Raw genomic sequence first — 61,816 nt, 5'->3', positions numbered from 1 at the left:
ATTTGTTTTTGTTTTTGTTTTTCAAGGTAGAGTCTCGTTCTAGCCCAGGCTGACCTGGAATTCACTATGTAGTCTCAGGGTGGCCTCAAACTCATGGCAATCCTCCTACCTCTGCCTCTCAAGTGCTGAGATTAAAGGTGTGCACCACCACACCTGGCTCATAATTTTTTAAGTGACTAAACTGTTGGACTTTGTATTTTTATTTCATTTTTGTTATATGCTGATGAATCTTAAAGCTGCTGTAGTAGGTCCCTTTTTCTTCTAGAAACAGTGCAGCATCTCTTTAGAAACCCAGACTGCAGGGCTGGGGAGATGGCTTGGCGGCTGAGGCCCTTGCCTGCAGAGCCTAACAACCCTGGTTCGATTCCCCAGTACCCACATAAAGCCAGATGCAAAAAGCTGGAGGCCCTGGCACACCCATTCCCTCACTTTTCTCCATTTCTCTCTGCTTGCAAATAAATAATTTTTTTTGAAGGATGACTCCTGGACTTTTCTTAATCATTCTTTCCCACCACTATGGCTTACATACAAAGCATCCCTACAAAAGGTGTGTCCCCCAGTGGAAGCAATGTGCAGAGGTAGGGCTTTTGGGTAGTGACTGGATCAGGAGGTGTGGTAGTTTGAATGGATGTGCCCCAATATATTCAGGAGTTTATTCTTATTCTAACTGTCTGGCTAGAGTAGGTGTCACTGTGGGTATACCCTGGGGTCCAGCTCTAGGGTGTGGGGGCAGATTTGGAATTTCCAGCTAAAGATATGCATGGTGCCTGAATTCTGCCTGGGGTCACTGCAGTTTGGCAACCAGTTTTTGGGTCTTGCTTTTGGTGGTGGCTTTGTTCCTCTCTGCCTGGAACTGTGAAAGCAGGCCAGCTTCTTCTGCCTTTATGGAACTTCCCCTGGATCTGTAAGCTTCAAACAAATCCTTTCCTCCATAACTATGCCTGGTCTGGAGGTTCATCCCAGCGGCGTGAAGCTGCCCACTACAGGACGGCCCTGCCTTCATCAATGAATCCACTGATGGGCTCAAAGGTCAAGAAACGATTGGGAGGTGGTGGGACTGTGGAAAGTGGGGCCTGTTGTTTGAAGCAAGTCCCTGGGAGAATGTTCTGGAATGATAAACTTTGCTTCTGGTACTTCCATATCACTTTGATTCCTGGCCACCTGGTAAGTAGTTCTGTTCAGTCACGCCCTTCTGCCACAATGCTTGACCTCACCACAGGCCAAGAAACCAGAGTCAAAATAAATTCTTCCTCTTTTTTTTTTTAAAATATATTTGTTTATTTATTTATTTGAGAGCGACAGACAGAGAGAAAGAGGCAGATAGAGAGAGAGAATGGGTGCACCAAGGCCTCTAGCCACTGCAGACGAACTCCAGATGCGTGCGCCCCCTTGTGCATCTGGCTAACTTGGGTCCTGGGGAATTGAGCCTTGAACCGAGGTCCTGAAGCTTCACAGGCAAGTGCTTAACCGCTAAGCCATCTCTCCAGCCCAAATTCTTCCTCTTTTAAGCTGTTTTTTCTCAGGTATTTTGCCACAGCAATGAGAAATATGACTAGCACCTCTAGATCTCATTTTTTAAAAATATTTTATTTTTTTGAAAGAGAGGAAGAGGCAGAAGAAAGAGGGAATGGGCACAGCAGGGCCTCCAGCTACTACAAATGAACTCCAGATGCATGTGCCCCCTTGTGCATCTTGCTAACGTGGGTCCTGGGGAATCAAACTGGGGTCCTTAGGCTTCGCAGGCAAATGCCTTAACTGCTAAGCCATCCTCCAGCCCCTCTACATCTCATTCTTAAACCAAAAAGTGAATCTATAATATCCCCCCTAAGCATGTCCTGTTTGTCATATGTTATTTTAGTGGATTGCCTCAACAAAACACCCACCTAGGGGCTGGAAGGATTGCTTAGTGGTTAAGGCGTTTGCCTGCAAGCCAAAGGACCCAGGTTTGATTCCTCACGACCCACAAAAGCCAGATGTACAAGGCGGCACATGCATCTGGAGTTCGTTTGTAGGGCTAGAGGTCCTGGCACGCCTGTGTTCTCTCTCTCTCTCTCTCTCTCTCTCAAATAAATAAATAAATAAATAAATAAATAAATAAATAAATAAAATATTTTGGAGGGGATTTTCCTCTCACACCGGGGCTCCTCACAAACTCAAGAAATGTGAAGGGAGGACCGTAGTGACCAACAGAGGAGCAGATCACGAGGTAGAGGATCATGTGGACCAGTGGGATACTAGAGCCACCATCCACAGCCTTTCCTCCCCCACTGCCACCACAAGCACCAGAGACCTGGGTAAGGGAGATCACAGCACCCAGCACCAGTAACCAGAGAAGCAACCGAATGACCCAGGCAGCCTACTTGAACCCACAGAGCACCAAAGAGGGACCCAAGCAGGGCGCAGCATAACTGAGACCAAAATCATCCCAAAAGGTAACTGGGATTACACCATGTCAGTATCCACCAAATAAGCCTGGTATATAAGCTTGAATTGGAAGGGCTAATTACACCTTCCATATCAGGATAAATTATATGTTAAATCTGATGGGTTTGAGCTTGTTATTTGTTGCTTCCTGATTTATAGTGGCTTTGTTTCTTCTTCTGTTGTTCATTAGGGAATGGTCTCACTCGGTCACAAGCTGACTTGGAACCCTCAACAGATCATAAATCTTACCCTCCTAGTTGACAGGATTAAAGGTGTGGGGCAACACACACCCTAAGGGACTGTGACTTTGTTAGAGGATCTGGTTATCATAATACCTACTTTTTGCATAAAAACTCTGTGCTGTTTTTCATTGAATGTGTACATTTTTTAGTTAAATTTTAGAATCTGCCTATATTTTGTTCCTCTCAGCCTACTTGAATATTCTATAGCAGGCAAACCCAACATCAAGGGTCACTGTGGTAGATACTCTGAGAGTCTTAAGGGCCACACCTAGCACCTGAAGCTCCTACCAGATCTGTAACATCAGATTGATTGACACATCTAATAACACTGCAGCTAACTAGAAAATCCAAGCATTAAATTAATCCAAGATGCAAAAATATATACATTATAACACAAGAAACACCCATCCTCTCCTCCTGTAAATAAATAAAAAATAAAGCCACTATACTAATTCCAATATAAATGGTTTCATTTTTCACTTCAGTAAGACATGAAGGCTCAGAATGATGTTTCCCACTCCTTATATGGAATGGGAAGCAGACTATCTATAAACTCGAGGGGAAGAAAGGAACTTCAGAATACCAATCACAATTGCTCAAGGAATTTGCTGGACAGCTTAGACCACGATGGACCCTTTAACCAGAGGCAGAGAAACATTTAAACAGTTTTCTTCAATTTATTGTAGTCTCTCCATCACTGTGAATTTTCCACACCAGCATGTTCCTAAACTTGGGTATTTATGATAGTCTCTCATCCTCTCTCTCCCTCCCTCTCTCTCATCCTCTCCCCCCACCCTCTCTCCTTCACTTTGTAGCCCAGGCTGACTTTGCTATCCCTACTGGCTTCCAAGGCACTGAGATTACAGGCCTCCCATCTCCTTAGCTTGGACATGCTGCTTAGTGGAGAAATTGGGTGCCTGAGTAGTGTCATTTGGAGCTGGGAGGTTTAGCAATCTAAGCCAGTAAATCAGCAATCTAGTGACTGAGTCAGGAGGCAAGGACTCCAGGACAGTCTGAATTACACAGTGAGATCCTGTCTCAACAACGAAAAATCTTTTGGAATCATGTAAAGGCTAAATATTATTCTTCAGCTAGAAACTGTTATTAGTACTATGTACAAACACTATTTTTAGGTAACAACATAGAGGTCAGAGTTTTACTAAAGGATATTCTGTGAAAAATATGGAGGTTATTTCAACTTTGACAAGTTTATCATTCTCACAATTTACACACATTTACAATTCTCACCCTGGGGAATATTGGCTTCTGTATCCAAGAATGTCATCTAACCTTGCCCTCAATTTGCAGGTGCTGAAACGAAATCTGAAGAGATAAGTTAGTTCCTGTAGGTCAGACTGAGTGAAAAGTACACATTTTCAAAAAATGGTCTATTTATTTATTTGAAGAGAGAGAGAGAGAGAGAGGTAGAGAGAGAGAGAGAGGTAGAGAGAGATGGGTGAGCCATGGCCTCTAGCCACTGCAAACTATCTGCAGACGCATGTGCCACTTTGTACATCTGGCTTATGTGGGTCTTGGGGAATTGAACCCTGGTCCTTACGCTTTGCAGGCAAGTGCCTTAACTGTTGAGCCATCTCTCCAACCCCAAAGTAGACATTTGCTATCTGTCTGTATTCAAGCCCAATTATCCCAATTGGACATAAGCTCAGCAAAGCTAAGAGAGATAACCAACCAGCTTGTTCAGACTTCTGCAGGATCCCTTACGTCAGAGAAACCTTATGAGAGCAGCAGTGCTGGCGCTTGGGGAAGGTCCAGGCTTTTGTACGTCTGTTGCTACCCTGCATGTAAAGAAAGAAAACAGAAACTGGCCTCAGAAGGTCTCCCTCCATCAGTCTGCTCTGGAAAGAGACCTTGACTTCCCACCGCCCGGAGGGAACTCTCAAACTTTCTGGCACTAGGGGGCGCCAGATCCTTTTACTTAAAGAAGCCCAGCGCGTGACTCACCGGAAGTCCCCTGCCCTCAATAAAGATGGCGCCCGATGACGCAACCCAACACGTTGCCTTACACAGAGGCGGCGCTTCGCTCTCAGGTCCCTCCGGCGTGGCCAGTCAGTGCGGCCTGGCGGCCGTACGCGTTGACGTCAGAGGCAGGCGGAGTCCAGTTGGAAATTTTGGCGGGTTCCGCTGTGGGCGGGGAAGAGGTGTTGGCCGAGGGCGAGCGGGAAGCGCGGAGCGCGGGCTCCGGGCGTGCGGTGAGTGTCCGGCGCGAGCGAGCGGGCGAGGGAGGCCGCGGGCTCCGGCCGGGGTCGCTCGGGCGCCGGCGTGGGGAGGGCGCTGCGAGTGACGCCCTCCCCGCTCTCCCGAGCCCCGTTGCCTGAGCGCGCGCTCTGCACCCGGGCACACCCACCCGCGTCCGCGGTCGTGGACGGTGCGATGTGAGCGGAGGGCTCGGGAGGGGCCTGCAGACACGGCTGGGGAGCTGATTTCCTGCAGGATGGCGAGGGCTCCCGAGAGCCCGATGGCCGAGCCTAGTTCCAGGAGCTGGAAGCAGGCGAGTCTGGCAGGAACGTGGTTGGAAGCTGGAGCGAGTTGGGGTGGAGTCCACAGGGAAATGAGAATATAGAAACAAGAGAGACGGAACGGCCCACTGCCTCACAGGCTCTGTACATGTTGTCCTAAGGGCAGTGGAAAATCATCAGAGAATTTCAGCTCAAAGAATAGCATGGTTTGGGTTACGTTCCCACAATCGAAGGGTAAGACTGTCTTTCCTGTGGAGAAGAGATTGCAGGGGTACCAAGTGGCCAATATAAGGAGGGTATAATGCAGTTGTTCAAGGAACAGATTCATGGTGGATTGTTCCAGGATTTTGGTAGTTTTAAGTTGGAGGGAAGTGGGAGAGTCAGGCAGCATTTTGGAGATAGGAACCATAGTTTGTCGGATGGTCCTGGAAGTGAAGGCCAGCACGAGTGTATGTACACGATTTTTTTTTTAACAACTTCCATGATTGTAAACAATATCGCATGGTAATGCCCTCCCTCCCCCCACTTTCCCCTTTGAAACCCCATTCTCCATCGTATCCCCTCCCCATCTCAATCAGTCTCTCTTTTATTTTGATATCATGATCTTTTCCTCCTACTATTATGGGCTTCTGTAGGTAGTGTCAGGCACTGTGAGGTCATGGATATCCAGGCTATTTTGTGTCTGGGGGGAGCACGTTGTAAGGAGTCCTACCCTTCCTTTGGCTCTTACATTCTTTCCACCACCTCTTCCGCAATAGGCCCTGAGCCTTGGAAATTGTGTATTGCAGTGCTGAGCACTCCTGTTACTTCTTTCCAGCACCATGATGCCTTCTGAGTCATCCCAAGGTCATTGCCATCTGAAAAGAGAAGATTCTCTACCATAAGTGAGAGTAGCATTAATATATGGGTATGAACATTAAAAGAATTTTGATGTTAATAGTATGTATATACATTTAGCCAGACAGCAGCAGACGTTACACCCCTAGGGCTCATGACTACCCCTGTTTTAAGTTTTCAGTATCAGTGATGTATTCCCTCCCATGGAGCTGGCCTCCAGTCCAATTAGAGGTCAGTTGATTTCCACCATGACAGACATGCCACTATTGTACCTGTTGGCTCATTTGGCCTGGCTGGCCAAATATAAGGCTTGCAGTTGTCCACTGTTGAGTATCTTCATGGTGATTTCTCTCTCTCCCATTGGCCTGTGTGCAGAATGGCTTCTTCCAGCTTTCTGTCAGCTGGTCTACATGGAGGAGGTTATCAGCTCAGCTCCAGCAGGATTTCTCAGTGGCCTTGCAGCCCAAGTATGTGGAGTCTTCAGCAATACACACAAGTGTTTGTGCTGAAAGATGGAGACTGACTGTAGGAATGTGCTAAGACAGTTGGCTCTTAACTCTCAAGAAACTTACAGTTTAGCAGATTCCTCAGGAGATAACACAAAGTATGACGCCTAATTTATGGAAATGTTTGGTGAATAAGAAAAAGAAAGCACCGTAATGGGGCTGAGGATTCCGTTCAGTGGGTACAGTTCCTATCTAGTATGCACGAAAGACCTGATTGAAACCCCAGGACTGCCAAAATGGGTGCAGTGGTGCATACCTGTAACCTCAGCACTTGGGAAGTGGAGGCAGGAGGATCAGGAGCTTAATCACCCTAGGCTACACAGTTTGAGGCCAGCCTGGGCTAATGAAATCCTGTCTCAAAAAAAAAAAATTACCATAATGTCTTGACATTAGACTGGCCAAATCACATGTATTGTAGAGCACATATAAGTTAAATAATAGCTTGCAGTTTTGATTTTTTTAAATATTTTATTTATTTGCAAGCAGAAAGAGATAGAAGAGAGAGACAGAATGGGCACACCAGAGCCTCCAGCTGCTGCAAACGAACTCCAGATGTAGGCACCACTGTTCATCTGGCTTTATGCGGGTACTGGGGACTCTAACCCTGGCCACTAGACTTTGCAGGCAAGCATCTTAACCACTGAGCTATTGCATCAGCCTGGCTTGCAGTTTTAAAAATCACTTAGCTGCTCTCTTGTGTGCGTGCTCCCCCCACCCCTCCGTCTCTCATAACCAAGGAGGGACTGAAGAGATGGCTTAAAGGTTAAGACGCTTGCTTGTGAAGCCTAAGAATCCATGGTCAACTCTCCACGTACCACATAAGCCATATGTACAAGGGGATGCAAGCACAAGATTGTGCCTGCATACAAGGTGCTGCAAGAGTCTGGAGCTCAATTGCAGTGGCTGGAGGCCCTCATGCCAGTTCTCTCTCTTGCTCTCTCTCTCAAAAAAAAAAAATCACTTAAATATAAAAAGGACAGGGCTAGGTTAGTGGTAGAACACTCAATTAGTATGCACAAGGCCTTGAGCTCCATCCCTCAACACAGGGAGAGACAGAAAGAAGGAAGAGAAGAAGAAAAGAAGGAACGAATGAAATACCATCTTAATTACTGCAGCAGGATGGCGTTCAAGAGCAGTCTGAGCTGCCTGGTGCATTCAAAGCCAGTCTTGTGTATGTACTAAAACCCTGTCTCTCAAGGCTAGACAGATTGCTCAGTGGTTAAGGCACTTGCCTGCAAAGCCTAAAGACCTGAGTTTGATTCCCCAGTACCCACATAAAGCCAGATACACATGGAGATTCATGTGTCTGGAGTTACTTGAAGTGGCTAGAGGCCCTGGTGTGCCTATTCTCTCTCTCTCTCTCTCTCTCTCTTAACTCCCTTCCTCTTTCTCTCAGATAAATTAAAATATATCCTTTTTTTTTTTTTTTTTTAAAGCTGCCTTAAAAAGACACAGGTGAAAGAAAGGTAATTAGCTCCTCTGTGCTTTGCTAACTAGTATTGAACTAAAGTTCAGATTGCAGATAAACAATAGAACCACACAGAAAGACTGTGGATAAAGTAGGTATCAGATGAATTATAGTAAAATGGAATAATGGCTCTGGAATTTAGACCAGCCTCAGTAGATCTTGTTCAGAATTTGTTGTCTCTCTATAATATCACATACACACTACTATGCCCAGTTTGAAGCCAAGGAAAAGAATTCTGTGTGCTAAGATGAAGATGGCGTTGATAATGGGAGAAGGGAATGAGAAACATCTGGTGCTGGATAAATTATAAGGTTGCAGCCCATCGGATCTGTGGGATTCTGGGTTTGTTCCATGTGCATTGTGAGTGAGAAGAATCAAGGGTGACTTTTCCAAGGTTGATGTCACATAGCTAACGCTAAGTTGCTCATCTCCTAGGCACCTGATCTTCCTTCAAAGATTCCCAGCACAACTGATTGCTTGGCAGCATGGAAGGTAAGGCTTTCCAGTTTTACTGATTTCACTTTGTTTATGGAAAACAATCATTGGGTCCAACGACTTGTTTTTTCACTTCCCCCTGGTAGCTCATGTAGCCCTTGGAGCACTAGATGGGGACTGACTCTTCCAGATTCCAGCCAGGCTTCTCCATGATCCGTGTCAACAGTGAATGGTGTCTTCCTTCAGCAGTAGGGTCTTACCATTAACTTCTGGTGGGTAATCAAGTGCTCTGAGAGAAGTCTGTCTTGTTTGTTTTGTGAGATCTAGTAGGTCTCTGATCAACAGCGCATTGTGGATGTAAGCCACATTCTGCTACAGGGAATTACAGGCCAGTGGCAAGGGAAAATTAAAAAGAAAGAGAAACAGGAGAAATTTAAGGTTAAGGCTTTTTCTCACCTTCTCCAGGGCCCTTCAATTCAGGTGCTCCCCCTTAGGTCCTCTTGAGGGTTCCATCTTTTGGTCTAGCTTCCAGGATATTGGATCTTATAGTATCAGTTCAATTTGGGGTCAGTTTTGTGTTGGTCTCCCTCCCCTTCCCCTTCTCCAAAGCCCTACTCTCCCTATTGTCCAAGCCTAGAGATCCCAGTCGGGTAGATCTGCAACTTGGGCCGATGCAGGTTAGGAACCTAAGATGAGTGAGAGCATGTGACAGCTGTCTCTCTGTGATTGCGTGAGTTCTCTTACAATGATCTGTTCCAAGTTCAACCATTTCTCTGAAAATTTCATTGTGCCATTTTTTCTTACTACTGAGTAGAATTCTATCGTGTAGTTATACCATATCTTGGTTATCCATTTATCCAATGATAGACACCTGTGATGATTGCAGTTCATCTATTAGAGAGAGAGAATGGGTGCTCCAGGACCTCTAGCCACTGCAGACGAACTCCACATGCATGCGCCACCATGTGCATGTGGCTTACGTGGGACCTGGAGAATCAAACCTGGGTCCTTAGGCTTTGTAGCCATGTGCCTTAACTGATAAGCCATATCTCAAGTCCTTATATGATTTTTTTTTTTAATGTTTGCTATCTTTACTGGGGTAAGGTAGACTCTCATAGTTGATTTCCTGAACTTAGCAAAGTTTTTGGCCTCCCAATCAGTTTCTTCTGTCTTGTCTTTCAGGTCAGAGGTTCTGTCTTCCATATGAGTTACTCTGTTGGTGAGGGGTTCTAGAGAAGTTTTTTTAAATTTCTATTTGATTTTTATTTTCTGTTGTGTTATTTTATATCATGTCCATCTCTTTTGGGAGGTACAGTTTCAATTTGAGTTCTGATTTTCTTGATTCTTCCTGGAATTTATTCTTGCATTTGATCAAGTCTTCATTAAGCTCAATTAACCAGTTGTTGAGATCTTCCATTTATTGACTCACCTTCAGTTTATTCGTACCTCTTTGGAAGATTCTAATGTTTTCTTCAATCAAGTTTAGCCTACCTTCAGAAGCTGAATATGCTAGAAGATGATTCTGTTCAATTTCAATCAGGTTCTCATTGGTTGTTGTGTTTTCATTTTGGGAATGAATTTCTGTTGATCCCTCTATGGTTTCATTGGAGGTTTCCATTGTAGGACTAGGCATCTGTAGCAGAATGTTTCAGGTTTGCTGAGATGAACTTCCAGGCCAGGCACAGTTATCGAGGAAGGATATTTATTAAAGCTTACAGATCCAGGGGAAGTTCCATAATGGCAGAAGAATTTGGCCTGCTTTCACAGGACCAAGCAGAGAGAGAAAAGCACAAGCCTAAAAGCCAAAAGTCAGACAGCACAGCACACTTCAGGAACTCCAGCTAGGCACACTTTACATATCTTTAGATTGAAACCTCAAACCCACCACCACGCCTTAAGACCTGCCCAGTGACACTGCCTCCAGCCAGGTGGCTGCAGATGCAAACCACAAACTAGTAAAACACTGAATATATTGGGGGTCATCTATTCAAACTACCACAGCATCCTTGGTGATGATCTCACTGACCTTTTGCATTGGCTTTTTTGCACTGGTATCTATCCATTTTAGGGATACTCTATTTTATTGAGGAGGAAGCAAGTTTTTGTCCTTTGGCCTGTTCACCCTCTGAGTCAGGTGAACAGGGATGTTGTTATCCAGTGGCCAGTCAGGACAGTAGAGCAAAAGGTCTGATTCCACAGCTCACACAGGAACCAGACCTCCCCAAGCAAGGCTCAATGGGACCTACCAGGACTGTAAGGGTCTGAAAATCGCTGAAGACAGACCCCAGACTCAAATAGTATGTAAAAACAAAGAACATTTATTCTGCAGAATCAGCCAACATGCAGGGGTCAACCATTCATATCAAATGGTGACCCCGAGAGGAGCTCACAGGCTTCTTTTAAGCACTGCTAGAGGAGTTTTGGTGGGCTCAGTCTATTTTAACATGATTGGCTAATTTGAACAGCAACCATACTTGTCCTTCTCTGATTGGTCCTAAAGTTTTGGCAGGCTAGGTCTAGGGGTATTCCAGGCGGGTTGGGTAACCCTTCATCATGATTGGCTAGGCAGGCAGCAATGACATTTGTGCAGCTTTGGTTGGGGCGAAAGGTGCAAAGGGCACATGTCTGGGCATGTTTGAACATGTCTCCAGGAACAGGCTCAGCCTCTGGGTGGCTAGGCTCTCTCCTCTGGCCATGTGTCGGGGTCACTGTTGATTAACAGCCCACCTTTTCCCAGAAGCCTTGCCTGCCTCTCCGGGAAACTGAAACTTAGGCCTAGTTATGGTGGCACCTTACTGAAGCCTGTCGTGCCGTCAGTTTGGTCCCTTCAGGCCCCGGGGACTGGGAGGAATCAGGGAACAGGGATCTGGCCTACTCACTCCACACCACCACATCCACCAGTCATAGAGTGCCAGCCAGCACACAGACCAGCGCAGGGAACCCAGACCAGAGAGCGGGGAGGAGCTGGGAAAGGGGTCTGGCCTACTTACTGCACACTGCTGAGCCCCCGGTCATTTGTTTTCTTGATGATAGCCATTCTCACAGGAGATGGAATCACAAAGTAGTTTTTTTTTTCTTTCTTTCTTTCTTTTTTTGTTTTGTTTTGTTTTTGAGGCAAGCCCCAGAAATGTGCCCTTTTTTTTTAACTGTAAAATGGGGAAGAGAATTGGTGCACCAAGGCCTTCAGCCACTGAGGGAGAGAGAGAGTGAGAATGGGCGCACCAGGGCCTTTAGCCACACTACATGTGCTTCTGGTTTATGTGGGACCTGGAAATCGAACCAGGGTCCTTAGGTTTCATAGGCATGCGCCTTAACTGCTAAGCCATCTCTCTGACCCCAGCCTCAGAATTCTTAAAGTAATTCCAATGGAGAGTGTGGACCATGAGGAAGAGCTTTAGAAAGAATCGCTTTATTTGTAAAGAGTAATTCAACAATAAAGGCCCGAAGCAAATGCAACAGAAATGCTAATGCTAGCTAGTTCTGAATGATGAGATGTGAGTACTTTTTGCATGTTTGTGTATTCAGAAATACTGAAGCACTTAAAAAGTGAGGGAACAGGCACGGCTAGTATTTAAATCTATGCTTAGTGATTTTTTCATTTATTCCCTTGTTGTTGAACTTAATGGAAGTTGGTATTATGGAAAGTTGGCTTGTTAGAGTAGCGCAGGTGAGAGACCTAGCCCCGTGTCCTCAGAAGGACCCAGGGACAGGACAGATAGGCACGGCGAGAACGACAAAGGCGATGTCAACTGGAAGATGCACTGGTCCATGCCGGCGGCCATGTTAACGTTGAATGTGTGAGTTAGCTATGCTTGGCTTTCACTGTTTTTCTCAGGTAGGCGTTCTTTCTCCTGTTCCTTCCCTTTCTTCTAGTGGAGGAAGACGACCTGTCTCTGTTGACATCTCTGCTGGAGGAGAACACATCCACCTTGGCTTGTAATTCCTCATCCCGGGAAGACCTTGAACCTGACGTATTCGATGAGCTTTTTGATGCTGACGGTGACGGTGAATCTTACACAGAAGAGGCTGATGATGGAGAGGGGAAGACAGAACAGGCGGAAGGTGTGGCCGCTCTCTTTGGAGACGTAGGGGACTTAACGGACAATGAAGAAGTTCTTCCGTCTCAGCCTCCGAGCCGAATCCCCACTGCTCCTGCCCCCAGTCAAGAGAAAACCAATCAGGAGCTACAAGGTGCCTTGCCCACTCGCTTTCTCTGACTTCTTCCTCCAGCAGCATCCCTGTCCTCCAGGCTTACTTGATTTTGCACAGAGTGGCTCTAACACTGTTTGTGACAGAGTATGTTACTTTAGGGGGGCCAGCTGCAAAGCTACTGCACATTCTGTTTGAGCACAAGTCCATTCTTGAACTGAAGCCTCGAGGCCGGCCTGTTTCATGGACCTGGCACCGTTGCATGTAGTTTTAGCAAGATTTGATGGTTGGCTTTTCTTCTAATATATGAGCCAACATTATCATGGAATCATTGCTTGACTTCTGAAAATATGAGGCATGTCAGCAGAAATTTCTCTTTTGGCTTTTTGGATTTTTTTTTTTTTTTTTGAAACAGGGTCTTGTGTAGCCCAAGCTAACCTTGAAACCCCCATTTTCTCACCTCAGACTCCTGGGATTAAAGGCATGCACCACTACAATCAGCTCATAGTACACCTTTCTTTTGGGGGGGGGTCTCACTCTAGCCCAGGCTGACCTGGAATTTACTATGGAGTCTCAGGGTGGCCTTGAACTCATGGCAATCCTCCTCCTCCTGCCCCCGAGTGCTGGGATTAAAAAGGTGTGACCCACCACACCTGGCTTCATAGTACACGTTATTAACTAGTGTAGATATCAGATGTAATTACTAGAAATAAGTTTATCTCTGTAAGATGTGTAAACTTGGTGATGGGGCAGAGGCAGGAGGATTGCTGGGGTTCACCGGTCAGTTAATCTAGAAGGAAAATGATGAGCTGCAAAACCAGCGAGAGGCCCTATCTCAGGGAGTACCAGGGGAGAGAGGCGCTGCTTGCGGGGGCATGACGTTAGCATGACTTAAAGATTGTGACTCTGGCTTTGGGGCAGGAGGTGAACAATAGGAATATTGCCAGCATTTGTATCAGAAATGGAATTTTATTCCACCTTGTTTTTCTTTCCTAGATGAATTAAGGAAGTTGCAAGAGCAGATGAAGTCCTTACAAGAACAACTAAAAGCAGCATCAATTAAACAGCCTTCAAGCCCGGCGCTTCCTCACAAACCCCCCGGTAATAAGATGCCTCCGTGGTTAAGCGCCCTTCCTGCAGGAGCTTGAGGAGCTGGGAGCAGCCGGGGAAAGTGGGGAGAGCAGGACCCAGACTGCCAGAGCTGTAATATCTAGAACCGCCCCCCACACACCTGTAACTCTAGCCCCAGAGGGGAGCTAGAGACCCGAGGATCATTAGAGCCCAGGAAAAAAAGTAGCCCTAGAATCAGTAAAAGACTGCAGCTCAAAAGAAGACCTGGTGGTAGACCAGTGTGTGGGGGGAACCCCAATATTCCACCTCACCACAGGTCAGCATATGGGGCACCACATGGGCACAATACACCAACAAAAACAAACCAGCTTTTGGGGCCCTTCCTAAGTAGCATTACTAATTTGTTTTTTTTTCAACCAAGAAGGTAAATCTACAACGCCCTCGCTTAAGGAGAACAAAGTTCGGCGAATTCAGGAGTCAACACGCTTTTCTGCAGAGCTTGATGTCCCTGCTCTACCTAGAGCCAAGCGGGTGTCTCGGACGCCGAAAACTCCTGCAGGTGTGGTATTCAGGGCCTCGCCACTCTCCCTGCTCAACTGTAACAAGTATGACCTCTGGACTGAGTTCTGTCGTTGAAGGTAGTTGGAGGTAGGGTCTCACTCTAGCCCAGGCTGACCTGGAATTCACTCTGTAGCTCCAGTGTGGCCTCAAACTCAAGCGATCCTCCTACCTCAGCCTCCCGAGTGCTGGGATTAAAGGCATGTGCCAGCATGCTTGGCATTGGATTGAGTTCTTAATGCTGGAAATCTGGAGATTTAATCTTCAGGCTTGAGGTAAAGGCACATATTCTTTATAGAGTGGCAATGTGTGTTTGAAGCTAGGTTGTATTGGGACAGGGTATTCGCTCTTTAGAAAAATTCCTTGCCAGGAACATAGAATGGTAATTAAATACCTCTACACCTTATGTCTTCTGCCTCAGCTTGTTCAAAAAATTAAATAAAATAACAAAATAACAAAAATCTTGGAAAATACCAAAGCTTAGATGAAGAAGTGGTTTTTATTGGCCACATTAAAAGGTCTTTAGAATAGCTTTGGACTATCCCAGAGAAGTAGTTGACAGTTAAATCCTTGAAGTATTCATATTAATTGTATAGCAAATAATCTGTGAAATTTATCAAATTTTGATTCCCATAAGACCCCTGGCATCACTACGGTGTTGCATTAGGCAGCGTCACAGTTAGGCTTCAGCCGGGCGTGGTGGCACACACCTTTAATCCCAGCACTCCCGGAAGGCAGAGGTATGTGCGACAAGGACATGGCTTCTGACTTCTAAAGTTCTAGTTCTGTCCTGGCTTTTAGTGTGGGAGCAATGACCCAAAGTCCCTTTGAGAATAAACAAAGCAATCTTGCAAAAAAGAGTAAGCATCATAAACACTTCTACAATATAAAATAACCACGGGCTGGAGAAATGGCTTAGCGGTGAAGGCCCTTGACTGTGAAACCTAAGGACCCAGGTTTGATTCCCCAGAACCCATGTAACCCAGATGTACATGTGCCTGGTATTTGTTTGCAATGGTTAGAGGCCCTGGCATGCCCATTCTCTCCCTCCTTCCTTTCCCCTCCCCTGCTTTCTCTTTAATAAATAAAAACATTTTTTTTTAAGTCACCACAAAGACATTCCGTGCATGCAGTAGTCAGAGGAATGCCTTGGTGCATTCCACCCTGCAAATGAAATAAAATGGACAAAAAAGGAGAATTAGCTTTGGTTATTCCCAAGGTAGCATTTGACCTGTACACACATCTTCCCTAATTGTTTGCTCCTAGAGAAGGGCTTTCCTCCAGTGTGAAATTCACTCGTGTGTAAGGTAAATACCTAGCAAGTATCTACACTGTCTAATAAAGCGGGCACTACTTATATCAACCTATTTAAATAAAAACTTATTTTCTAAGGCTCACTAAGATCACTTTAAGTGATTGATGGCTATGTGTGATTAGTGGCTACCACCATCTTGTAAAAAGCACTAGTGGAAGTCATGTCCATTGCTACAGGAAGTCCTGTTAGACAAGACTGCAAAGGTTTGGAGAGCAATCAGAGTGATCTTATGGGCTTCCTTGTTCTCTCAGGATTTCATTGTCCAGGCCTGTTGGAGCACTCCTATAATTTCAGCATTTGGAGGGCATAAGTTCTAGGTCAGCCTGAGTTACCCAGTGAGATCCAGTCTCAAAACAGCAACGATAACAACAACAACAACCAAAAAGAAAAAAAAAAAAATGAAGAAAATAAAAAATGTCTCATGTATTGATTACAAAAAGACTTCTATAAGCAGATTTTTTGCTTATCAAAAAATGCCATTCTTGGGCTAGAGAGATGGCTTAGCGGTTAAGCGCTTGCCTGTGAAGCCTAAGGACCCCGGTTCGAGGCTCGGTTCCCCTGGTCCCACATTAGCCAGATGCACAAGGGGGCGCATGCGTCTGGAGTTCGTTTGCAGAGGCTGGAAGCCCTGGCGCGCCCATTCTCTCTCTCCCTCTACCTGTCTTTCTCTCTGTGTCTGTCGCTCTCAAATAAATAAATAAAATTTTTTTAAAAAAGTTTAAAAATGCCATTCTTGGGCTGGAGGATGGCTTAGCGGTTAAGGCATTTGTCTGCAAAGCCAAAGGACCCAGATTTGATTCCCCAGGACCCACATTAGCCAGATGCACAAGGGAGTGCACACGTCTGGAGTTCGATTGCAGTGGCTGGAGGCCCTGGCATGTGCCCATTCTCTCTTTCCCTCTTTTTCTGTGAAATAAATACATATAATTTTTTTAAAAAATTCATTCTTTTTTTTCATTTAATTCTTATGATTTTCTAGACCCCAAAAGCTCATCTCCAAGAACGACAAGCATGCCCTCTCAGCCACTGCACACTATTCCTGGAAACAAACCTAGTGGGATGACTAGCAATCACAGCTCAGAGACCCCAAGGAGTTCTGGGGAACGAGCTCCACCGGCTCCCCAGGTCTCTGTGGAAGCCTTCTCAGGCCTGCGGCTCAGGTCAGTATCTGTAACAGCCCTTTCCTTCTCTTTGTCGGCTGTTAGGTGGTTCTTCTTCCTGTCCAAAGATGAGTCTTAGAATGGTATGTGCGAGCCGCTGACCCCAAACACCAGCAGCTCCGAGCTCAGCAGTATGACTCGTGGTAGCACTGGGTTGTTTAACTCACTGCCGTTTGGTAGGAATTGTGTAGGGAGACTGATTCGTCTTTATATAACAGAGTATCTACCTGTAAGAAGGAAGTAAACAACTCTTAGGACAGTCAGTCAGAAATTGGTGAATGAAAACAGTGATATAAACTTTTTAAAAATGTTTTCAGTATAGCTTAGACTTTTTATTTCCTGTGATGCTGAGGACTGTAGACTATTTCAAAAAAATATAAAGGTATACAAGTCAGGCATGGTGGTCCAGTCCTGTAATCCTAGTTCTCCAGAGGCTGAGACAGGAGAGAGTGAGACTAGACTGTCCCACAGTTGTGTACAAGCCTGGACTGTAAAGGGAAACATTGTCTTAAAAGAAAGAAGGATGTACAGTTTAACACGTATCTTCTTATAATTGTAATATCACAGAAGGTTATGAAATAAACCTTGTAAGGCAAATCTGTTATCAAGGAAAAGTAAATTTCAATTTAGAATTACTTATTTATATGCTGTAGGACGTATGTGTCTTGTCCACGTGTGGTGGCACAGGTCTGTAAATCCAGTATTCAGGAAGCTGAGGTGGGAGGATCACGAGGTCCAGGTCAGTCTGGGCAGTGGGCTTCTGACCCTGTCAATAAACAAACAAAAAGAAGAGAATAACTTAAAGAAATTTAAATATAAAGAAAATTATATAAATCTCTGTGGTATCTTAGGAGTTTCTGTCTATAACATATCCCCTCACCACATGCTAAGATGGCAGGTAATCTATTACTAGAAAAATAACCTATTAATTACTGACTTCTTGATTCAGGCGGCCTCGAGTATCCTCCACAGAAATGAACAAGAAGATGACCGGTAGGAGACTGATCAGACTGTCTCAGATCAAGGAAAAGATGGCAACTGAAAAGCTAGAAGAAGTGGACTGGGTGTCCTTTGGGGTCATACTGAAGAAAGTTACTCCACAGAGTGCTAACAGCGTAAGCTACGCCAGTGAGCCCCAGCTGCAGCGTCCAGACCTCAATGCTTTTATTCAAATGACTTCTGATTACCACATGCTTTGGGGTTGGCATTCAAGGGCATGAAGGCCATGAAGAACACTCTATGTAAAGCTAGTTATACAGCTTTATGGGCTTTTCATTGTCCACGCAGCCTCTGGAGATCCCTGTAAATATACTTTGTCAACCCAGCAGTGCTGAAATTACTAGCTAGCATCATATAGTATTATTAGATGCTTTAGAAAGAACCATTATATTAACAATATCATCAGAGATAAATAGTGGATTTACACTGTTAAACACATCAGTAAGTTATTAAATGGTAATGCTAAAGCTTCTTTTTTTCCTCTTAATGGGGAAGAAGGCGGGAGGGAGAGTACACACATGCATACATATATCATTAGAAAGGCAATGCTGTCTGGCCTGACACAGAGATCCTCTACTAACAGTTAGTGCTTCGCTTGGCTTGCTCCCCTTCATCTCTCAAAAAAAAAAAAACAAAGCAAGCAAGAAAGGATGAATTGATAATTAGCAGGTGTTCTGATGCCTAACTAGGGGACATTGTATTTATATATATTTCTCCACAATAAGAGCCATAAATGAGTACAGCATAAGCCACAGTTCAATAAGTATGTAAAGTAGCAATGTCCATTCTAGGGGAAAACGTTTAGCATCTGGCGACTGAATGACCTCCGTGACCTGACGCGGTACGTGTCGTTGTTCTTGTTTGGAGAAGTTCACAAAGAACTCTGGAAGACAGAGCAAGGGACTGTCGTGGGCTTGCTCAATGCCAACCCCATGAAGCCCAAGGATGGTTCAGAGGAGGTAAGAATCTGTCTGATATTTGGTGGTTGGTTGATTGTTTTTACTTGTTAGATAAATTTTTTTAAAAATCTTTGTTGTTGTTGTATTTTTATTTATTTATTCATCTGAGAGAAAGAGAAAGAGAATGGGCATGCCAGGGCCTCCAGCCACTGCAAACAAACCCAGATGTGTGTGGCACTATGTGCATCTGGCTTTCACGTGGGTATGGGGAATGGAACCTGGGTCCTTTGGCTTCGCAGGCAAGCGCCTTCTTAAGCCATCCCTCCAGCCTCAAGCTAAATTGTTTCAAAAACTCATGTCAGTTTACCTCTGAGCAGTGTTAGTGTGCCCTCCATTGCACTTACCTTGTCATTGCTGGCACACAGTACCCAACCACAACGAGCGCGAGTGAGGAAGGGGTTCATTTTGGCGTGCGGACTGCGGGAGTGCTCCACGATGGCAGGGAACACGTGGCATGAGCAGAGGGTGGGCACCACCTCCGCCCCGGCAGGTGAACAGCAGTAGAAGAGAGTGCTGAGCCCTGCGTGCAAGGGGAAGCTGCTGTAGCTCCCATAAGCCTGTCCCCAGCAACGCAGCTCCTCCAGCAAGGCTCCAATTCCCATATTGCCATCAGCTGGGGATCATGCATTCAGAATACTTGAGTTTATGGGGGACACCCAGTTCCAAACACATACCCCCAGTATTCTGATTTTTCATTTGTTTATCACCTAACAGTATTCCAAAATTTTGCCCACTCTAAATGGTTTGGTATCTATTTTCACTTTATCCTTTCAATATGCTTCCTGAGTTCCTGGAGTTTAATTGAATCTTGTGCTAAGACTTCCTTAGACCCCATACATGAGTTTCCATGGTGGTATCAAGAGAGCAGTATTTTGAAATCATAGCTGGAGTTTAGAAATCAGTAGATGTTCATAGTCTCCAGCAGTATGAATTTTGGCACTACCCTTTGCTTGCCTAGTAAGTTACTGATGTAGACCCAGTGTGAACAGAAGACAGTTTATCTCCTGACCCAGCAGGGAGCTCTACTGTCTTCAAATCCTCAATTTCAGGGGTGTGAAAAAGGGGTTTTCATTCTTTGTTTTCACCAGAGAATAGTAACAAATCTTCATTTATTGGTTAGGAATGCGTTTGGCGCCATATAACAGAGAAACTTCAGTATAGTTTCTTTTAACAGTGATCAGTGGAGCTCAGCTTGCATAGTGGTCTTGCCTGTAATCCTAGCAGTCTCAAGGCTGAGGCAGGAGGAGTGCCATGAGCTTGAGGCCTGCATGGGCTGCAGAGTAAGACCTTGTTTCAAAAACAAACACAGGGTTGTTTTTTGTTGTTGTTGTTTGTTTCAAGGTAGGGTTTCAATGTAGCCCAGGCTGGCCTGGAATTCACTACTCAGGGTAGCCTCGAGCTGATGGCGATCCTTCTACCTCTGCCTACTAAGCACTGGGATTAAAGGTGTGCACCATCAGGCCTGGCTTTCTTTTTTTAAATATTTTTATTTTTTAGAGAGGGAGAGAATTGGCACACCAGGGCCTCAGCCATTGAAATTGAACTCCAGACACTTATGCCATGTAGTGGGCGTGTGCGACTTTGTGCTTGCCTCACCTTTGTGTGACTGGCCTATGCAGGATCTGGAGAGTCAAACATGGGCCCTTAAAGGCCTTGCAGGCAAGTGCCTTAACTGCTAAGCCATTTCTCCAGCCCACAGTTTTTCTTTTTTTAAAGACAAGGTCTTATTCTGTAGCCCACACTGACCTTGAACTAGCAGTAATTCTACTGTTGCTGTCTAAGTGCTGGCATTACAAGTATGTGCTAACATGCCCAGGTACTATTTCTTATAAATTATGAGGCCAGTAGGGCAAAACAGTTCTGTAACAGGTGGGCTGCAAGAATCAGTAGAAGCTTAGGACTCACAACAAGCTGACTTGTCAGGGCTCAGGAGAAGTCTCCAGTGAATGGACTCTTGTCTGCTCTTGCCCACGTTCACATCATAGCAGAGGGTTTCATAGACTCTCTGACCTGTTTTGCTGTTGTTGTTGTTTGTTTGTGTTTTCCAAGGTAGGGTGTCACTCTAGCCCAGGCTGACCTGGAGTTCTCAGGCTGGCCTCACTCACAGTGCTCCTCCTACCTCTGCCTCTCAAGTGCTGGGATTAAAGGTGTATGCCACCACAGCTGGCTGATACGGTTTTTATTTTACCCACTAACCCCTGTACTAGCTGAGCTCAGGTTGCTGAACATGCTCTTTCAGGGTGTTGAGGACAGATCCCCCTTACCTCAGAACTTTGCATTCTTGATACAGTCTGCCTGAGAATTGCCAGCAGGGAGTGGTAAAACTACCTTGGCCAGGGCCATTCAGGTACTGTCTTCCTGCCACCATACTAACTTGCAAGGCAAGAAATGAAGAGGAAGGGTGAGCCAGCCCTTATCTCTTTAATTGGAAAGTGCTTCCCCACCAGTTAACTCATACTTCAATCTGCTTGACCAGGCTTTCATCACATGACCACTGGCAGGTAAGGAATGCTGGGAAAACACAGCAGGATCGTTACCTAAGGCCCAAGTACCTGGCCTATGGAGACTGGGTCAGGATTCTGATAGCCAAGGGAAGGAAAGGAAAGGGTGCTTAAGTGAGATGTGGTCAGAATGATGCAGTGATGCCTCTGAAGTCAGCCCGTGCAGCCTCCACCTGCCTTCTCTGCCTCAGCTCTTACCCTCTTCTCTCCCAGGTGTGCTTATCCATTGATCACCCTCAGAAAGTCTTAATTATGGGAGAAGCTCTGGACCTGGGAACCTGTAAAGCCAAGAAGAAGAATGGAGAGCCCTGCACACAGCCTGTTAATTTGGTTAGTGTCAACTTCATAAGCCTGCTAAAGAAAAACAAATATATATGTAAAATGTATTAAGGATAGGCTTTAGGTAATTTTGTGGTAGTGACCAAGTTGCAGCTGAATTTCCCCTTCAGGGGAGAGTCACCCTGAGAAAATTGAATGTGCGGTTGATGATTTAGTAGCTGAGGGCCTGCGAAGGGCAGGGAGGTCTTGACGTTTTAGGAAAGTCACCTTTTATTGCCAACTGAATGGGAGGCGCTTCATAGTAGTTGTGGATATCAAAGTCAGTGATGGATACACCAAAAGCCTTATTCTAGCTTATACTTTTATTCCATTATACCTTTTCTTGGAACTTAAAAAAAAAGTCATTGAGATACAATTAAGACACCATATAAGCCACCCTTTCAAAGTGTACAATCCGGTCACTTTTAGTATATCCAGAGGTGTGTAACCATCACAATATGTCATTTTAGGATACTTCCTTTACCACAAAAGAAACTCATAAGCATTAGCAATCACTCCTCATGCCCTGGTGAGCACCAGCATATTTTCTGTTCCTGATAATATGCCTATATTAAATATTTCACATAATAGGATTATAGGACATGAACTTTTAGGTCTGGCTTCTTTACCTTTGTATAGTATTGTGAAAAGTCATCCGTGTTGTAGCACATATCAACATTTTTGTTGCTGGTGGTGGTTTTGTTTTATTTATTGATTTTGGCTTTTCGAGGTAGGGTCTCACTCTAGTCCAGGCTGACCTGGAACTCACTATGTAGTCTCAGGGTGGCCTTGAACTCATGATCCTCCTGCCTCTGCCTCCCAAGTGCTGGGATTAAAGGCATGTGCCACCACACACAGTAACATGCATAGTTTAAAAAAAAAAAAAATGTGATGGAGAGATGTCTTAGTGTTTGGGGTGCTTGCCTGTGAAGCCTTAAGGACCCATGATGGACTCTCCATGCCCCACAAGCCAGACGCACAAGGTTGTGGGTCCCTGGATCCTCCAGGGCCTGCCGTGGTTCCCCTTAAGGCCAGGCAACCATGGTGAGCACGCAGAAGAATCACTTTCTGGAGACAGTCTCTGTGAGCTGCTCGATTTACTCAATAGGGAAATGGGTTTATAAGCAGTTAAGGGTCCTAAATGTACACAGGTTGCTTGCTGATGCCTAGTTAGCACATGGGGACATACATTCCAGCATGTAGGCCATGGTAGAGTACAGGGGAATGGGCTGTGCATAGGTTGCTGACTGATACCATATAAGGAGTTTCCTAAGCAACTGGCCAAAGAAAGGTCACTGGGCAAAGAGTAAGTTCTGGTGTGCCAGGCTTGGAGAGGGAGTGGCCTCCTGTAGCCCAGGGGTTCTTAGCAGCTGCTGATAACTCCCCATTGTTTTTATAATGGGGCATTGCCATCCTGAGTGTACTTCATAATTTATCAGAGGTCCAGATAGAGCTAGATGGTACACCGGGACCTGATTAGTAGCAGCCTTAGTAATATTAGTTACTTGCTATTTGAGAAATTTTTATGAGACAGAGGGCTATAGGGTTTGCAATAGGGTTCCTATAACAAAGAGGTGGTAAGGAGTGGGAGAAGCCAAGTAACTAAAGGGTCAGAGAACTAGGTGGTAGGGTCTTCAGGCTTGTAGCAGTCAAGCAGCTCCTTGCTTAGTGTACATGATGGAAAAACAGTTTTTTGGAACTGGGCAAGAGATAAGAAAAACTTTTTTGTCCTTTTATCTTCAGGGGTCCAGTCACCCTAACTTTATCTGTCCTTTATTTTTCCCTCTCATGAGAAGACACCCCAACTGCTGTTAGGGGACAAGGGACACAAAGACATCAGATCCTTGCTACTTCCTGCTGAATGGGGCATGAAGTTGTGGCAGTTAGAGAGTCTCTCCCAGAGAGGGGGACTACTCTAACAGACCCCGTGAGTGCATTGTTGGAGTGCAGGAAGATAGTCTTGCAAAAGAACATTGGAGAGAAAGGATAAAAGTAAGGAGTTGGTGAGAAGTGAGCACATAGCAAACTGGTCCCACCTGGCAACTCAGGTAGATGGACTTGGATTGTCTCAGAACCATCAGCGCATGAGCTGGCTGGGATTTTCTCCCAGAACTGTTCATCGACTGGCACAGTAGTATTCGACACGGCCTGAATCTGTTTCCATATGGCTTGTAAAACAGATGAGAGATATTAGCAGAGTAATTAGAAACATATACACAACATTTAACCTTGACAATAGTCGTTGGGTGCCATTAAAAGCTGTACAAATATATATCTTTGGTCTCAGAACTTATATATTCTTAGATTTGAAAATAACCTTTTTGACATCTATAATTGTTTTTTTTTTTTCTATATTATAGAATTAGAACTATGGGGGACAATGTCTTAAGGTCTTATTTGTTTCCCCTCTTGGAAAGCCTTTGTTGTATTATTTAATAGACCATTCATATATTTAAGGTTCTTTTTTAATCTTTAGTTATACATTTCTCTCTGAGTGCTTGTTGCAGTCCGGTTAGCATTGCTGGTAGAAATCACCCAACCAAGAGCAGCTTCTGGGAAAAAGAGGTTTATTTGGCTTACAGGCTCGAGGGGAAGCTCCACGATGGCAGAGAAAAACGATGGCATGAACAGAGGGTGGACATCACCCCCTGGCCAACTTAAGGTGGAATACAGCAACAGGAGGGTGTGCCAAACACTGGCATGGGGAAACTGGCTATAAAGCCCATAAGCCCACCCCCAACAATACACTCCCCACAGGAGGCATTAATTCCCAAATATCCATCAGCTGGGAACCTAGCATTCAGAACACCTAAGTTTATGGGGGACACCTGAATTAAACCACCACAGTGCTTAAGACCAAGCAGATAGCCAAAATTTAATTAAAGATTAATTTTGGAGGTCACTAATGGCTCTCCAAAGAGACTTTAGGGACCCACAAGTAACCCGATAGCTTACTGGTGTTTTCTGTCTGTTAGGATGAGTCAGGGCTGTGCTGGCCAAGGAGTTTTCCCTTCTTTAGGAAGTCAGGAGGACTGATGGCTCCTCAGTTGTGACTCTCCTGTTTCAGACTGTACACCAATTTATTTGGGTCTCCATATCCTCCCTGCTCAGGAAGACAGGTGATTTACCAGGGGGCCAGGGTGTCCCATCATCTCCAGTGGCCTCATGACCTGGGAGCATAGGCCAAAATATGGGCCTTTTTGCTCCAATGAATCCAATTGGCTTTGGCTTCTTTGTAGGTAGTTAACACACTTAGAAAGGAAGTTACACCAGCCTGGATGTATGTACATATAGAGCACATTTGATTACTGAGGTAGGTTTAAAGAATGGTACAAGAGCTTTTAAAATCATTTTGTCCAGCCTTTTAGAATTTTGTTGTACTATGGCAGCATAAACCATATCTGAGGCATAGGAGGTAGGCACATCTTGGACTTTTAACTATCTAACGTTTATAAATACAGGCAGAACCTGTTACCAGTCTTGAAAACAATACCAAGAAATTTACAAACAAGCAAATTAACCTACAAATTATCTGAAAAGGACAAGTAAGACAGTATAAAGTCTTAGCACCTGTGTTTAAAAACATCTTTGGTTAGTTCACATACTTGTGTGGGTACCGATTACCCAGAGAACATTGAAAACAGAACCACACCATTATTTGAGCATGAGGCTGTACCCTAAAGTACAGAATATGCCTTAAGAGTTAATTTTGTTATAAGCAGTGGACTTAAGATGCCAGAAATGAGACAGTTACTTTATATACAATAGAGCAGATTCTGGTCTTTTTTGAGCCAAAACAGCTAGCTAAATTCTAATACAACCCTTGACAAATCTGTTTTGAAAGAAAAAACACCATTTGACAACCAATGCTTTTAGCTTAATCTTTTTTGTAAATTTATTTTTAAATTTTTTTTTATTTTTTATTTATTTGAGAGTGACAGACACAGAGAGAAAGACAGATAGAGGGAGAGAGAGAGAATGGGCGCGCCAGGGCTTCCAGCCTCTGTTAACGAACTCCAGACCGCGTGCGGCCCCTTGTGCATATGGCTAACGTGGGACCTAGGGAACCAAGCCTCGAACCGTGGTCCTTAGGCTTCACAGGCAAGCTCTTAACCACTAAGCCATCTCTCCAGCCCTTAGCTTAATCTTAATAGCCGTTGATTTTATGTATCATAGAAATTTTTATTAACATAAAACAATTTTATGTTTTCCGCAAGACTTAAATTTGATAAAGCTTAATCAAGCTATCCCAACATACTTATTTTAGCCTGAAAATTAGCTTTTTGCTCCTTAAAAGTTTGTAAACAGTTGAAAAATCTTTAACTTTAGACATGGTGTTTAGGTTTAGCCTGAAAATTCTTTCCTACACACGCACATCTTTGTCCATATACTTTAACATTCTGGTCTAAGTACCACTCCAAAAGCATTTTAACAAGCATTCTATGTCAAACATTGAAAAATATCTTCCCAGTTCCTTCAACTCATCTCATCCCCATAATCAACCACCTTTCTTATAAAAGACTATGAAGAGAAACTACACCAAATTAATTATTACCCACTGACAAGCAAGTAGTCTAGATTAAAGATAGTTTTATGTAATTATGTAATTAATTAATAATGTAATTATTATGTAATTAATACCTCTGACACCTGGAAATGATTTTTTTTTAATTTTTATTAGCATTTTCCATGATTATAAAAAAAATCCCATGGTAATGCCTCCCCCCATACTTTCCCCTTTGAAATTCCATTCTCTATCACATTACCTCCCCATCTCAATCAGTGTACTTACATTTATGCAATATGGAAATGATTTTATTAGGAGTAACTAAGGCAAATTTTGTTTCAGTCTTGAGACAGGCTGGCCTAGAAGTCAGGTCAGTTGCCTCATCCTTTTAAGTAACAGGACATTACAATCTTTTTCAAATACCTGGCAAATTATGAGTCACCACCTCAGAGAGAATTTTGTTGTTTTTAATAATTTTCTGTGTAAGTTGAAGTTGACTTAGAACATAAACTCAATAATTATATTTATGATACCATGTAACTGTTTACATAAAACTTCAGTTCACCATAGGCTTTAGTTAAATGTGACTTTTTTCTGACGCTTCGTGGTGCAGGCGCGGCGGGTGGCTGGCCGGCCGGGGCTGGAGCTCATGTGCACTGCTCAGCCCTGTCTTGTTCCCGGGCTCTCACCGGGGTCAGTAGGCATTGAGGGAATGGCCGAGATGACTGTCAGCCTGCCGGCCCGAGTCCTGCTTTGCAAAGGGGAAAGAATGGAGGGGGCCACTGGGAAGGGAGGTAGCCCCTGAGACCGCTGGGGGGGAGGGTGCTGGAGAAGGAGGAAGAGACATGGCATCTGCACAGGCGGAGGTACCCTTGTCTCAGCCCATGTGAGCCCGCCACTGGGCCCAAGCTGCTCTGGAGTGCTTGCAAAGCCAGCTTGTAGTTTTGTTGCTGCCCTAGTGGAGAAACTTGAAAGGAGATGAAAAAGGAGTGGGAAAATTTCCTTCCCGAACTTTGTGTTTCCTATCCAGATAAGTTATGCGGGTCACTGGGTCTGGGTCATGTCAATCCCCAGAAATCATCCAGGGGGTGACCTGGATTTTTCTCAGTCTAAGGAGATAGTTTGTCTGGGAGAGTTTAATTACCCTAACTTTCAGGAGTGCCCTTGATCTACGAATGTGTGATTCCTTTTGGTGGGAGACAATATTATTCATGATAGAAAAAGAGTGGGAAAAAGAAAAATAGCTCCCCCTGATGGAGGAAGGAGAAACCGAAACCTGCCAGCTCTCAAAAACGTGGAGGCAAGGACACATGGGCAGATATCTCCCAGTCCCTCTCGGAGAATACTCACCTATTCGGTCCCATCTCATTGGGTCTCTGTTCGGGCTCCAGCTGTGGGTCCCTGGGTCCTCCAGGCCGGCCTTGGTTCCCCCAAAGGCATCCAGACAACCGTGGTGAGCGTGCAAAAAAATCACTTTTGAGAGGTGGTCTCTGAACAGCTCGGTTTAACTAATGGGGTAGCCCCGGGGCCCTTAGCAGTGCCTGACACAAGGTGATGCAAGCATGCAAGGCTACATATGTGCACAAGGCGGTGTGTGCGTCTGGAGTTCAATTGCAGCAGCTGGAGGCTCTGACATGCCAATTCTCTCTGTCTCACTCTCTCATTAAAATATATATTTTTTTAATTAAAAAAATATATATATAGTATATATATTAAAATAAAAATATATTAAAAATATATTTATATTTTATATATATATTTATAAAAGAAAAGCAAATAGAAATTTGGGGGAAACAGGTTTCAGGAAGTAACACACATTTCTATATGAGAACTAAATCTTCAAAAATCCCACTGTTAATACATCTGAGAGTTCACTAGTAAGACAATAAAAATGCTTTTCTGATTCCTTAAGATAGTACCATTTGTCCAAGAGTCAACCAGAGAAATTACTAGAAAAACTGCTAAAAGCTGATTTCGTAGAATATTCTTAAATTTCTTGTGCTGAAGTGAAACAGCCACAATTAGCCATTTCTAAAAGTGCAAAACTCAGTAGTGTTTGTTTATGCAACCACCAGCTCTCTAGTTTCAACACTTTTCATCACATCTAAAATACCCTGAACGCAGTAATCATCTCCTCAGTTAGCTACCAGCTGCCTCTGCCTGGTGACTGAGGCGCTTTCTATGAACACACTGTATGCGACCTTTGGTGTCTGGCTTCTTGGGGTTCTTGTAGGAAGTGATTGTCCTTTGTAAAAACGGGAGCAAGGGGAGGAGTTACGTTGGTTGGTCTTTCTGACCCAAGGCTGTCAGGGCCTCGGGGGAGGAGCTGCTTCTCTCTGTAGCCACTTGGCCCCTGCCTTTTGGGAGTGGCGGCCAACGGGGATTCTGTGTGGACTTGTGTCGCGGGGCAGGGCTGGGAGAAGCCCGGCTCGTGCGGTGCCCGGCCCGCTGCCCGGCCCTCACCAGCCGCCGCTCTCCTTGCAGAACGACTGTGAGTACTGTCAGTATCACATCCAGGCCCAATACAAGAAGCTCAGCGCAAAGCGGGCTGACCTGCAGTCCACCTTCTCCGGGGGACGAGTTCCAAAGAAGTTCAAGGGTGCCAGCCTCAAAGAGCGGCTGTGTCAGGATGGTTTCTACTACGGAGGCGTTTCTTCTGCCTCCTACGCAGCCTCCATGTAAGACATTGCTCACGGCTTCTTTGTTTTTCCTTTCTTTTTCTTTCTTCTCCTTCTCCTTCTCCTTCTCCTTCTCCTTCTCCTTCTTCTTCTTCCTTTTTTTTTTTTTTTAAGGAAACCAGATTGTTGGACTTTACTGTAATTATCAAAGGATACTTATCTGGCTTAGAACTCCTGACCCTCCTGCCTCCACCTTCTGAGTGTTGGGATTACAGGTGTGAGCCGTTGTGCCCAGTTTCTGATGTTTTAAGCAGTTAATATCCTAGATTTAAAAAAAAAAAAAAAAACTTTTATTTTTTATTTACTTGAGAGGGAGAGAGAATGGGTGCACTAGGGCCACCAGCTGCTGCAAACGAACTTCAGATGCATGCACCGCCTTGTGCATCTATCTGACTTATGTGGGTCCTGGAGAATCGAACCAGGGTCCTTCGGCTTTGTAGGCAAGTGCCTTTACCACTAAGCCATCCCTCCAGCCCACTATTCTAAATGTTTAATCATCAATTATTATCTTTTAGACTTCTTAATTGAAAACAATATACCATGGTCATAAACCCCTCCTATCCCCTTCCTTTTCTTCCTCCCAAATCCCCACACCAGTTATTTTTAAGGTAAGTTCTTATATTTCTAGGTAAATGTATTGGCATATTTTTTGATGGTTTGGGCCCCTGAGCATAGCCTCAAGGAAATCTGCAGGCTGTCCTTCCTCTGTGACACAATGTGTCAGGCAGTTGGGATGTGAAGCTGTGGCCTTCAAAGCCTGCTTAGGTGGTGCTTAGAAGGACTTGGGTAGTTGGGAACAAGTGCATTGAGGATTCCCATGCCACAACCACCTTTGTTTTTTAGACAGAAAAAAGGAGAGAGAATGGGTATGCCAGGGCCTCCAGCCACTGCCAATGAGCTCCAGACGTGCGAACCCCCTTGTGCATCTGGCTAACATGGGTCCTGGGGAATCAAACCTGGGTCCTTTGGCTTTGCAGGCAAACGCCTTAACCGCTAAGCCATCCCTGCAAGCCCTCCCATGCCTTCTTGATCATCAGAGGATTGGAGTTTGCTGACTTTGCTTGGCGGGGGGGGGGGGGGGCTCTTGTCTCTGTAGTGCAGCAGGTATTGGACGCAAGAAGATTCAAACCACTCTAACTAACCTGGTTGTGAAGGGCACAGGCTCCATCATCCAGGAAACACAGCAAAAGCTTGGTAAGTCTTTCTCCATCTTGTGTTCCGTCTCCAGTTTAAATTCGCTATATTTGGGTTCGGCAGCGGCTGTCACTCATACCGATCATCTGCTCCTAGTAGACAATGTGTGGTCTAAGGAGGGCCCCCAGCCTGCGAGCAGGGCAGACGTTAATAAAAGCTGCATTTGGATCTCAGCTGTGTCTTAACTTTTTGTGTTTTCTAGACTGTCTTTTTTTTTTTAATATTGTTCATGGAAAGTATAGTATATAGTATATAAACATAGTATAAAATTATTTTTGTACATATATTTTTTATTGACAACTTCTATTCTTACAGACAACAAACCATTGTATTTCCCTCCCTTTCTCCACTTTCCCCTTCATAACTGCTCTCCGTCATGTACCCTCCCCCTTTCCATTAGTCTCTCTTTTAATTTGATGTCATCTTAATGTGATATCCAGTATTGGAATTTGTAGTATTAGGTTCCTGGTTGATTTTATCAGTTATCTATCGTTAAATAAGCCTAGGCCAATCAATGCCAGCGCACGTGTTCTTAGCAATCATGCATATTCCAGAAATGGTATATAAGGTGACCCCACAGACACTAGTTGTGTTGTGTTCTTTCTAAACATTTATCCTTGTTGTCCTACTTAGTCTGACTTTAGAAGTCAAGAGTTCTTTGTTTTCTCTTGATATTTTATCTTATTCATTTATACGTGATTAAGTTATGAATGCAGAATTTTAAAATGTCACGTGATATCAGGCCTTTTGGATTTTGAATTCTATTGATGTTGGCGTGTTTCAGGAATTCCCCAGAAGAGCTTGTCTTGTTCCGAGGAGTTCAGGGAACTGATGCGCTTACCCACGGTTGGAGCCAGAAACTTAAAACAACACTTAGCCAGAGCCACGGCTTCAGGTACGGCTGGCAGGTACAGCCAAGGCGCGTAGCTCTGAGTCCCCGCAGCCTCTCGCAGAACCCCTCAGTCTGTGGCCTGTGTTTTAGGAGTCTCGGAGAGCCCAAAACCTGCCATCCAGTCCATCTCGGCATCAGCCCTCTTAAAGCAGCAGAAGCAGCAGATGTTGGAGATGAGGAAGAGGAGATCAGAGGAGCTTCAGCGACAGTAAGCAGTGATCAGGTCTCAATTAGCTAAGAGTGAGTGAGGCTAGGCCTTACATGCTCATGTGAGTTACTAATCAAAGAAAGATAATTGTTCTGCTGACAGCTAGTTAGCATCTCCCAGCATGCCTGGTGTCTGAGTCTACTTTGAGTGTGGAAACCTCTCAACTCCGCCAAGCCCTGTGTGGGTGCTTTGTGGTTTTTGGGTTACTGTTTGTTGTTGCAGCGCCGGGGGCTGGTGTGTGGTAGGCAAGTGCTGTGCCACTGAGTCACACCCAGCCACACATTTTGTTACCGCTCCCTTCCTTAAAGAGGTCTACAAAGCTCCAGTGACGTTCCGAGCCCAGCTGTGCCATGCTCATCCCAGCAGCCTGCTGCCCAGTCTCCACGAATAGGGGCCGAGTTCCCCAGGTTGGAAGGGGCCGCAACCCCACAGATGCCCAAGCTTGGCAGAGGCATCTCGCAAGGGGACGATGTTCTCTTTTTTGATGAGTCACCACCACCAAGACCAAAACTGAGTGCAGCCGCCGAAGCTAAAAAGGTAACTGGGTTCTGTTTCCCTTTGCACCTGGCTTAGTGTTCTTCATGACAGAGTTTGACTTGCAAACTGTATATTATAAATGGCCAGGAAAGATAGTCACATAGGGGCTATTTGTCAGTCATGCCAAGTAGAGTCAAAGAAATTTTAAATGAAATGCTGTCATTGTAATACCATTAATTTACTGCAAGGAACTTATAAGGGCTCTTACCTCAACATGATGTTTTTTTTGTTTTCTGAGGTAGGGTCTCACTCTAGCCCAGGCTGACCTGGAATTCACTATGGAGTCTCAGGGTGGCCTCAAATTCATGGCGATCCTCCTGCCTCTGCCTCCCAAGTGCTGGGATTAAAGGCGTGCACCACCACACCTGGCCTCAACATGTTTTCTTACCAGTCTGAGGGAGGCAGCCTCCAGGAGGGTACCGTTTTGCAGCTGGGGACACTGGTGTTAGGGGGAATGCTTAGAATTGTTGAGGAGAGACTAGGAAATAGGGGCTTAATGCCAGCTTCTTAAGCTGTTGTTGGCAACCCCATATGGGGCTGCATAACCGAAAGTAGGAATTGTTAAAAAAAAAAAAAAAAAAGGACAACAGGAGAGATGGCTTAGTGGTTAAGGCGCTTACCAGTGAAGCCTAAGGACCCATGTTTAACTCCAGATCCCACGTAAGCCAGATGCACAGTGAGGCAAGTGCAAGCTTTCACTACAAAGTAACACAAGCATCTGGAGTTCAGTTACAGTGGCTGAGGCCCTGGCACACCAATTCTCTCACTCTAAAATTATTATTATTTTTTTTTAATGGTGACAGTAAAAGTTTTGGAACACACTGTAACCACAAATTACTCCAAAATCAAATACATGCTCAGGCTGTTTCTGCCAGCACTTGCACATGTTGCCTCAAACAGCTGCCTGGCTCTGCAGCATGAGGACTTTGCCCTGCACAGGCAGCCATACCACACAGCCAGCGGAGGCTGCCTGAGCCGCCTTGGTCACATTCGAGACAATTGTATGCTTGAATTGCAGTGTTTTTACTATGTGACGTTTTCTCTTCTTAGAGAAACATTAAAAACAACAAGCAAAGACTGGGCTGAAAAGATGGCTCAGCAGTTAAAGGCACTTGCCTTGCCTGCAAAGTCTGAGGGCCCAAGTTTCAATCCCCCAGTAACTCACGTAAAGCCAGATGCAGAAAGTGGCACACGTGCCTGGAGTATGATCACAGTGGCAAGAGGTCCTGGTGAACCAACTCTGTTTGCAAATATATAATAAATATATATATAATTTTTTAAAAGCAAAGATGGGCTGGAGAGATGTCTTAGAGGTTAAGACAATTGCTTTTGAAGCCTAAGGACTCATGTTTAACTCCTCAGATCCCACGTAAGCCAGATGCACAAAGTTGCACATGTGCACAAAGTGGCGCACACATCTGGAGCTTGATTACGGTGGCTGGGGGCTCTAGAGTGCCAGCTAATTCTCTCTCGCTCTCATTAAAAACATTTTTTCTAACCACCATTCTTTTTTTATTTTAGAGAGGATTTGGCACACCAGGGCCTCACCTACTGCAGTTGAACTCCAGGTGCTTGTACCACCTCGTAGGCATGTGTGACCTTGCATTTGCCTCATCTTTGTGCATCTGGCTTATGTGGGATCTAGAGTCAAACATGGGTCCTTAGGCTTTCCAGGCAAGCACCTTAACCGCTAAGCCATCTCTCCAGCCCTTTGCTATCATTCTTTAGCATAGAAGTAACAAACTAGTTTATATATGAAACGTGTTATATTAGAATGTTTTGTTTGGTTTTTCAAGGTAGGGTTTCACTCTATCTCAGGCTGTCCTCAAACTCACAGCGATCCTCCTACCTCTGCCTCCCAAGTGCTGAGATTAAAGGCATGCGCCACTGTGCCCTAAAATGTTTTGTTTGTTTTAAAAATTGTTGCTTGAGTTTCATTAAAAAATAAAAACATGGCTGGAGAAATGGCTTAATGGTTAAGTGCTTGCCTGTGAAGCCTAAGGACCCTAGTTCAAGGTTCTATTCCACAGGTCCCATATAAGCCAGATGCACAAAGGGGCACTTGCACCTGGAGTTCGTTTGCAGTGGCTGGAGTCCCTGGCGCACCCATTCTCTCTATCTGCCTCTTTGTCTGTCATCTCAAAAATAAATGAAAAAGAAGGAAAACAACAAAAATATCAAAATGATAAAAAGTATATGAATGAATGTTAAATCTGGGAGCAAACAGCATTTGAGAAGCAAAAGGTTCAGGAGTTCAAGGCCGGTCTGGGGTACATGAGACTGTCTCAAAAAATAAAAACTGCTAAGTCAATTTCCAAAAATTTCTGAAATATTGCTTGATATGCTTCTGATGTGTTGTACTACATGGTGAGATTGTAAAATCAAAACGCCAGTCAGCCCTGAAGTGCCGAAGAGGCCTTCCATTCTGAAACATCACAACCCTTAATTCTTCTGTATTTGAAAGAGAGAAGAAGAGGCAGAAGGCAGAATGAAAATACGCACGGAGCTAGGAAGGTGACTCACTTGGTAAAGTGCTTCCCTTGCAAGCCTGAGGACCTGAGTTTGATCCCCAGAACCCACCTAAACAAAAGCCAGGCATGATAGTATATAGTCCCAGCACTGGGGAGGCAGAGATAGGCTTGTCCCTGGGGCTCATGGGCCAGCCTACCTAAGTTCTAGGCTAAGGAAAGACCCTTTCTCAACAAACGAAAAGACGGAAAGAACCTGAGGAGCGACACCTAAGATTGTCCTTTGCCTCCACATGCAAATAAATGCACTTACATGCACAGACCCAAAATTAAATATAAATATTTCTTAGTATGAAAGTTTACTGACATCTTGTTTAAAACATTAGCTTGGGGGCTGGAGAGATGGCTTCGTGATTAAGGTGTTTGCCTGTAAAGCCAAAGGACCCAGGTTCAATTTCCCAGTACCCATGTAAGCCAAATGCACAAGGAGGCATATGCATCTGGAGTCTGTTTTCAGTGGCTAGAAGACTTGGTGTGCCCATTCTGTCTCCTCTCTCTGCTTGCAAATAAAGAAAATAAAATAATCTTTAAAAAAGCTTATCTATGTGAAAAATTATTTTAAAATAAGTTTATGACTCAGTCTAGCCCACACTGACCTGGAATTCACTAAGTAGTCTCAGGGTGGCCTCGAACTTGGCAATCCATCTACCTCTGCCTCCCACGTTCTAGTCTATTTTATGAACCTTTCTTCCTGGGATTGCATGAAAATGTTTCAGGCCCAAAGCATTTACAAATGGAAAAAGTTTATGAAGCCTTGGTTTAAAGAGTCTTTAGGGGCTGGAGAGATGGCTTAGCAGTTAAGGTGCTTACCTACGAAGCCTAAGCACCCAGGTTTGGTTTTCCAGGTCCCACATAAGCCAGATGCACATGGTGGTAGATGCATCTGGAGTTTGTTTGCACTAGCTAGAGACCCTGGCATGCCCATTCTCTCTCTCTCTCTCACTGTCTCTCTCTCTCTCTGCCTCTAATTAATAAAGCAAATAGTTTTTTGTTTTTTGTTTTTTTTTTTTAATTTTATTTGAGGGCTGGAGAGATGGCTTAGCAGTTAAGCACTTGCCTGCGAAGCCAAAGGACCCCGGTTCGAGGCTCCATTCCCCAGGACCCACATAAGCCAGATGCACAAGGTGGCTCATGTGTCTGGAGTTCATTTGCAGTGGCTGGAGGCCCTGGCATGCCCATTCTCTCTCTCTCAAATAAAATAGATTTTTTTGTTTATTTTTATTTATTTGTTAGAGAGAGAGAGAGAGAGAGAATTGAGCCAATGTCCTTTGGCTTCGCAGGCAAACGCCTTAATTGCTAAGGCATCTTTCCAGCCCCTAAATAAATCTTTTTTTTTTTTTTTTTTTTTTTTGGAGAATTCATATGGTGGCACATGTCTTTAATCTCAGCACTTGGGAGGCAGAGGTAGGAGGATCACTGTGAGTTCAAGGCCAACCTGAGACTACATAGTGAATTCCAGGTCAGCCTGGGCTAGAGTGAGACCCTATCCTAAAAACAAAAAATAACAACAAAAGACAGCAAGGGGGAGGGAAAAAAAAGGATCTTTAGGACTGGGGATAAGTGTGTGTTTAATGTGCACAAGGCCCGGAGTTTGATGCCCAGCATCAAGAAAGGAGAGAGGAGAGGAAAATGGTGAGGATCTTACAAGGCAGTCTTCCACAGAAGTCCAGTGAGGACAAGTGAGAGCTGAGTTGCTAGCTGGAGTGAGGCTGGGGACATGTAGGAACCCACCTGTTTACTTCCCCATCCCCAGTCGAGCCTTTCTCTGATTTTTTCTAGCTGTCAGTTTACAACCAAAGCAAGGGTCACACTCCTGAGCCAGCTTTACCTGTACGACAGTGATGATACACCAGTGTTAGCAGTTGCCCGCATTACTGCCCAGTACTTGGTACTCGTTAGTATGCTGGGCTCTTTACCACATATTTGGGCCACATTGTCTGGTTCCGTTCAGCCAGCTGTGACCTTAAGGGATAGACAGGGTCACCGTCTTGCAAATGTAGAAACCAAGGCTAAGAAACAGTTATTTGCCCATAGTTCATGCTAGTCAGGACAGCGTGGAATTCTGATTCTGAAGTTTCCAGAACTGTCGTGGGGGTCTCTTAAAGATCTAGAAAGATATGGTATAGCTGGTACTTAACTGTTTAGAGTTCCACAAACTGTGACTTTATTCTTCTACTAACAGACCTATCTCTGTGCTATCAATTGTTTTAAAATAATTTGTCTTTTTTTTAAAGCTTTATTTATTTATTTGAAAGTGATAGACACAGAGAAAGAGGTGGAGAGAGAGAGAATGGGTGCACCAGGCCTCCAGCCACTGTAAATGAACTCCAAATGCATGTGCTGCATTGCACATCTGGCTTACGTGGGTCCTGGGGAATTGATCCTCGAACCAGGGTCCTTAGGTTTCACAGGCAAGCGCTTAACCACTAAGCCATCTCTCCAGCCCTAATTTGTCTTTTTTTTAATAGCTTATTTATTTGAGAGAGACAGGTAGAGAGAGAATGGGCATACCAGGGCCTCCAGCCACTGCAAATGAACTCCAGATATGTGCACCACTTTGTGCGTCTGGTTTACATTGGTTCTGGGGAATCAAACTTGGGAGGCTTTGCATACAAGTGCCTTAACCACTGACCCATCTCTCCAGTCCTGTGCTACCAAACTGTAATAATTGTGTTTATAATGCTAGGTAAAATGAAATGCTTTTCCAGTTTCTGGCAGAGAAAACAGCTACGCCCCTGGTGCTTAGAAATCTAGATTCTTACCTTCCTCCTCTTTTTCTTCTAGTTAGCTGCTCTCGCAAAATTAAGGGCAAAAGGCCAGATTCTCACAAAAACAGATCCAAACAACATTGTAAGGAAGCTGAAAGGCCCCCAAGATGTGCTGGAAGTGAAGGAGCGTGTAGAAAAGAACAACGCATCTCCAGAAGGTATCTCCGTTTCCGCCAGTGGTGGGAGAAAGATCAGCAAAGAGTTCTAAAGCAAACATCAAATCAAGTCCAGGCTGACCTTAAAGTCCCTACCCTTCTGTCTCAGCCTTTCAGGGGCTTGGATTATAATCATGTACCACCATGGCTGGCTCATTAAATTATTCTTTTGGTGTTTTTTCCAAGCCAGTCTTTGCTGTTGTTTCCTCCTACAGAATACCTAGTAATTCGATATAAAATTATGCACCATTTAAACAAGGATTGCTCATTGACTCTTTACACATTTATATTAAGGCATTAATGATTTATTTGTTTTACCTTGCTTAATTTTTAGTTTTAAAACCTCATAATTGATTATACCAATTTTAAATCTAAGGTTTTTGTTTTTATTGATTTCATCATAATAACAAGGAAAAGACCTTAATCTCAAGACAGGTGTGCCACCCCATGTTCTAAGCTATACCTCTCTGTTTGCCTAGTCATTTTTCTTCAATGTAGGGTCGCGCACTAGCCCAGGCTGACCTGGAATTTACTGTATAGTCTCAGGCTGGCCTTAACTCAGAGATCCTCCTACCTCTGCCTCTCAAGTGCTGGGATTAAAGGCACGCACCACCATGCACAGCTTTTTTATTTATTTTTGAGACAAGGTCTCATTATGTAGCCCAAGCTGGCCTCCTTGATCCTTCTCAGTGCTGGGATCATTTATGTGCTAGCATAATGTGTGTTTTGCTCATTCGAGATGTCTCCCCTGTTGGGACTAACTGCAGTGCATGGAGGCTGGAGGGCCTCACAGCCGAGGAGAGGGTGGGAGGAGGAAGAATGGGTGAGGCAGACTGGTTTTGTTAATTTTCTCAGTAACAGCTAATGTTTTCCTTTCTGCTGCAGCAGAGGATGAGTTAGAGCCGGCCAAGAAAAGAAGAAGAGAGCAGCTTGCCTACCTGGAATCTGAGGAATTCCAGAAAATTCTAAAAGCCAAGTCAAAACACACTGACATCCTGAGAGAGGTGAGGGTCAGGGGGTCGCTGTCCTCCACGCCTCATTGCTTTGTGGTTGGACTGGGAACCTGCTTCTCTTACATAAACCAAGACATAGCTAAATGGTGGTTTGTTCAGTTTGCTTTGAAAATCAGGAATATTTCATATAAATATTAACTTTGCCTTTGTCCTTGCCCTGAAGAACAGCAGTTATCTCTTATTTAAGTAGACTACAGTATTATTATTAAAAAAAAAATGTTTGCAGCCTGGCATGGTGGTGCATCTTTAATCCCAGCACTCATGAGGCAGAGGTAGGAGGATCACCATGAGTTCAAGGCCACCCTCAGACTACATAGTGAATCCCAGGCCAGTCTGAGCTAGAGAGACCCTACCTCAAAAAATAAAAAAGAGAGTCATGGATATGTAATTTCATAGTCTAACCAAATGCAAACTTTTTTTTTTTTTTTTTTGGTGGTACATGCCCAGCAGCTCAGTATAATTTTAGCTCTTTTCTTACCTGCAATATGATTATTTTTTCCACTCATATTTTATTGGTATTTCAAATGCTATCAATCAGTAACTAACCCCATCACTCTGATGCCCTTCTTTAATAACAAGTACTTTATTGCTTCCTTTATTTAAAATAAAACTCATGGAAAATATTAGTTGCCTACCCCAGGTAGTTTCAAAGACAAAAGTAATATATTAGCTAATGTAAAAGAACAAAGGAGAATATGTCTGACAGAGTATTGCATCGTGTAAATGCTTGGCTGCAGTTTACCCTAGAAGAAATGATGAAGTAGGCAAAGGGTTGGCTTTTTAAAATTTATTTATTTGTTGGCGAGAGAGTATGGGCACACCAAGGCCTCCAGCCACTTAAAACTCCAGATGCACGTGCCACCTTGTGCATCTGGCTTACATGGGTACTAGGGAATCAAACCTGAGTCCTTAGGCATCACAGGTAAGTGCCTTAACCACGGAACCAACTCTCCAGCTCTGAGCCTTGAATTTTTAAGTGTCAATGAGGCAGCTATAGATGAGGGCCCATGTAAATGTGTTTTCTTAGTAACTTAAGGTACCATGGGCATGTTTAATATGGAGTTTTTTGTTGGTGGAGTTTTTTTGGGGGGGTGGAGGGGACAGGGTCTCACTCTAGCCCAGGCTGACCTAGACCTTATTCTGTAGTCAAGGTCATTCGGCTTTGCAGGCAAGTGTCTTAACACTAAGCCATCTCTCCAGTCCCTGGTTTTTTAAATTTTAATTTTGTTTTTATATATTTGAGAGAGAATGAATATGGGTGCATCAGGGCCTCTAGCCACTGCAAACAAACTCCAGATCCATGTGCCATCTTGTGCATCTGGCTTACGTGGGTCCTGGGGAATTGAACCTGGGTCCTTTGGCTTTGCAGGCAAGTATCTTAACCGCTAAGCCATCTCTCCAGTCCCTGAGTTGTTTTTTTTTTTAATAGTGAATTAACTGAGTTATTAATTAAGGTGGATGCAGGAGTCTAAGGCAAGTAGTTCTGGATTCTTGAGGCAAGCCTGGGCTTCATAGTGGGTTCAAGCTAACTTGGACTATGTAGTGAGATGTTTCTGGGGAAAAAGCATAATGAGAAACCAAAGTACAGTCATCCCTCATTATACACAGGGGCTGCCCGTTGTACTGTCAGGGTATTAGTGTGTTTTAAAACAATGCACAAATAACAGTTCAGTTCTAGGGTTCTAATCAGGTTTCTTGTACAGTTGTCCTCTGGAGCAGATAACATCCTTGCGGGACAAGGAATAATCCTGCATAGTATGGGAATTCCTCCATGCAGTGCGCAGACAGGAGTATCCTGTTTCTTGCCAGGGGTAGACGTAGCAATCATTGGGTTATCAGAATAGTGTGCACACAGATTTTCAGAATGTCCCCTGAGGAGTACCACTGCTCCCAATGATCTACTTTTCTCATTATTGGTTAATAACTAAGAAGACGCTTACAAGTCATAAATCGTCTCCTCAGTGCGCTGAAACCCAGACAGAAGAGAAGCCTAGACATGAGCTGAGCTCCTTCCTCTGTGTTCCCAAAGGCCATAGCTACACTGACTGCAGGGCGTCGTCCTCTTTCTGCATAAACATCTCGCTGCCCCGTCCTTACACCCTGCGCTCCTGCTAAGTATTTGGTGTGGAGACCAGAACCTAAAAGACCGGGCTCTTTCCTAGGGGCCCTGTGTTTGTGAAGTCTGTGCTGGAGCAGTACAACGCGCCTGCCAGCTGGTGCACGCTCTCTCTTAATCACGCTGTGAATCATGCCAGTGGCTTTTAACTTGAATTGATCATTTTCAGGCCAAGTGCTTCTACCTTTTCTATTCTTTCATATTTCAAGGGCTCTTTTCTACATATTATCTTTGGTTTGCAGGGGGTTTTGTTGAGGTAGGGTCTTACTCTAGCCCAGACTGACCTGGAATTCACTATGTAGTCTCAGGGTGGCCTCAAACTCATGGTGATCCTCCTGCCTCTGCCTCCCTGAGTGCTGGGATTAAAGGTCTGCTCCACCACACCCAGCTCTAGGTTTGCAGTTTTTGAAGTAGTGCGTTTGGTCCTCTAACATTTACCCAGTCTCTTCAGCTCTGTTCTATTACTGAAGTAAATCAGAAGAATAACTTGAATTCCTCCTAGCGTTCTGCCTGAGCATAAATTGGATTTGGTTTAGTACTCTGTGTGTTTTGTCACTCAGACTGAGGCTGAGCTGCAGGAATCCTATTTCGAGCCACTGGTGAAAAAAGAGCAAATGGAGGAAAAGATGAGGAACATCCGGGAAGTGAAGTGCCGGGTTGTGACGTGCCAGACGGTGAGTGCAGGGCAGGGGCGCAAACCACGGCCTGTGTTTGTGCTGGTGCCACACAGCGGGGGTTGAGAACCGTGCGCTGTGGGGCCATATCTGGTAACGTGCCATTTAACTAGGCTGGCAAACAGCCTGGGATAGACAAGATTCAGCCTCCCTGCCTGACCTGGCTGTAGAGCTGCATAGGTAGTGTAGGTAGGAGAGATTCTGTTTGATGCCACCTCCCAGTTCCACAGGCTCTCTTCCAACCTCTTCCCCTCCGGACACTGGGCCCCTAGTGCTCTTGGTCAAGTTCCGATGCACTGCCGACAACCAGTGCTCTTGTCCCAGAGACCTTGGCTGAACTTCAAACCAGATTTTTAGAGATAAAGTCTTACTATGTAGGCTCATATTAGCCTGGAAAGCATGTGACTCAGTCGGGCTTTGAACTTGTAATCCCTCTGCTTTAGCCTCCCGAGTGCCGAGATTACAGGCCTGTGCCACCAGAGCCCTAATGTCAATCTTCGTAACATCCAGTGTCACCGGAGGTTATTATGTGCTTGCTGCTTGACCAGGATGGGGGACATTAGAAAACGTGGTGATGGTATGTGGGCGAGTGAAGAAGTGATTAGAGAGTCTGGCATGGTGACTATGATTCCAGCATTTGGAGGCTTCAGCAGGAGCATCACTACGAGTTTGAGCCCAGCCTGGAATAGTGAGTTCTAGGACACCCTGAGTTGCAAAGTAAAGCCCTGCCTTTAAGAAGTCAAAAAGAGGGGCTGGAGAGATGGCTCAGTGGTTAAGGCGATTGCCTGCAAAGCCAAAGGACCCAGGTTTGATTCCCCTGGACTCATGTAATCCAGATACACACGGTGGCTCATGCGTCTGGAGTTGGTTTGCAGCAGCTGGATGCTCTGGCATGCTCAGTGGGCTCATTCACTCTCTGTCTCTTTCTCTCCTCAAACAAATAAAATTAAAAAATAGGGCTGGATAAATGGCTTAACAGCCAAGGAACTTGCTTGAAAAGCCAAAGGACGCCGGTTCAATTCCACAGGACCGCATTAGCCAGATGCACAAGGGGCACATGCATCTGTAGTTCATTTGCATTGGCTGGATACCTTGGTGTGCCCATTCTCTCCCTCTCTCTCTCTTTCTCCCTACTTCTTCCTCTTTCTCTCTCAAATAAATGAATGAATGAATTCTTTAAATAAATAAATAAATAAAGGCTGGGCGTGGTGGCACACACCTTTAATCCCAGCACCCAGGAAGCGGAGGAAAGGAGGATCGCATGAGTTCGAAGCCACCCTTACATGGTGAAATCCAGGTTATCCTGAGCTAGAGTGAGACCTTACCTCAAAAAAACAAATAGGGCTGGAGAGATGGCTTAGCGGTTAAGCACTTGCCTGTGAAGCCTAAGGACCCCAGGTCGAGGCTCGGTTCCCCAGGTCCCACGTTAGCCAGATGCACAAGGGGGCGCACGCATCTGGAGTTTGTTTGCAGTGGCTAGAAGCCCTGGCGCGCCCATTCTCTCTCACTCCCTCTATCTGTCTTTCTCTCTGTGTCTATCGTTCTCAAATAAATTAATTAATTAATTAAATAAAATTTAAAAAAAACAAATAAATAAATATGAAATAAAAAAGAGCCAGGCATATTGGCACATGCCTTTAATACCAGTACTCGGGAGGCAGAGGTAGGAGGATCACTGTAGGTTCAAGGTCAGCCTGGGCTAGAATGAGACCCTACTTTGAAAGCAACAACCACAGCAAAAAAAAGAGATCACTTGGAGATAAGTTGGTCATTCCCCGCAATGACCTCCTTGCTAACGGGAGAGCAGAAGTTCTCATGGCTGGGAGAGCTGAGAGCAGCCTCCGAAGCGCCTGGCCCTCACGACGTGTGCTCTGCGCAGTGTGCCTACACCCACTTCAAGCCCCTGGAGAGCTGCGTCAGCGAGCAGCACGGCCTCCGCTGGCATGATGGCGTGAAGCGGTTCTTCAAGTGTCCCTGTGGAAGCCGGACTGTCTCCCTCGACAGGCTCCCAAATAAGCACTGCAGGTAGGACAGTTACATGGGCGTCTCTGTCCAGTGCAGCATGCTGCCCCCTGTGGTCGCGAGTCCATCAGCCCACGCCGCCCTACAGCCCGGCACCACTAGGACCGGCTGCGAGCTGAGAGCGAGGCGGGCCCCTTCCTCTGTGCGGCTGCGTCGCCGACACTTGGTGGCGTGCCCTGCCCTAGGAGGGGAGAATGTGTGCGGCAGGCTGGGTTGTCTGTCTGGGGAAGCAGTGAGTGCGGATCTTAAGTGGAGATGGTCTTCATCCACCAGGCGGCACTTGATTTTCTAAGAATGGTGCTTCCCTGGGCCTTTCTTCATCCGTTTTGATCCACAGCGTATTGTCCAATAAGAATGAATTGAAACCCAGATTGAGTTCTCTGTCGTGCCATCCCCTGAAACTCCACCTCTGAAAGCCTCCGGTTTTCCAAGGAGTTGAAGACCATTTCTTTTTTCCTTTTTTTTTTTTCCTCAATTTTTATTAACATTTTCCATGATTTTAAAAAATATCCCATGGTAATACCCTCCCTCCCCCCACTTTCCCCTCTGAGATTCCATTCTCCATCATGTCCCCTCCCCGTGAAGCCCGTTCCTTAAGTCAGCAGAGCACTGAGTCTCCATAGCTTTATTGCACAACCGCAGATGTGACCTGTGGCCTGAAGCCACGTTACGCAGCTCTTCGCGGAATACAAGGCTTCTCTTTCCCGAGTGACCTCCCTCCTCCCGTCCCTGTTGTCCGTGTGTGGGGCAGAGTGTCAGTTCCTCGCCACTCAGTAAACCCGTCTTTTCCGTTTCAGTAACTGTGGCCTCTACAAATGGGAGCGGGATGGAATGCTGAAGGTATGCATATTGACCCCTTACTGTAGCACAGAATCAGCGATAATCAACGTAAAAAGAGGAAAGGTTCACTTTGGCTCACAGTTTTGGAGGTTTTTGCTCTGGTCAGTTGGCCCTGTTGCTTTTCCTGTCGTAGTGAGGCAGCGCATCGTGGTGGGGGCGTACGGCAGAGGAGGCCTGGTTAGCCCAAGAGCTGGCATGAAGAGGCGAAAGGCACAGGCCGACAGTGCCATGCAAGGGCTCACTCCAGTGACTTAAACCTCTTGTTAGGTTCCACGGCTTCCCAGGAACGCCAAGCTGAGGCCATGTGGCACATGGGCTTTGGGGGGACAGTCCACTTCTAGTCTAGCAGTAATCACTTGTGTGCTGATTTGTAACAAGATTGATGACTTAGGTAAATAACGGTAAGCCATTTCTTATTACGGTACTCTCGTTTTTCTAGGAAAAGACTGGTCCAAAGATAGGAGGAGAAACCCTGTTGCCAAGAGGGGAAGAACACGCCAAGTTTCTGAATAGCCTTAAATGACCCTAACTTCAAACATCTCCACATCCCACCTTGCTTCTGGTGACTCTGGCAAAGCAAGAGATTGGTTCTCTATTTTCCATTGGCCTGATAGACACTGTGAGAAAGAAATGCTTGGTGAGCCCGTCGGTCTTGCCTGCATTCTTTCTTCTGATGTGTCAGCTCGACCCCATAGTTGACATTCACACATACGTGGAAATCATGATGCCGTGTCTCTGTGCTCACCACAGGGGAGAGCTAGGGAAGTACAGGAACGTTCGCTCCAGAACTGAAAGATGAGCCGAGAGCTGTGCCCCTTCCCCTGAGTTACAGGGTGGATACGTTCCTTACGGTGAGGTCACAGTCTAGTGTGATACATACGGACGGAGAGAGAGTGCCGTGAGCACACCGTGATGTTGTGCAGCTTTGAGCTAGGAACATGTAAAGTCTCACCATTTTTCAGTATGGATTTATTTATTTAAGTATAGCTTCAAGGTTCTTTTACACTCCTAATAAAAGCGCATGTACAGGGGCTGGAGAAATGGCTCAGCGCTTGCTTACAAAGCCTGATGGCCTGGGTTCGATTCCCCAGTACCCATGTAAAGCCAGATGCCCAAAGTAGCGCATGTGTCTGCAGTGGCTTACCCGTTCTCCCTCTCTGTGTCTTCCTCGCTCTCAAATAAATAAATGTTTTTATTAAAAGAAAGCTGTTTTTAAAAGCATATTGAGAGCTTGATTAGCTGTGGAGTATGACTGAAGAAGAAATGGTCTGAGGAGAATCCCACAGGGTTTGGGGTTGCCCATATACTTATATACATCAAGTGAATTTAAGGTTCAAAACCTATACAAATTACCCCAGCAAACAATTCTGCTTTAGGAGTTTTTATTCTGTTTGTTTTTCCCCGAGGTAGGGTCTCACTGTAGCCCAGGCTGACTTGGACTAACTCACTTTGTAGTCCCGGGCTGGCCTTAAACTCACTGAGATTCTCCTACCTTGGCCTCCCAAGTACTGGGATTAAAGGCATCTGCCCCCATGACTGGCAGTGTAGGAGATTCTATTGCCCGGGCAACCTGATTTTTCAAGTACCATTTGAACCACATGAACACTGGTACTGTCTGCGGGTTGATGAAATTGGTCCAATTCTTGTGCTGGAATTTGAACTCTTAACTGGAAGAGTCGGTTTCCTCCAAGACGGCATCATGTGTGGAATGTGATGCCTAAGGGAGATAGTTAGAGAAGGGAGTTGGTTTAGGATTTCAAGATCCAGAGATAAAGTTCACAAGCCTGGGGTTTCATACAGCTTTGCTCTCTGGGAAGAAAGTGCTAGAACTAGTATTGTGCTTTTAGGAGTATTTCACTTGCCAGAAGGGGTTTTAATTTGTTTTTTAATTTAACTAACAAAAGAAGAAAATGTTATTAATAAGAACCAAAAAGCACTTGAAACTGATGATTTTAAGTGCTCATATAGAATAGACGCTTGTCCCGTCAACTTGAAGCAGTAATGTGTACATAGTAATTAAAAATCATACTTGAACAGCAGGTTGTGTTTTGATGGAGTAAACTTTGTATAAGAAAAAACGTTTGAGAGCATGCATGTCCACTCGTGTGCTTTTCATGAGATGTTCAGTATGCTTGGAAAGCCTCATGGTGGCCTGAACCTGGATGTCTTTCCTTTTAAATTTTGATTTTTAAGTAATTTGATAGTCTAACGGAGCTACTTCTCATTTGCACTGAATCTCAGGAGCTTCCATGTGAGGGACCTTTGGGTGCCCAAGGGTGAGATGCAGTAGAGAGGGGCACACACCCAGAAGCCTTCAAAGTATTCATCAGTGAGACTTATTCTAATTCCGCCTTACAATGCTTTTTGTCAATGTGTATTAAATACTTTCGTACAAACACACCATGTATGTTTCATTTTTTTTCCCCTTTAGTCTATTTTTGGTACCATATTATATTAGCCCAGGCCACCAGAACATGGTAAGTGCTCAGTGGTTAGCAAAAACTGGCCGTATCCTTCATAGAGAACCTAGTTGATCTGACTGTATAATCTGCATGGTAGATTTTTTTTATTCCATGCCTTTTTGTGTCTAAGGAATACCTTTTATTTTATTAAAGAAGATATTCTTTCCAAACAACAAGAGGAAAATTAAAGTATTTTAGATGATAATCATGCAAAATAGCAACTAGTAGGAACTCTGTGAAGGACTGGTGTAGAACATTTTTCAGGTGGAACCTAGAACATTAGAAGCTTCATGTTGGCTGATATGAAACCAAGTGGACAGGAGGAGGTCGCTTGAGCTGGGGAGGAGAGGTAGGATTTAAACTTAATGCCCACAGCAGGGTGAATGCTGTCTGCAGACATTCATGTCAGAAAATCTGTTTATGTACATGTGCTGCTTGGGGTTTCTTTCCCATGTCCCCCATAACTTATGGGTTCTGAATGCTTGATCTCCAGCTGACAGCTATTTGGGAATTGCGTCCTTACTGGAGGAGGTGTGTTGATTGGGGGGGGCAGGTTTATGGGTGTCATAGCTAGCTTCCCCTTGCCAGTGTTTGGCACACACTCCTGCTGATGTTGGCAAGGGGGTGATGTCCACCCTCTGCTCAGGCCACATTTTCCCCTGCCATCCTGCAGCGTCCCTTAAGTCTGTAAGCCAAAATAAGCAGTTTCCTCCCATAAGCTGCTTCTTGCCAGGTGTTTGTCCAGCAATGTGAAGGTACCTGCAACACCGCTAACCCGTCAGAGCTTCCACTTGGCCAGGAAAGTAGGTATCACTGGTCCTCCGGTAGTACATTGTCACAGGCCAGTGACCAATCCTGGACTGCACCCTACAACATTTTTCTCTTTTTAAGTTGATTGAGTATTTGTCATAGTAACAAGTTTTTTGTTTTGTTTTTTTTTTAATTTGGCTTGAAACTGCTATTTTTAAAGGCTTAACTAAAATAGGCTCCATTCGGTAAACTTGAATCAGCAATGCATATGAAGTCGGTGAAAGCTATTGAATAGTAGGTTGACACCCAGCATCTACACACACATGTGCACACACCACACCCAAAAATCAAGGTGTCATAGGAAGTACACAGAATTTTTGTTTTAAGATTTGTTTTTATTTATTTATTAGAGACAGAGAGAGAATGGTTGTGCCAGGGCCTCTAGCCACTATAGATGAGATCCAGATGCATGTGCCACCATGTGCATCTGGCTCACGTGGGACCCAGAGCATCAAACCTGGGTCCTTAGGCTTCACAGGCATGCGCCTTAACCACTAAGCCATCTCTCCAGCCCCAGAACTTTTAAAGAATAGATTAACTTCCACCTGTGATAGATTTCAAGAGAACATGCCTGTGGCACAGAATTCTTCACGCCGTCCACAGACTTGCAAGCGAGGTGTGGTGGTGCGCATCTCTAATCCCAGCACTCAGGAGGCAGAGGTAGGAGGATCGTAGTGAGTTCGAGGCCATCCTGAGACTGCATAGTGAATTCCAGGTCAGCCTGGGCTAGAGAGAGACCCTGCTTTGAAATACAAAAACAGAAAAATACTTGGAAATCCTGGCCTTGAGTACAGGTCATTTTTTAAATTGTGTCTGTTTTTTTTTTTTTTTTTTTTTTTTTTTTAGAGCTTTCATTCCAGCCCAGGCTGACCTAGAACTCTGTAGTTCCAGGCTGGCTTTGAACTCTTTTTATTTTTTTATTTCTTTTTTTAATTTACTTATTTGAGAGTGACAGACAGAGAGAGAAAGACAGACAGAGGGAGAGAGAGAGAATGGGCGCGCCAGGGCTTCCAGCCTCTGCAAACGAACTCCAGATGCGTGCGCCCCCTTGTGCATCTGGCTAACGTGGGACCTGGGGAACCGACCCTCGAACCGGGGTCCTTAGGCTTCACAGGCAAGTGCTTAACCGCTAAGCCATCTCTCCAGCCCAAATTGTGTGTTTTTTGTGGCTTAGGAATCAAACCCAAGACCTTGAACATGTTAAACTTGTCTCCTTATCACTAAACCACACCCTACCCCTCCCCAAAACTGAAAGTGATTAATAAAAAATAGTAAAATATTTATACATGGCAAATTTGTCTCATTTTCCTGGAACCTCTTCAGGTAGAAGTGACACTAATTAGAGGACAAAAGATTAAGAAAGTCTCAGAGGCGACGCTTGACAAGTCCAGTCTCCAAAAGTACAAACTGCTGTTACCAATTTCCTGCTGAGGGTGACTGCTCAGATTCCTGGTCACGTTGCCTTTGGCATGCCCGCCAGCAAGGAATGACAACACTTGGCTCTTAGCGCAGGAATTACAGACTGAAATTGAAAACACCCTTTTTTCAGGGTGGGGGTGAACAGAGGTAACAGAATTCTTATTCCATTTCTTTCTGCCAGAATTCTTTATCAAGAGCCAACGTGTCAAGTGTGGCCATTGAAGAGTTCTTTTTTGTTGAGATTTGTTTTTTAAAACGAACCACCTCCACAACCTTGCTTGGTTTTTGGCATCTGTCTGTCTCCAGCATTCATTCCTGCACACACAACAGGCAGGTGACTGTGGGGTGGTCCTGGTCAGAATCCAGCTGGCCACTGGCATCCACCTGACCACTGGCATGTGGGGAAGATGGGATGCTTCCCAGAGGGCATAAAGGTGGATTCCATGTCTTGATGTGAACCAGACTGGCACCCCTCTTGCGTCACAGGCAAAGTGAGAAAGCAAAGCCTTGCCTTTTTTTTTTCTATTGTCCGATTGGCTATGTAGCGCCTGTACAGTTAGCCTTGTACATATGGGTTTAAGGCACCCAGGCATGACATTGCCATTGTCCTCAACTCATGAACTCATGGCAGCTGTGGCTACCTGAATGAGACCTGTTCAAGATGGGGCATCAATATCCCACGGGAGAGGGGCTCATGAGGCCCTGGCATTTAATGGCTGATGAGGAAGGAGAGACATTTTCCTCAGTGGTAGAGCAACAGGTAGTTGCCTGTGTTCTTGTGAGCAGCTTTAAGTACCCCACCACCACCACCAGCATCAAAAAGTAGAAGGGCTTGAGGAGAGGAAGGGGACCAGTAGGAGTGGACGAGAGAGGGTAATAGGTACATATGACCCAAACATACACAAGCAAAAATTGTCACACGTATAATTCATATAAACTAATTTAAAAATTGTGTGTTGCATATAGGCATTTCCGGCCCCCCCCCAAAATTAGTTTGAAGTAATAATATATAACATTTACATTTGTTTTGAGATACGGCCTCAGGTATCCCAGGCTGACCTCAAACTTGCTATGTAACCAAGGCAGCCTTGCACTGATGATCCTACAAGTGTGTGCCACTACCAGCTTGGATTAGATTTTTCACTCCTTAAGACACAGAGAAGAGCGGGCCATACTCCACCAGGACGAGCTTTCAACACCCAGTCAGCAAGATTAACACCATCACTCGGGGAGAGTTGGACAAGTCTGAAATAACACTCAAGGGTCAATCCAGCGTTTTTTATTTATAAACTGAGCAAACATAAGATTCCCAGTTACTGTGATTCTCTGATTTGTCCTATTAGCCGGGAAGGGGGTCTGCTTCGGGTGTAACAACTAAGCAAGGGGACAGCATTATAGGTTTGCTGCCAGGAGGAGACATAGACCCTAACCTCAAAACTAGCCAGGCATTGTAACACATCAGAGCTAAGGGGTGTTTGCCACAGCAGACCCTGAGCTGAGACCCTCAAGGGCCTGACCCAGCGGGAGGGATGTGCTGGCGCACAGGTAGGCAGGAGCTGCGGGCTCCGTCCTCCCGCTTGCTCCGGGGTGAGGTCAGATGTGGTGGCGGTTGTAGACATAGGAAGGGTACAGCCCGTCATGGTGCCACTGTCGCCACTGCTCCACCGCCTCACGGCTCCTCTCTTCCTGCTCTGGAAAGGAGAGACCGAGTCACCCTGAAAGCTGGGAGGACGCCCAGCCAGCAGCTGAGCAGCCCCTAGCCCGCGTGGCCCGCCAAGGGGACGCGGGCCAGATGTGCCTGTGAGCCTGGCGACTTCCGAGACCAGAGCCCAAAGGGGGGGAGCACACGCGCCCATGCTTCGTGACATGGGTCAGGCCAGAGAGGGAAGGTCACACAACAGGCCACAGACCAAGACCAGCACCTGGCAGCTGAGCTGCCTTGCCTACGCCGCGAGTGAAGTGGAGCGGGGGCTCCTGCAGACAGAGACTCAGAAGTCAACTAGATGCCGACCAAAGCCAATAGCCAGGTGCGCGACCCTTTGTCCGCGGGGAGTGATGGATTGAGTAGTCTTTCCTGGATATACTGTTTTGTCCTGTTTTGTTTTCAGATAAGATTCTCAGTGGGTTACCCAGGCTCGTCTTGAACTCATGACCTTCCTGCCTCAGCCTCCCAAAGTTCTGGGCTTGATGGCATGCGCCACTGCACCCAGGCTGTTCTATGTTTTCAAGCTTCAAAAGTGAAATTATGGATAAAGCGCTTGCCGCACAAAGCTGACGACTCGCGGGCAGATCCCCAGAGCCCGTGAGAAGCCAGGCACTTAGCACGAATGTCTCTAGTCCCAGGGCCTTTCAGCAAGAGGGGAGGCACTGACAGGAGAATCCAGAAGTGCTTGGGCCAGCTGGACTAGTTAATGCAATGGCAAAAAGAGAGAGATGCTGCCTCAAAAACCAAGGTTTGCCTTCACAAGCATGTCATGACATGCATGTGTCCATATTCGTGTGTGTGAACACCCCCCCTCCACCCACACACACGCACATACCCAGTAAAATAAATAATTTAAAAACAAAATTTTGGACTGGGGAGAAGGCTCAGCCGCTGAAGATTCTTGCTTGTATAGCCTGTCAGCCCAGATTCAAGTCCCCACCACCATGTAAAGCCAGCTCACAGAGACACATGTCTGGAGTTCCTTTGCAGTGGCAACCGAACCTGGTACACTCTGGCAAACTCTCTAATGATAAATAAACGACTACTACAAAAAAAAAAATAAACTTCTGGAAAATGGGTGGATGAACCAATGTGGGTAAGCCTTGGTAACTGAGATTTGGGGTGTTGGTTCTACAGGGTTCCTGATACTCAATACCTTTCCATATGCTTGAAGGGCTGTGTGACATGAAAAGGACAGAAGGAAGTTCTTAATGAGTAAGAGAAGCTTAGCCAGGTGTGGTGGCGCACGCCTTTAATCCCAGCACTCAGGAGGCAGAGGTAGGAGGATCGCCGTGAGTTCGAGGCCACCCTGAGAACCATAGTGAATTCCAGGTCAGCCTGGGCTAGAGTGAGACCCTACCTTGAAAAACCAAAAAAAAAAAAAAAAGAGAGAGAGAGAGAGAAGCTTGATTTTACTCGTCTTTGGGAAGACATGTTTCTAAATAATTTCTTGTGTAACTTTAGAATTAGGTTCCTCATGCCAATTTAAGGTTTCCTGTTATTGTTAGCTGCCTCAAGGCCTCCAACACTTGAAAATTTTAGTGAGACTCCTTCACATGTTAAGCAAAAAGTTACCATATATGGTGGCTAGGGAGATGGCTCAGCAGTTAAGGGCACTTGATCTAAAGGCTTGTCGACCAGAATTCAGATCTCTAGCACCCATGTAAAGCCAGACACAAAAGAGGTGCACACACGTCTGTAATCCCAGCATGCCAATAGGAATGAGAAGCAGAAGCCGGGCGTGGTGGCACACGCCTTTAATCCCAGCACTCGGGAGGCAGAGGTAGGAGGATTGCAGTGAGTTCGAGGCCACCCTGAGACTCTATAGTGAATTCCAGGTTAGCCTGGGCTACAGTGAGACCCTACCTCAAAAAAAAAAAAAAAAAAAGGAAGAAATGAGAGGCAGAGTCAAGAGATTGCCAAAGCTTGCAGGCCACTCTTCTGGAATTCACACATGGGACCCTGTCTCTAACAAGGTGGAAGGAGGGACCAACACGCCATGGTTGCGTTGACTTCCACACATGCTGCGGTGCACATACACACACACACACACATGCACATACAAACATGACACACAAAAATAAAAAGTTACCATGCATGCCATTTCTAGAGATATCACCAAAAGAATTTGAAAAGAAGGGCTCAGACGTTTCTATACGATAGTTCATTGCAACATCATTCACAACAGCTGGAAGGTAGAAACAGCTCAAATGTCCATTAACAGACAAATGATGATAAAACATGTTCTACACACACACAATTACACTACACACACAGACACACACACACAGAGAGAAATATTCAGCTGTTAAAGGCAATGACATTTTGGCACATTACAACATGGATGAACCTTGACAATATGCTAAGTAAAATGAGCCAGACAAGATAAACATTGTGTGATTCCACTTAAACAAAATATCTAGAACTGGCAAATTCCAAGAGTGAGAAGATATATTAGAAGCCACCAGGGCTGGGAGGGTAGGAACAGATCATTATGGCTTAGTGGGTGCAGGGTTTGTTTGAGGTGATGGGAGTTTTTAGAAACAGTGGTGATAGTTGAACAATATGGATGTACTGAATGCCTGACTTGTACACTTAGAGATGGTGAAATGGCACATTTTATGATGTGTACATACAATATATATATATACATATATATACACATACATACATACATACACATATATATGTATGTATGTATATGTGTGTATATATATATATATTTTCACATTTTAAAAAAGCATCTGTGAAACTATTAGAATGGGACGTCCTAACAAAAGGAGATGATGTCTGGTATTAAAAGTTCAAAATAGAGCCGGACGTGGTGGCACACGCCTTTCATCCCAGCACTCAGGAGGCAGGTAGGAGGACCACCGTGAGTTTGAGGCCAGCCTGAGACTACATAGTAAACTCCAGGTCAGCCTGGGCTAGAGCAAAACCCTACCTCAAAAAACAAAGCAACAACAACAACAACAACAAAAAACAGTCAGCTGGGCGTGGTGGCGCATGCCTTTAATCCCAGCACTCGGGAGGCAGAGGTAGGAGAATCGCCATGAGTTCAAGGCCACCCTGAGACTACTGAGTTAATTCCAGGTCAGCCTGGACCAGAGTGAGACCCTACCTCGAAAAACAAAACAACAACAACAACAACAAAAAAGTCCAAATGCCCTCCTTGCCTTGGTTTTCTGAATCGTGAAATTCAAAAAAGCTTGGGGTTGGGTGGGGGGGGGCGCGCTGGAAAGATGGGTCAGGCGCTTGTTTGGAAAGCCTGCTGGTCAAGGTCCAATTCCCCAGTACACATGTAAAGCCAGGTGCGCAAAGTGGAGCACGTATATAGAGTTCTCTCTGTCCTGCCTTAATAAATAAATAAAAAACATTTGGGCTGGAGAGATGGCTTAGCGGTTAAGCGCTTGCCTGTGAAGCCTAAGGACCCCGGTTCGAGGCTCGGTTCCCCAGGTCCCACGTTAGCCAGATGCACAAGGGGGCACACGCGTCTGGAGTTCGTTTGCAGTGGCTGGAAGCCCTGGCACGCCCATTCTCTCTCTTTCCCTCTATGTGTCTTTCTCTCTGTGTCTGTCGCTCTCAAATAAATAAATAAAAAAAATGAACCAAAAAACTTAAAAAAAAAAAAAAAACATTTAAAAAGAGCCAGGCAAGGTGGTGCACGCTTTTAATCCCAGCACTCAGGAGGCAGAGGTAGGAAGATCACTGTGAGTTCAAGGCCACCCTGAGAATACATAGTGAATTCCAGGTCAGCCTGGGCTAGAGTGAGACCCTACCTTGAAAAACCAAAAAAAAAAAAAAAAAAAAAAAACCAAAAAAAAATAATAAATCAATAAATAAAAACATTAAAAAGAACAAGAGCTTTTCTAGCAAACATGCCTGGGTGCCAGTCGTAGGACCCGCTGGCATGTCATCCTGGGTATTCACGCGTCCTTTCTCAAGCCTCAGTCTTTCAGGCTGTAAAATGAAAACGGCAAGATCAGTATCAGAGGCCACTTGCATCAAATAGGTGGTGGTATGCAAGTACTCGGCACCAACAGCCGCTGGAACATCTGCTGCACAGGCCTGTGTCCTGCTCGGCAGTGGCTGAGGCTGGAGGGCTGTGCTGCTGCCCCGAAGAGGACCTGTCACCTCAGAGTCCTCTGACCACATGCTGACTCCCCATAGCAGTGAACGTTTGCTAGCCACCTGCTGGAGATTGGAAATGAGACATTTTGTTTACATTTTCTTTTTTTGGTGTTTTTTTTTTTTTTTTTTTGAGGCAGGGTCTCACTATATAGCCCAGGTTGGCCTCCAACTTGAGCTCTTCTGCCTCAACTTCCCGAGTCCTTGGATTACAAGCCAGTACCGCCAGGCCTGGCCAGGAAGCATTTAAAATTGCAACGAATTGGGGCTGGTGGATAAAGAGCTTGCCATGTAAACATGAGTACCTGAGTCTGGATCCCCTGGGCATGGGGACAAGCACCTGCATTCCCAGAGCTGGGAAGGCAGCGACAACGGGCCTGTGGGGCTCATTGGCCAGCTAGTCTAGCTGAGTCAGTGAATTCCAGGTTCAGTGAGAGACCTTGCTAATAAAAAATAAGGTTAGAGGAAGACACACAGTGACAACTTCTGTTTGCCACACACATACGCACACATGTGCACCCATGCCCACACACACTCATGTGCAGCCACATGCATACACACCACACACACGCGCACACACACACACACGAGCACACATGCTAAAAACATTACAGCCAACCAAGCGCTATTAGGAATAGTAGGAGTAGAAAAACACACTGAAGGAAGTTTGGAGACCAAATTCTTGTTTTTTAAAAAGCAGACAGCTGTCTTCAAGTTGCCCTCCAATGTCAACAAATCCCAAACAGCAGCAGTTGCTTCTGAGTCAAAACAGTCTGTTCTTTGCAGTGTGTTCCACAGGAGGTTTGATGTCTTAGGATTTGAGCCCAACACCTGCTTTCAGGATTTAACTAAGTGCCACCTGCAGAGCAGTGGGCACCGCCTGCATCCCTCGGTACTTGTCGGTGGCACCCTTTTTACCAGCAGATGCCTTTAAAGGGGATACCACCCCACCTTTCCAGGCAGTGAGCCAGGAGTATGAAAAAATTCTCTAAATCTAAGCTTTACATCCAAGTTCATGTGCACTGGGAAGTACCAAGTGATTTTGCTCAGGATAATTTCTTTTATTCTTTCTTTCTTTTTTTTTTTTTTTTTTTTTGGTTTTTTTGAGGTAGGGTCTTGCTCTAGCCCAGGCTGACCTGGAATTCACTATGGAGTCTCAGGGTGGCCTCAAACTCACATCGATCCTCCTACCTCTGCCTCCCAAGTGCTGGGATTAAAGGCGTGCACCACCATGCCTGGCAATTTCATTTTGAAAATATTTTTATTTGTATTTATTAAACTTGAGATAGGGAGAGAGAGAGAGAAAAAATGGGTGTTCCAAGGCCTCCAGTCACTGCATGAACTCCAGACACATGTGTCACCTTGTGCATCTGGCTTACGTGAGTTCTGGGAAATCAAACCTGGGTCTTTGGCTTTGCAGGCAAACACTTTAACCACTAAGCCATATCTCCAGCCTAGATAACTTCATTCTTAAAATGAGGGAAAGGAAATAAAGTCTATTCTCCCTTACTTTTTCGTCTCTCTCTTTCTCTCCCTCCTGCTAATCTGATTCCCCACTACATATTCCCGTGGGTGTTTGCTGTGGCTGGCACTTCATACCATTATTAGATGGCCAAGGTCAAACCTACCTTCCTCCACTCCTCACCCACATGCCCTCCACTGAGGTTGGTATAAATAGCACATCTTGAGGGCAGACAGGAGCCCAAGGGCAGGAACTACACGTCTACAGGTATCAAGTGTTTGGTCGGAGTTCCTAGCAGGGATCCCTACACCTTTGCTACTCTTATCTGCTGACAAGAAGCCAAAAACAGGGCTGGAGAGATGGCTTAGTGGTTAAGCGCTTGCTTGACAAGCCTAAGGACCCTGGTTCGAGGCTCGACTCCCCAGGACCCAGGTTAGCCAGAAGTACAAGGGGGCACACGTGTCTGGAGTTTGTTTGCAGTGGCTGGAGGTCCTGGCGCACCCATTCTCTATCTATCTATCTGCCTCTTTCTCTGTCGCTCTCAAATAAGTACTTTTTTTAAAAGCCAAAACAAAGGTTTAATTAACAACAGATGAATTAGGGTGCCAGGAGACCCTGCCAAAACCATTTAAGGTCTGTGGTGCTTGTGGGTGAGCCAGAGCCCAACATATGCTACAGACGTTAGAGCTGGGCGTGGAATATCAGCGAGGCTTTGCTTCCGCCGTTCTGCTAAGGCGCTGATCATAGGGAAGTAACGGCCTTGGTTTTCTAGGATAAAGTAGCAGCTGGAGCCATTACGTTGAAGTGAATCCAAGGAGGCTCTGATCATGCATCTGCTGCCCACCCAACAACCGTACAGGGGCCAACGCTCAGGACTGGGTGCTTAGGTGGAATCCACAGACCACTACACTAGTCCCCAAGCAGGAAGGGGTTTGATATCTTTTTTAAAAATATTTTTTGTTTATTTATTTGAGAGTGACAGAGAGAGAAAGAGGCAGAGAGAGAATGGGCACGCCAGGGCTCCAGCCACTGCAAACCAACTCCAGACTCCTGCGCCCCCTTATGCATCTGGGTAACGTGGGTCCCGGGGAATCGAGCCTCAAACCAGGGTCCTTAGGCTTCACAGGCAGGTGCTTAACTGCTAAGCCATCTCCCCAGCCTGGGTTTGACGTCTTTATAGCCAGCAAATAGCTCCCTCACCTCCTCTATCCCCAAGCCAGTGGTGACTCACATAAATATTCTTTCCTCCTCCATACCTGTTCAAGTTCTGTACGGCCATTTTTTTTAAAGATTTTATTTTTATTTATTTATTTGAGAGAGAGGGAGTGAGAGAATGGGCGTGCCAGGGCCTCTAGCCACTGCCTACTAACTCCAAATGCATGTGCCACCATTGTGCCATTGTGCATCTGGCTTATGTGGGACCTGGAGAATCGATCCTGGGTCCTTAGGCTTCACAGGCAAGCACCTTAACCGCTAAGCCATCTCTCCAGCCCTGTACAGCCATTTTTGTGACCTCCCTTCTTTTCGAGATTCCATGAGTATGAATTGAGAACAGGATCCCCATACCTCCCTCCCCCAATCAACAATAGAGGAAAGATACGTTGACAAGCCATGGGGCTTCCTCACAAAGCTCCGCTTCCCCAAGGATGCTGGCTGCAGAGCTCTTACCATCTTTTTGTTCCTCCACAAAGTTCTCAAATTCGTTTCTTTGCTCCTCATAGTATTCTCTCCGCAGCTCATCAGCCCGCAGCTTCTGCCTATTTTCCGCTGTGAAAGAAAAAAGAGGAAAAGTACCTCATGGAAGGAGCCACCACATTGCACCCAAGAAGCTGGGTCTGAGGCCCAGAAAGCCAAGCGCCACATGTTCTCCCTCATATGTGGATCCTAGCTACAGATGACTGGGCTTCTGTGTGAGAAGGAAAATACTTAGTAGCAGAGGCCAGTAAGTTAAAAAGGAGACATAAAGGGAAGAGAAAGGAAGGGAGGAGGGTACTTAATAGGTTGGTATTGTATATATGTAAGTACAATGATTGAGATGGGGAGGTAATATGATGGAGAATGGAATGTCAAAGGGGAAAGTGGGGGGGGGGAGGGAAGGTATTACCATGGGATATTTTTTATAATCATGGAAAATGTTAATAAAAATTAAGGGCTGGAGAGATGGCTTAGTGGTTAAGCGCTTGCCTGTGAAGCCTAAGGACCCCGGTTCGAGGCTCGGTTCCCCAGGTCCCACGTTAGCCAGATGCACAAGGGGGCGCACGCGTCTGGAGTTCGTTTGCAGAGGCTGGAAGCCCTGGCGCGCCCATTCTCTCTCTCTCCCTCTATCTGTCTTTCTCTCTGTGTGTGTCGCTCTCAAATAAATAAAAATTAAAAAAAATTTTTTTTAAATTAAAAATTAAAAAATTAAATTAAAAAAAAAAAGCAGAAGCTGGGTCTGCTGTGGGGAGGGGTGGAGGCTGGGGCGTTGTTGAAATGGCTTACTCCTGGCATAGACGAAACTTGCAGGGCCTGGGGGACCTTCCCGTCCGCTCGCCCCATTTTGCGGATGAGAAGACAGAAGCACAAGAGTAAAGGGCATTAAGGTCACAAGAACTAGTGACATGACCCCGGGATTCCAGGTCAGAGGGGCCAAAATTTGGGCCTTTGATACAGTGGTGACCGAGAATGATTTAATTCTCCAAACAAAGAGGTATTTACACTGGATACCACCGTCTGTATAGTATGCATTCCTTCTCAAGAATATACATTCACAGCTGGGCGTGATGGCATACATCTTTAATCCCAGCACTCGGGAGGCAGAGGTAGGAGGATCGCTGTGAGTTCAAGGCCACCCTGAGACTACATAGTGAATTCCAGGTCAGCCTGAGCCGAAGTGAGGCCCTACCTTGAAAAATTAAAAAAAAAAAAATATATATATATATATATTTGTAGGAATCTCTATCCTTCCTTTCTTCCTCTCTCCTTCACTCCTTTAGTCCTTCTTCCCTCTCTCCGTCTTTTCTTTCTTTCTTTCTTTTTTTTTTGTTTTGGTTTTTTGAAGTAGGGTCTCACTCTAGCTCAGGCTGACCTGGAATTCATTATGTAGTCTCAGGGTGGCCTCGAACCCATGCTGATCCACCTACCTCTGCCTCCCGAGTGTTGGAATTAAAGGCATGCCACCACACCCAGCTCTTTTCTTTTCTTTGTTTCTTTCATTCTTTCTGTGTGTGTGTGTGTGTGTGTGTGTGTGTGTGTGTGCATGTGTTCATGCCTGTGTGTGTGCATGCATACACATGTGTGCAAGGTTCTCTTCCTGACACTGCAAATGAACACCAGACACTTGTGATACTTTCTGCCTCTGGCTTTACGTGGGTGGCTAGGGAATTGAACCCAGGCCTGCAGGCTTTGCAAGCAAGCACTTTCAACTGCTGAGCCATCTCCCAGCTCCCTTTATCCTTCTTCTTCTCCTTCTTCTTCTTCTTTTGTTTTTGTTTTTTGAGGTAGGGTTTCACTCTGGTCCAGGCTGACCTGGAATTCACTATGTAGTCTCAGGGTGGCCTTGAACTCACAGTGATCCTCCTACCTCTGCCTCCCAAGTGCTGAGATTAAAGGTATGTGTCACCATGCCCGGCTTATCCTTCTAAAGAATATGTATTCATGTGATTCTCCTTATCCAAAAAATAGCTTAGAGAAATCAGAGCCCCACTGCCTGATTCCAAGTTCAAGTTGACTACGGCGTGACTGCTTCCTTGCCCGTCCGCAGGACATGGCCGGGTGACCATTCGTGTGCCCTGCCAGATGTACTGAGCTGCTACCCAAGATGGAGGAGCTCAGGCTGAATCGTTCACCTCCAGAGGATGGTAAAACTTTTCCTCCTAAAGCCACACCTGTCCCTCCATGCCCTGCAGATGTACGGAAGTGGGCCAGAAGTTGCTCCTCAGATTACAATCAAGAGCAACTCGACCTCGAGGCCAGCTTTTCAGTGTTGCTTGACTTTGGTCCCATTTCAAATGCCGACCTGTGTGAGGTCTGGAGATTTTCCAAGTGCGGTTGTACTCATCCCATCGAGAAAGAAGAGAAAGGCTCTTGTCTGCAAGCATTCCCAGTTCTCTTCATTCCCCATCCCTTGAAAACAGCTGTGGTTTTTTTGTTTTGTTTTGCTTTTTTTACTGAGGTAGTCACCTCTCTGAGTGCCCTGAGAGACACAAAGAGTTCATTCAGCCACACGCACAAGGAAAGAATGGTATCATAGACTCGGCCAGGACTAGCCTGAGCTCAGAGTCTTGGAAGAATCCTGCTCACGGGTGGAAAACACAAATGTCTCAAGGATCAGCAGGTCACAGACACGAGGGTCCTTCAGCTGTGTCTCCAGAGTACGGAGACACACTCAGATGAACTGACAGTTAAGACCATGAGAAAATACTACTGACTGAAGACGGCTCTTTCAGGGGCTTATAAACAAGGAAGTTTGGACCACAGGGAGGATGTGGCTGAAGGTGCTTCGCAGCACAGCTGTCACCAAGGCCACACTTCTCGGCACCCTGGTCCCCGTGCTTGTCCCCCACACGCTACACCGCCGCCCTGTCCCACACCACAGCATTTCAACAGCACCCCCCCCCCCGCAAGCCCGATTGCGACTCACAAGCAAGGAAATGTAGCATCATTTCTGCTTCAGAACCGCGCTCACCCCGATGCCAAGGGCCTTGGTCATCGCTGTGGGTGGGGGAACACCCAGCATCCTTACCGTTCACCTCATCTCGGGATTTGGGGGACCGCTTGCCACGTCTCTTGAGGAAATTTGAGGCATCTGATTCTTCCATGAAAATCTTCTGTCTCACACCTGAAACCCGACAGGGGCCGTCACCACCAGCAGGGGAGTCCCAGCGACCTGGCATCCATCTGCCTGGCAACCAGGGATGCCCCCCCGCCCCACTCACCTTCCTGAGGCTCTTCTCCCGCGGTCTGTCTGCTGCTCACAGATGCACTGGTCCCCTCCTGCAGCACTGTGGGATAGAGGTTCAGGGACAGGCCCCCAGAGGGGCATCAGTAGTCCTTTCTGGATTTTTTTTTGGGAAATGTTTTTATACACATTTTCTTTTTTTTCTCAATTTTTATTAACATCTTCCATGATTATAAAGAATATCCTCTGGTAATACCTTCCCTTCCCCCACTTTCTCCTTTGAAATTCCATTCTCCATCATATCCCCCTTTCTGGATTTATTAGCTTGCTAGGCTTCACATAGGATGCTCTGCTCCCCCACATACCAGCTGCAAAGCCAGTCTCCCCAGAAAATCACCATGTGAGCTGGTTTCTTGTGTTTTTCCCCCTTTCTTTGCTATTTTTCTCTGTATTGCGCTCTTGTGCATCCCCTCCCACAAACCCACACAGGAACACATCCCCTTCCTAATCTGTGTCTATATATTCAGTCTTACTATGTAGCCAACACGTGTCCATACTCACTACACAGGAGCACCAAGGCAGAGAGAGAAGAGAGCATGAAGACCCATCTCCAGGACATCTCCGTAGCGTGTCTCTAGGACCCACAAGGTAGGCGAGGTGAGGTGTCCTGCAGCCCCAATGCTGCTGTCCGCTGGGCCCTCGGGTCTGAGTCTCACAGACAAGCAAAAGACAGGGAAGCAAGAAGCAGGACGCTGGGATGCCACTCAGGGAGAGTGGGCGGGGTCCTGGCTGCCGTTGCCATTGGCCACTCCTGTCTGGAGCACCGGAGATGTTTTTGGCTCCTGGCAAAACCTCTACAGAAGCAGAGCTTGTAGTCAGGGGCCCCTGGCAGGGACAGTTTTGAAAGTGTCCTTTCCAACATCTATGCCTGAGGAAGTGCTGTGAAGAATGCTCTGACGGAGCCCAGAGGCCAAGGGCATGTTTGGAAGAGCTTGACGCACCTGCTCCAGGACAGTTAGGACCCTAGTCACGAAGGCTGAAGCATATGGGGGAGACAGGAAGAGAAGATCGGTGGGGGATCATTTCCATTAAAATATCAGGCAAGGAGGGAGCCTAATGGCTGGGCTCTGAGTGAGCCAAGTGATGCTCACACAAACACGTGGGCCATTGTGATAATAACTACAGAACCCTCTTCCTCTTCCTTGTTACATTGTCTCAAGCAAAACATAGAGCCCTTGGGCCAGGGGTATATACCAGTGGTAGAGAGCTTGCTCAGCATTGTGGAGATCCTAGGTTTGATACCCAGGGACCGTCGTTCAACCTTCCACTCCACTGGGGAAGTGCAGGAGGAGGGAACATTGGGGAAACTAACAGATAAGCTTCCTTTTTTTTTTTTTTTT

General features: G+C 45.5%; 2 protein-coding genes across 8 annotated transcripts; one reads left to right on the top strand and one right to left on the bottom strand.

Moving 5' to 3' along the window:
- The first annotated feature begins 4,818 nt into the window (after positions 1 to 4,818).
- On the top strand, positions 4,819 to 45,951 carry Mcm10 (minichromosome maintenance 10 replication initiation factor). Of its 7 annotated transcripts, none has more exons than XM_045135113.1 (20): positions 4,819 to 4,876; positions 8,390 to 8,446; positions 12,263 to 12,580; positions 13,535 to 13,639; positions 14,031 to 14,168; positions 16,462 to 16,642; positions 17,592 to 17,757; positions 18,433 to 18,600; positions 21,315 to 21,431; positions 28,411 to 28,604; positions 29,701 to 29,798; positions 30,583 to 30,693; positions 30,781 to 30,898; positions 31,207 to 31,435; positions 36,748 to 36,889; positions 37,772 to 37,890; positions 40,576 to 40,689; positions 42,569 to 42,714; positions 43,509 to 43,551; positions 43,991 to 45,951. In XM_045135113.1, the coding sequence occupies exons 2-20, from the start codon at positions 8,440 to 8,442 to the stop codon at positions 44,072 to 44,074; spliced, it is 2,598 nt and encodes an 865-aa protein (XP_044991048.1). In that variant the 5' UTR covers positions 4,819 to 4,876; positions 8,390 to 8,439; the 3' UTR covers positions 44,075 to 45,951. The 7 variants fall into 7 exon arrangements, with proteins under 7 accessions (XP_044991048.1, XP_044991047.1, XP_044991049.1 ...); XM_045135112.1 differs by lacking the exon at positions 4,819 to 4,876 and adding an exon at positions 5,075 to 5,175; XM_045135114.1 differs by lacking the exon at positions 4,819 to 4,876 and adding an exon at positions 5,262 to 5,377.
- A 3,521-nt stretch (positions 45,952 to 49,472) lies between these two features.
- Positions 49,473 to 61,135, bottom strand: Ucma (upper zone of growth plate and cartilage matrix associated). Its single transcript, XM_045135028.1, has 5 exons — positions 60,978 to 61,135; positions 60,454 to 60,519; positions 60,261 to 60,356; positions 57,206 to 57,304; positions 49,473 to 49,933 (listed from the first exon to the last, which is right to left on the bottom strand). Exons 1-5 carry the CDS (start codon positions 61,033 to 61,035, stop codon positions 49,836 to 49,838), a joined length of 417 nt encoding a protein of 138 aa, XP_044990963.1. The 5' UTR covers positions 61,036 to 61,135; the 3' UTR covers positions 49,473 to 49,835.
- Positions 61,136 to 61,816: the final 681 nt, after the last annotated feature.

Source organism: Jaculus jaculus, chromosome 15 (assembly GCF_020740685.1).
Source record: "Jaculus jaculus isolate mJacJac1 chromosome 15, mJacJac1.mat.Y.cur, whole genome shotgun sequence".
NCBI classification, from domain to species: Eukaryota; Metazoa; Chordata; class Mammalia; order Rodentia; family Dipodidae; genus Jaculus; species Jaculus jaculus.
The sequence above is the reverse complement of the archived record's forward strand: the minus strand, read 5'-3'. Positions and strand labels throughout refer to the sequence as shown.

Coding starts and splice junctions, on each gene's coding strand:
- Ucma (XM_045135028.1), bottom strand. CDS start 61,035: ATGTCCTGGAGATGGGTCTTCATGCTCTCTTCTCTCTCTGCCTTGGTG. Junction 60,520..60,977: donor TGCCTTGGTGCTCCTGTGTA/GTGAGTATGGAC, acceptor TCTATCCCACAG/TGCTGCAGGAGGGGACCAGT. Junction 60,357..60,453: donor GGGAGAAGAGCCTCAGGAAG/GTGAGTGGGGCG, acceptor GTCGGGTTTCAG/GTGTGAGACAGAAGATTTTC.
- Mcm10 (XM_045135109.1), top strand. CDS start 8,619: ATGGTGTCTTCCTTCAGCAGTAGGGTCTTACCATTAACTTCTG. Junction 13,640..14,030: donor GCTTCCTCACAAACCCCCCG/GTAATAAGATGC, acceptor TTTTCAACCAAG/AAGGTAAATCTACAACGCCC. Junction 37,891..40,575: donor ACACTGACATCCTGAGAGAG/GTGAGGGTCAGG, acceptor TTTGTCACTCAG/ACTGAGGCTGAGCTGCAGGA.